Below are 53,936 nucleotides of genomic sequence, written 5' to 3'. Positions count from 1 at the left end.
GATATGGGCCACCCTCGCTTTATATATATGTAGCTCCAGTCAATGTCACATATATCTGGCAATCAGGCTGGTCTTGCATATTGCATATGCATACAATACAATAGAAGTGTTCATTATATGGTTCAAACCGTAAAACTGAACCGAATCAAAATAAATTTATGATTTGGTTCGGTTTGTTAGTTTTCTAAATTACGGTTTATTATTTAAGTTTGGTTTATTGGATTTTATAAACCAAATCAAATCATCAACCGTAAATCAAAAATTTATATATTATGTAAATGTATAAATAGGAAAAATCTATGACGCGAAAAAGATATGGTATGGGAAGAGTTTTGATCAATCAAAATCCATCCATGAATTTTGATAAATAACCACCTGATTGGCTACTAGGTTTATAATTTCAGTTGACTGGTCAGAAGTTTTTCAGATATGATATCTTTTCCATAGCATAACTGAACCTGTATAAGTATAATATATCTAAATTAATTGAATGCATAAAATTATAAATATATAATAAATTTTTTATTTTATAATAAAATTTTTAAGTTTTAATTTTTAGGGAAGCCATCGGGCTTTCTAATTAGATTAAGCCCAATAAAATCATAGAATGATCCAAATTCTCAAACTGTTTTAGAAACCGCATCAAACCGTAATAGAATGATTTAATTTGATTTGACTTTCATTCCAAAACAATTTGATTCGGTTTAAAATTTTCTCAAATCATAATTTACCGGTTTAGTCTGAAATCTTCTCCAAATCACACCAAACCGGGCCTACAATACAATACAGTACTGCGTTATCACAATGAAAATCATATTCAAGCAATAACAAATCTCAATTGGTGAGTCTGTATTCCTGTTGTGTTGCATTTTTTTCAGGTGATGTAGGGGAATAAGACAGTGCATAGGATCCACTTAAAGTTTAATGCTGCTGCTTTTTAAACTTTTAAAAGATGGGTTATTCATGATTAGTGGGATTTAATTCGAGCCAAGTTGAATATCTAATTATTCAAATTTAACCCGATAGATAAATATGAGGTTCAGAGGTTGAGTTCAAACTCAATTCAAAGTAAAACCATGAAATCAATATATATATATATATATATATATATATATATAAAGTCAGTTTGGTTCATATTCACCCCAATATTGATAATGTTATAAGGGAGCTTGAATTAAATGTTACGTCCCCACTTTCTACAAATCAATTGATGAAAATGTTTTCTTCTGTTGTTTTAATTTTGGGGCCCGGTGGCCGGTGGGGGGCATTGTAACCCTGTTAGATCAGAATCGTTTTGGTCATCGATTTTTTAGTTGATAGTTTAATCATCAGGTTTGGATGAACAACCCATGTAATAAAAAGTAAATAATTAAAATAAAAAACAATTAAAGCTATTGATTGGATTAAACGGATCAATGGTTCGATTGCCTGAATCAATAAATTATTGATCAATTTAACAATTTTTAGTTGAAAATTGAATTTGAGATAAAATGAAAACAATTACCGAAACAATTCTCAAACCGAACAGTCCAACCGTCTGAATCAACAGCAGTTAAAACATTATTGACTTCTGCTATTGAATTTTCTTAGCTAAAAGATAGCTGCCATCTAGCTATCCTTGAAATAAAGTTCCTTTTTATACATCAAGATTGACTTATTCCACGAACCCCATAATTCTACCTAAGAAATTAGATGTACTCCACTCTTTATTCCAATGTTTAATCAAGGTTTCAAAGACCCCAACTCAGCCATTTCCAAAGAAATGGTATCAAGAAATGAATGCCCGAAACTTTTCTTGATACTTAATGACTGACAGAAATGGTATCCAGAAAAAGTTTATTGCATACAGAAAACAAAAGGCTCGGTGGACATTCTCACAGGAAAAAAAGAGACTCCACACATATCACATGTAATGCAAAAGAAAAGTAATGCTCAATTTGGAAGGAGTACCGATTACAAATATAAATACAAACAAAATAACACAAATTAGAAGTTTTTGCATTCTATATATTTGTATTAGTACTACTTCTAAACTGGAATTTACATCTCCACCCCACAACGCTCTACACCACATTTCTGCTGTGTATTAGGAACATCTCCCGATGATAGCATCGGTCCTGCTGATGTCATCATCGGAAGATGTTTCTAATACACGGCAGAGATATACTATAGAGCGTTGTGGGGCCAAGATGTGATATTCCAAGCTGAACCTAAGGGATAAAAATGATGTCATTCTCTTTGCCCTGAATCATGTTGTCCACATCTCCCTCCGATGCACAGATCGAAATTCAACGATCTATTTCAATCCATGTAGTACATCTCTTAAAAGAGTTGATTTAACGGTTTTGTTTTTATTTATTATGACAAGAAAAATGGTTCTATCATATTATGAGGAAACAAAACCTAGTGTAATTGATTTATAAAAATGACCGAAAACTATTTAAATATTTACATATACTTTCTCTGCTCTTTTATTCTTTTATATATTTTACACCTAAAAAAAAGGATACCGAGAATAGTTAGTACTGTTTCGTCATAATTTAGTGCTTGAAATTAAACAGATTCTTACTGTTCAACTCGGTTTCTATCGTCATACTGCTGGGTTCTCTTCTACCCGAGATTGGGTTGGTTAAGCTCCCAATCAACTTAGATTTGTCTCATGTCAGTTGGGCAGATGCTGTTCGAATCTGTCTGTGGTTAATACTTTGTAATTGTAGATGAAACTTGGATCATAGTTTGCATGGTATTAACTATTAGGGTAAATTGTAGATTAATACTTTGTAATTTGGGGTTAGTCTCATTTTAGCATCTGAACTTTAAAATATATGATTGCAGTATTTGGATTCGTGAAAATTGTTAATTTAATATCTACCATTTGTGGTATGTTAGTTATATATATTGTCGGATGACACGTGTGATGATTCTTTTAGGGAAAATTTTCAATTAGTATCCTATAATTTGGGCCTAGTGCTACTTTAGTTTTCGAACTTTAAAACGTGACAATTCAATGCTTGAACCTTCAAAACGTGTCAAACCTGTACCTGTCATTGACCATTTGTTAAGTGGCATTTTAAAAGACTAATGTCTTTCGAATGTCATCTAATTATCTTTGGTGGTGTTTGGCATCGATGTCATTTTATGAGAAAACAGCGACATATAAGCACTATATCAAAGAAAGAATTGCTTCAAACAATGCCTTCTTATTTGGTATTGTTTTTTCAGAAAAAAAAAATGCTCCAGATCATGCTTTGGAAATCGGGAAAGTATGGTTTTGAGCAACGCCAAATTCAATGTTTTCTAAGAAAACGATGCATGCCAATGGTGCAATGATGTGGCATCACATTGGACATTGGATAATATAGACCATGTTGAAAGCGTTGCTACAAGCATTAGTACCAAACAAACTAGTGAAAACAACCTATGTGGTAGCACCGGTTCCAAATAAAAAATAAGCACCGTTTTACAACTCCACATGCCCATCACTGTTTTTCTTAGAAAATAGTGCGATGTTCCCAGCACCAATGCCAAATACCTACTTTATCAACATCCAAACTTTGATAAAAAAAATGAACCGTCCCAAATCCTCTAGTAATCCCAACTTTTTTGAATAGAAGAGGCAAGGATTTGAGACTGTTCATTTCTATTAATGTCTGGATAGTTGATAAAGAGAATTAGATGACACTCAAAGGGCATTTGTATTTTTCCAAATGCCATTTAATGACTGATTAATGGCAAATACTGTGGATTGACATATTTTGAAAATTCAGGTACCAAATAATTACGTTTTAAAATCAGGGACCAAAGTGGCATTAGGCCCAAAATAGAGGATACTAATCAGAAATTTTCTCTATTTTAAAAATAATAAAGTTATCTTTTTTTTAATATTTTTTAGACCATCTTAGTTTGATTGTCTTTCTTGACAATGACAATAATTATTCATCTTTTCTGTCAATGGTGTCAGTTTAAACCCCACTGGATTGAATAACTGAAAAAAAAGGATTAGAAGGATGGTGGTCTAAATCTCTTTTCTCTGGCAGCGACGTTGTCTTCTTCAGCAACGCTTTTTCGTATAGCTTCTCCGGTGGAAAGCTGCTTATTGGCAAAAGGATTAGGGTATTAAGTGAACAGTGGTGCTCAATCGTGATGAAAATAAATTTAAATATGTAATTTGGTCATTTCAAAATTATGTTTCTCTTGCCTTTGCCTTTTCAAAACTTAAAAGGTATTTGTGTCGTTGACTACCGTCTAATATTATTAAATTGACAGCGTTTGATAGTTCATATACTCCAATGGAATGTTTTAAAATTCCAATACTAAAGTGAGAATAACCCCAAATTACAAAATGCCATAATCTATAATTTACCAAAACTATTAATTAACCCAACCCGGTTCAATCCACTGCCATAGCTACAATTTCGATTGCCTAGAAAGAAGAAAGCTTTTCGGTTTTCGATCCCAATACACAACCACAAATCTACTTTCTTGTCCATTCCCTCATGGCTCTATTTACGGGCTTAACAGATTCTCTTCAGCAAATGGTCGAACAAGTTAAGTTTGGAAAATGTTTAATAAGAAAACAAGAAAAAAGACATACTAAAAAAATTGGTCACGCTTGTTGTTTAGCCAAACGACCAAAGCTCATACAGCGCAGGCGTAACATGCAAGCATGGAACCGGCCAACTATGCATTACATGCACCATCACTATTAACAGGTTTTTTCTGTCTGTTTCTTGGGCTCACGTTAATCTCTCCTCCCAACTGTTTCTCTAACCATCAATCGAGGCCATTTTGGTAAATTTACAGGAGGTCAAACCTGATTGCTCGTTCGTGGAGGCATGGGCGGCAGGGCGGGTCGTGACTATTATTGAGCTGAGAACAATGAAATTACCTAAATGCTCCTTTAAAAAAAGAAAAGAAAAAAAAAGGAATTTCCGACGGTTTTGGCGATGGTGGAGGTGCTGCGATGCTGCGAGTACATGCACTCGGCTCGGCTAGGCTTGTCTTGGCTAGCTACATAATTTGGTGGCTCATGCAGGAGATCAGGAGTTGAATTTTGGAAAAATTAATCTATCACTCTCTAACATATTGGTTAGTTGGCTCATGGAGGTTCTGGGCTCTGGAACGTGGGTTTTGAAGTAATCCATTCAGATTCATTTCAGAGGTCAATCCTCCAGAGTCGCGGCCCGTGGGCCATTACATGGATTGTGGGCCCTGGGTGTGCAAATCACTAACGTGTTCACTCTTGGTTTGTTAAGTTGACCAATATATTATGTATACGCATTCGTTTGTAGCAAATCCCGGCCCAAAATCTTTATGGGTATCTCTCAATGGGGTCCGTGATTGGATTTGTTGTATAGTAACAGGATCATCAAGTGTATTCCATCGCTAAAACCCTGAAACGTTGCAAGAAATTTCTTTCTTGTATGTCTATTCCACAATGCTCAGACCATGATCAGACGGTCAAGATTGTCTGACCACCGCTATTATTAGGTCGCATGTCACAGAATGGCTTGTTTCCCTTCGCCAAAAGTCCCAGCATCCCTCATCCCAACTTTCACGCGGGCCTCCTCTGGTCGTTTCTCACATGTGTGATTATTCATCTTTCAATTTAAAAATACAAGAAACTACAGTAAGTACTAAGATCACTCTGATGTCTTATTTAGTATAGGAGAAATCTCTTTTCTTGAGAAGGGAAAATCCCTGTGAATTTTGATAAATATCTGATGGATTACCGCTTTTTAGATATTTGCTGATTGATGACTCTCTATTTTTTTTAGAAAGTATAACGTTTTTCTGGTATTATAGTGTAACACTTAAGCTTGGTTTGGATAGAGTATAATACAAATATCTACGATGTAAATATATATAAAATAACATAAAATACAAGGTTTCCTACTCTAGGAATTTATATTTGCACTCCTTCTAAATTGGGCCTAAAAATCTATCATTACTCTCTAATAAATTCTTAAATCTCTTTGGCTCTTCCCCATTAAATGGAATAGGATTAAGGGCTCACACAAGACCAATCTAATGTGGAACTAAAATGATATAAAACCCAAAATTTGTCTACCTAAACCTAACCAAGTTTCTATTCAACTCCATGCTACCACAATTAAAATTTGAACAAAGCACAAGAGAAAAAATCATGTCTTTTTAGTGATGAATCAATTTTTTGTGCTAAGTATTTTGTCATTCGGTCTGCTTCTAAGTGGTCGATGACTCAGAGGTCGAAGTGAACTTTTATTGGATGAGGACCTGGATGCCGAGTTGACTAGGCTGAGCTGGAGGCAGATCAGGTGCCGAGCTAACTGGGTCGAGCTGGGGGCAGATTAGGTGCCGAGCTAACTGGGCCGAGCTGGGGGCAGATTAGGTGCCGAGCTAACTGGGCCGAGCTGGGGGCAGATTAGGTGTCGAGATAACTAGGCCGAGCTAGGGGCAGATTAGGTGCCGAGCTAGGTAGCTCTTTAGAGAAACCTGCAAGGAATCAGTGTCAGAGGACCCGGGGTGCCTAACCCAACGAAGTCGCTCCGATGATTAAGTTAGTACTCTCATAGTAGATTGCGAGCTAAAAAATCATTAAGTATGAGAATTAGAATATGCTTATATGCTTACTTGCCCCCTTGTGTCATTGAGGTTGATGACTTTATATAGGCATTGTTTGGTGTGGGCTTCACACATCGCATCCAAGATTTCCGAGAGGTCGCCTAAGTGGTCCAAGATCCCTGGAGGTAACCGCCACGCACGTCGGCCATCCTTCGGAACACTCGATACATGGGATAGCTTCCAAGGATCGTGGGAGTGTTGGGATATGCATGATGAATTTGTCGACGAACACATCTCGCAGGTCGCCACCTGGACCTCGTCAGGCTGACACACCCTCGAGGGAGATCGCTCCTTGTGTCGATGTCACTTCGGCCAGTGATAAGGTGCTGTAGGTCGGCCCTGGACGAGGTGCTTCTAGCTGATCTGAGTTGTGGTCGAGGTCGCCAGGTCGATGGTGAAGGCAGGTCGCCAGGTCGGCGTCAGTGCCAGGTCACCAGTTGGAACACCATCATCTTGGCTAAGGCAAGTTGTTGTCTAAGTGGTTTCGGGTGTCATCCGATTGTTCCAAGATGCCATGTGTCACAATATCATTAGAGGGCCAAATCTCAACTCCATGTTGCCACAATTAAAATTTGAACAAAGCACAAGAGAAAAATAATTTCACTCACCGACACAAAGAATATAAGTTTTTCTAGTATCATGTCTTTTAGTATAATAGTCGAACACTAAAATCTATCATTACTCTAATAAAATCATTTTTAATCTCTCTTTCTAATAAAATCATTTTTAACCACTTAGAAGTTTTATTTGGCTCCATCCTAGAAGTATGCACTTTTACATCTTCACAATATATGTTAAAGCCACCTCATCAACATTTAAAATTTTTAAACAAAACAAGGAGGGGTAGCCTTGTCATCCACCATTGAAAAAGGGAAAATGCATACATCTAGGATGGAGCAAATTTTTTTTCTCCTCTTAGCCTTTTGTGGGTTAAATGCAATTTTATTTGCACTAGTATAAATGCATAGGAGTGCAAATGAAAAAAATGTGAATTCTGATGTAATTTTGCTTTGGGTTTTGTTTTATTTTGTTCTAAGTCTTATTTTACTTCATTTGCTCTACATTCTAAAAAATCGCAACAAAAATAAAGCAGAACTTGCACTCAAAATCATCTGCATTGCAACCAAACCAAGCCTAAGGCTCCATTTGGAAGGAGTACAAATACAAATATGTAGAGTTCAAAACCTTATATTTTGCATTATGTTGTATGTATTTGTACTGTACATATTCGTGTTTATACTCCTTCCAAACCGAGCCTAATGCTTAGTTTAAGAGGAATATAAATGCAAACATATAGAGTGTAGAACCTTGTATTTTGCATTATTTTGGATGTATTTGTATTTATGGCTCAATTTAGAAGGAGTACAAATATAAATATGTACAGTATAAATACATACAAGATAATACAAAATACAAGATTTTACACTCTACATATTTGTATTTATACTCTTTCCAAACTGAGCCTATACTCTTTCCATACTGAACCTAGGATTCAATTTGAAAATATTGCAAATACAAGATTTAGAAAATACCAGATTCAAGCATACTTATATTTACACTTCTCAAACTAAGTATCTTTGAACTCCTTTTAACCCTCCAATAAATTAAGGGGCATGAAATCGATGGATCGAATATGATTAAGGATTAGCCCAACCCTTCAAATTTCATATATTATATACACGTTATATAGGTTTACTTACTAATATATATACAGATTTTCTACTCATTTTTCTCTGCTCGTACCCTATCCACAGTCCATTGCAATTGCACATCACACAACACAAGATGATGGCGATGTATGATTAAAATTCTAGGCGGGGTATGGTGTGGGTAGAGAATAGTGGGCAGGAAATCCGGCTTGCATCCTACCACGATTAGACTCCGAACAAAGCGCAGAAGAGGGATAATGCAGTAATGCAGTTCTCTCACCGACACAAGTATGGAGGGTTGGTGAAGTCAAGTGAATTTATGGGATTTACATATCAAACCGACAAAAGGATGGTGACTACAAAAACGATGCATATTTGAGGGGACCATTAATAATAAAGCAAATGAAAAGTGATTATTTGACCAAACATGCAAAATAATTCATTAATTTTATTGTTTTATTATCATAGGTTTACCATCAAAAGAGGAAGGAGAAGTACGATAACCCTTACCGATGAGGTTTTGTATGGTTATCTAGCAACTACCCAGTAATAAAAAGCTTTTAATGGTTAAGCATGTGATGTCATTGAAAAGGTAATCTATTGTTTAAAAGAAATTATGTATTTGGTCTGCAAACCAAATAAAAAGATTCATCAATTACATTGCATTTTTTTTTATTTATATTGCACAGAAAGCCAGAAGGCCCTGACGATTGATCCCCATGTGGCGAGCTTGGCAGCTTGAATTACACAGAAGTGTCTACAATATTTTAATGTTGTTAAATACATCAAGGCATTCAGTTGGAGTAATTGTTAGTACAAAATACAAGGGTTGAGGTTTCTTCTCGGTTAATGAAATGTTTCCTCAGAAACATATAAAATAATTACATGGTCTTCTGATACTAGTATCTCTCTTTCTCTCTCCTAATTTACAGCATTAACTTTTACGGGGATGTCCACAGGCAACAAGGCCTGGAGTGGTGGTGGTTTTCAGTGATGCATTGGGAGTACTGATGAACAGAGCATACCTGAACAAGGGCTGAAACAATGGGAATGGGATTATCCCCCCATTTGTTAATGTTGAGGATCCGTTTGGAAGGGGTTCGGTTACTTTGAAGCATTTCGGGTAAATTTTTTAAAGAGATTAAAGCGGACAGCCCTAAAAATGATTAAGTATGGGTTTGGTTCTGTTTATACTTATTGAGTAAACGCTGTTATATAGGCGTCCCATCAGCAAAGGCATCATTAATTGCATCCATACATATGATTTCTGTGCACCTCTCCTGTTTCAAGAAACTTTAATTTAGAGTTTCCTGAAACGGGTAGATGTTTATTGGCACTATACTGATGTGGTAACTATGTGTCATAAACACTCTTACTGATTGCCTTTTTCAATTTTGCAGTCATACAAATAAATACAAACGTTTACTCAGTAAACATAAACAAAACCAAACACCCTCCAAGTGCCCATTTGGGAGAACTTTTACGCAGGAGTTTCTGGCATTGCATAGTAAGCTCTACAGGGAAAGCTGTGAAATCATGCACCAGTTCGGAGGACTTTCATACAGTGGCTTCTGGCGTTGCAAGGTGGGTTCCATTCAGAAAGTTTGGTTAAAGCTAGAATATGGTTTAATTAAGCTAATAAATTGATTTTCTATAGTATTAGATAGATTATTAGTAGCTTCTTCAAAGTGGCTTAATCAAGCTTAGCTAAATCAAAGTTAAACCCCCCCCCCCCCAAGGAGCTCTATAAACGTTTGGTGAAAACATAAAAAGATAAGAAAACACTTGAATTGAAAATTTGATAGTTTCTTCAAAACAGTTCAACCAACTCAACTCAATCATAACCAATTTTGGCTAATCTAAATTTTCCACCAATCATAGCTTGTAAGTTGTTAGCTGTCCGTATGGAGCCCACACCTCGGAGCTGAGTGAGGGTGGGACAACCGGGACTAGTTTAGCACCTTAGGTCCCATAACATATATTTATTTGTCAGTAAAGTTGGTTTGAGTGTCCAAATTTTTAAAGAGAGTAATATAAGTTTAAGTTTGATAGAAGTTATTTTCAATATTTTGATTATTTTTAATTTAATTTATTAATATTATTCAATACCCCAATTCAGTTGGGGTACGATCTGAATCAGTTTAAAAAATTATTAGATTCAAATCCAATTACTAATGGATCTGAATCCCATGTCCAATCTAGGGCAAGTTATAGTGTAAAAGTGAAAACATGATTAATCGATAGAGTTCCCTCTCCACTGGATCGGAATATCTACTGTGGGGAGCCCCTTCCACGGTTCCACCTCCAACCTCACCCTTATTTCTAAAGCGGAGGCGTGAGGCCAGTTTATAAAGACAATAACTCCTAGCTTCTTACCACTTTACTAGGGAGCGTTTGGAACTGCAGTAAAGAAAAGCAATTATCTGGCTTTTGGCTTCAAATTGGTCGTCACACAGGGCTTTCTGACCATTTCCTCTGGCGTTGCTGTAAAGCGTAAAGGGTTTTCTCTCCTTTATAAAAAGGATAAAATCAGAACAAAATATCTTAAACTTTTGGATTAAAGGTAAAACCCAACCTATTACTTTTGCTCAATTGCAATGTCAAACGCAGATTTTTTCTTTAATTAATTGAAATTATGTCTTACGCTATAACAATTTTGTGCTTGAAGTACAATACGCACTCCAAACTGCAACGTGCGAACGGCGAACCCGACAGGATAAATGCGAAAGAATGCAAAAAGAATATAGAAATGGAGCTGAGTCGAATCAAGCCGAGCCGACGCCCGCGCAATTTCTCTCTCTCTCTCTCTCTCGTTCGAAACAAAAGAAGTGGGGCTTCTTCCAAGGTTTCTCAGCTCTCTGTTCTTTACTGATTTATTTAAACAATTCTTCTTATTCTTTTCGCCCCAAAACAGAAGCTTTTAATTTCTTCTTTTACCGCGTCCACCATGGAACTGATCTGAAGGGAGCATTCAGAAGTTTCAGCCATGGACGATAACACCACCAATCCTTTTCGGCCATCTCTTCTTTCTCTTCCTTACCATTTGCAGAAGATGAAGTGCTCTCTTTTCGCTTTGCTCTTCTACTTTCCCCCATCTCTGCTCTTTCTCGCCCTACTTGTGCTTCTGGCATACAGTAGTGCCAGCATTTTCTGTGTTCAAGTCCATTTTCCGGCAGAAATCACCCCCGAATCCCATAGTTTCTCCCTAGAAAACGCAGTTGGAGATACAGCACGAAAATGGTCTTCCTCTTCGTCTTCGTTATCCTCCTCCGTCATGTACGCCGTCAAGGAAGAAATCCCACCTTCTAAGCTGAAGTCCCATTTGCCGCTATTGCAAGAACCTAAGTCTTATTCGGTTCTTTCATTTAACTCTTCTCCGACTCACAGACCAAGGAGGTCGAGAAAGAATAAGATGGTGGTATTCAAGCTTTTGCAGTCCTCCAACCTGTCAAGGCAATTTTCTGTGAGAGTGAACGAATTCTTTCACGGGTCTTACTTGAATTCTTCCAATTCTTCTTATTGCAAGGTTCGTTTCTTCATGACTTGGATTTCTTCTTTGGAGTCGTTTGGTCACAGAGAGTTGTTTGCAGTAGAGAGTCTTTTTAAGTCACATCCAAATGCTTGTCTGCTGATAGTCTCAAATTCCTTGGATTCAAAAGGAGGAACCCAACTCCTAAAACCGTTCTTAGACCAGGGATTCAGGGTCGCTGCAATTTTCCCTGATTTCAGCTACATCTTCAAGGATACATATGCTGAAGTTTGGTTCAATCACCTAAGGAAGGGGAATGTCGATCCTGGGGAGGTTTCCCTTGGTCAGAACCTCTCCAATTTGCTTAGGCTCGCACTCCTATACAAGTATGGTGGAATTTATATAGACAGCGATGTTATAGTCTTGAAGAGCTTCTCTAATTTGAGAAATGTCATAGGAGCACAGACCATTGATCTTAAAACTGGACATTGGAGTCGGTTGAATAACGCTGTTCTGATATTTGACAAGATGCATCCACTCCTTCACAAGTTCATCGAGGAATTCGCACTCACCTTCAATGGAAATAAGTGGGGCCACAATGGGCCTTACCTGGTTTCAAGGGTAGTTTCAAGAGTGGGAGAAAGACCTGACTTTAATTTCACTGTGTTGCCGCCGTCTGCATTTTATCCAGTTGATTGGAGTAGGGTCCGAAGCTTCTTTCATGGACCCCGAGGCAGTGCCCATTTAAAATGGATGTCTTCAAAGCTCAGGCACGTTCGCGAACAAAGCTTTGCCGTTCACCTATGGAACAGGCACAGTAGAAAGATGAAGGTTGAAGAAGGGAGCATCATCAGTCACATAGGGTCGGACTGCTGCATCTTCTGCAACCATAAAGTCTCAGTCTCATAGGTATGGAAGAAGGATGAAGCATATGTATGGACCAACTCAGTCCATTACATCGTTAGTCTTGTAAAATTATGGACTAAATCAGTCTATCTCGACTCCTCTTCTTTTCCCATGTCCCCATCCAGTAGTGTGGTTATGGACCAACTCGGTCCATTACATCGTTAGTCTTGTAAAATTAAGGAAAAGAAAATATTTTTTCTTTTAATCAGTCGTAATTTCAGTATAAGGAACATCTGGGTTTCTGTAATTTGTGTTGTATCTTCTTGCAAGATCAATTAAGGCATTTTGTATTTACAGGAAGACAATTTCATTTGTTCTCAGATTCCATATTATCTACAATGTCTGCAAGGTCTATGAGATTCTTTGAAATGAGATTTAAAAGGAAAATTCAACGTGTCATTTCAACATGAACAAAAATAAGAGCATTACCTCTATATGTCTTTCTTATCTAAAGCCAACTAGATAAACAAGTACATGGGAGTTTTTATCTGTAAGGCTGTCTTTGGTTCCTCGGAGAATAAGTGAGAAAGGAAAAACTTTGGGAAAGTCCTCAAGGCATCGTACAAAACAAAGCATAAATTTCTATCAGATCTGGGGTCAACTAGGTAAACAACTTACATGGGTGTTTTCTCAGCCTTTCTTTTCTTTCTGATGTAGAAGTCAAATTTAACAATGGATATGGCACTGAACAGAACGGAATGGCAGAACAGGGTTCATGTTTCTGACCCCATACAGTTGAGGTAAGGCTTAGATGATGTTGATATAAGTCAGATTGATGTTTGGTTTCTGGTGCTAATACTAAAATCCCTATGTTAAAATCCTTGTTCTCCCTTAGCTCAGTAACTTCTAAGTTTGGCTTCTGCTTCCATTCCTATTGAGTAATTCATTTTTGTTTCGTGGTATGACACGGAGTCTTATTTTGTCCTTATTTTACATGAATGTCCACTGAACTGGCATAGCAGCAATTTTCTTTTCTTTTTTTTGTCTCTTCTTTTGGAACAGAAAATTTGTGAAGTCCACTTCTAGGCTCATACTTTGTGCTTCACTACTTTCATTTTGCCTGTAAGTTGATTTATCAAATTTCTGATTTGTGTATTTGCTGTTATTTTTGGAGGTGCCCATTTATTCTTTTTCTTTCTTACTCTTTTTTGCCTAGTTTACCTGGGGGTGGGGAATGGGGTAGGAAAATCAATGTCTCAGTGGTTGATTATAGATAGCAAATTTTTCCTCAGAGTTTGATGAGTTCCCTTTTTCACAGGGTAAATGCTTTTCTTTTTCCTTTGGTTTGGCCAATTGTGACTGCACACCCATGCTATCACAGTTATGACTTAAAAAGAACACCTAGCATAATGACCCCTGACACCCTTTCTGGATGGTGACCAAAGCAGTAAGCAGGTCAAAACCTAAAGTCCTTTTAAATAAGAAAAGCCTGCCCTCCCATAATATAAACAAGGGGCAAGAAATTTTTGTTCTTTGTTCTCTTGAACCAAAAAAAGATAATAATAGCAACAGCGATGCAGATTGTCAACAACTAGAGTATCCCATACAGGTTTTGGTGATATTGAATAGTTCGACTGGGATTAATTAAAATATAAAATTAATTCTAGCTCTACAGAGCTCATCATGAGATATAGAGGGGGGATGAAAATAAGGATGAATACAGAAGAAAATCCTCATTTAAGTCATAGGGTCCCGTTTCCTTTTATGTTATCATTCTCTTTCTGTGGTTTTATTAATTAAGTATATAAATTAACATGAAACTGTTAGATCAGGAATTCAGGACGCAAGGTGTCGGTGCCAATAGGTGGGCAAATCTTCAGGTGGAATCAGTCTTATGGTTGATAGCCTCATACTGTGGTGTCCAGATTCTGAGAGGATTTTATACCTTGGGGATGCTGGTCATGTTTAAAGAGGGCCATCACTTGGATGATGTTTTCCATGTAACTTTTAGTTGGCAAATTTATTCCCTACCTGTGAATAAAACAAAATCCACCATGATTTCCTCTTCCTTTCAGCTTGTTTTTTTTTTTTTATTGATAAGAGTTACATCACCAAAACACTTGGGACAATAAGTAATTTTCCAATATAAAGACCAAGAAGAAAGTAGCTTAGCTGTGATCTCAAGCCCATATAAGAAAAGACCCCACGTGTATCAACTAAACTTAAAAGGTCTCTTGTCAAGTTTTTAAAGCTTCAGCTGTTGTTTCTGCAGAAGTTAAATAATTTCTTTATCCTCTTTAGACATAATCTAAGTTGAATCAAGACTTGTGCCACCAAAATAGTCCAAGTTCACAAGATAAAAGTAGCAAATATGTTTCACATTTATGTTAGATTTAAGTTCTAAAAAAGAAAGAGGTAAAGTTAAACATGAGCTTTAGTGCAGCAGATTTTATTCTAATTTAACTCTTTTGCATGGATACAAGTGTCAGAACCTGACACAGGTAGTGAGGTAGATTGTTTCAGATATGGAACACACAAAATACTAGGGTTCAGGGATTTGGGACTTGGGAGTTATATTTTAACTTTTATGTTTTAGTTTAGATTACATATTTTTATGTAATATGCATGATGGAATAATTGTTGGAAAGGGACAAATTAAATGTGGAAGAATAAACCAAAGCAAACAATTAAAACAATGTATAATTGATTACTATCAAGTATAATAAATAAACATCTCATGCCCAAACTTTCCCTAACAGGTTCGAGAGCAGCCACTTTGTGAAAAATAAAAAAGTGCCAAAGGTTAGGACTATATCCAGTCTAGCCCTCCCAAGACCCCAGATAGCTGGACCAACATTAGGTAATGGCTTCACTGACAGAGAGTCCTCTTAAGTTTTCATCGGTGTCAGTATCCATAGATGTCTTACATGGGTATGGCATTCATTTGAGGCGTCCACTTAACATAGCTATTCGATAATTTCCTTGTGTAAATTTTTTTCAACATTGACCTCACACAGTCGGGGGCATTAGATTTTGAAGAAAAGGAACTTCTCTGAAGCATTAGAAGGAGCAATAAGACCAGTTAACTTAAGGATGCGCAGTTTGCACCTGAAGAAAGAATCATGCATTATGTCTCATTTTCTTACAAATATCAAAGGATACAGCTCCAGAGGAAGACAAGTACATTAAAATCTGAATAAATTCATGTAAACTTATGACTCATTTCCCTACAAATATCAAATCATACATCCCCAGAGGAAGACATGCACATCAAAATCTGAATAAATTCCTGTGCAGTTTGCACCTGAAGAAAGAATCATGTATTATGTCTCATTAACATACAAATATCAAAGCATACAGCCCCAGAAGAAGACATGCACATCAAAATCTGAATAAAGTCATGTAAGCTTATACTAAACTACAAGAATATAACTTCAGGAAAAAATGACCTCTGCATCTCTTTAAGTCATTTATCTCTTAAATGTAGCAGCAAGGGTTCTACTTTAAATCCTGTACTTCCAAAATGTGGCAGGATTTTCATTGGATCACTTTTCTTGAAGAAAAGACTGCATCATTTTTCAGCCAGTTGTATGCTTTTATAACTGCTTGAATGTTATCATCATGAAACTAAACCCCAAGCAGTCATTCTTTTGGCAGTAGACGCTCTACATCTCTTAGTTGAACTTCACCTTTGTGTTCTCCCACATTTTGAAATAGCAACTCTATCTGCTCTAGGGATTTTCCCTTTGTTTCTGGAACAAATTCATAAACAAAGATGATGGAGAGGACTGAGATCACAAAAAAGATGAAGAACGTTCCTGCCACTGTGATGGCATGAGCAACAGAAAGGAAAGACATGGCAACAAGGCCGCTGCATATTCGGTTCCCTACTGCCCCAAGGGCTGCAGCTTGAGCTCGCAGTCTCAGAGGGAAAATTTCAGATGGCAATAGCCAGGAAATTGGGCCAATTCCCATTGAGAAGAAAGCTACATACCCAGAAACCACAAAAATCACCAGCACAACTGTAACTTCTCCATGCTCCATTGAAGAGAGAGCAAGGCTTAATACAAGCAAACATGCTGTCATCCCAATTGTGCTCACATACAGAAGTGGCTTTCTTCCAACTCTGTCAATGAGAAAGATAGCAACCAAGATGAAAGAAGTCTTGATAAACCCAACAGCAACAGTTGCAGCAAGAAGTGTACCATTTTCCCTGAGTCCAGCTTCTTTAAAGATTGTGGGGCTGTAATACACAGCTGCATCAATACCTGTCATCTGTTGGAAACATTGGATTCCAAGACCAGCAATCAGCATTTGCCGAAGTGAAGGGGAAGGCCTCAAGAATTCACTCCACACAGCTTTCTCTGAATTAGCCATCCCTGCTGCCTGTCGTATAACTGCCAGCCTCCGTTCTGCCTCATTCTCATTCTCATTTGTTTTTAGCAAGATCGTTCTTGCTTCTTCAACCTGGTCCTGCATTACCAACCATCTGGGAGACTCAGGGATGACAAACAAAGCAACCCCAATAAATACTGAAGGGATAATTCCTACAGCAAGCATTATTCTCCAGCTTATGTTTGCTGAGAATCCTGAAAATGCATAGTTTGAGATGTAACCGAGAAGGATCCCCAGATTCAAAAAAATTTCAGGGAAGGTGGTGAGAGATCCACGGGCAATGGATGGTGATATTTCAGCGATGTATACAGGGGCAATCATGACTCCAAAGCCAATTCCAATCCCAGCAAACAGTCTTCCAATCATGAGTACTTTGAAGGAAGGAGCAAGAGCCATTATAGCAGCACCCATTTGAAAGACAATGGCTGCCAGGGCCATGGTCCATTTCCTACCAATGGCGTCTGCGGTTATTCCACCACCTAAACTACCCAGAAGTGAAACAATGCTCAAAATCCCAACAAGAACTTCTACTTGTACCTCTGTTATTTTCAGATCCTCCTGCATGAATATGATTGCTCCACTCATGACACCTATATCTACAAATGGAAAAGACCCCGAGCTAAGTTGCAAATTCACTTTCATAGTTCCATAACCAATTATAGAAACAGCACCGAAAAAATGGGATATGAAGTTTTGTTGCAAATAGCATCATCAAATAATAAGCTGCTGCTGCTGTTGTCCAGTACAACAGGAAAAAAATAATAAGCTGTTAGATGAAAATTTCCCTAGATGATTTTTCTCCAATAAGAAACAATTTTGATGATTTACAGAGACTCTCTTTCTTATTATCCTAACTTTAGTGTTAGCAATAAGAAAAAAAGAGGTAAATCCTAAATAAAAGCAATTTATTGCAAATGGAAAAAAGGCAAATTCTATTCACAAAGAGATTATATTCAAGTAATCCTGCATCTTTAACCCAAGTTAACTGGTTGGCAAAAGCTGGAAGTGCTGAAGCTACATTGGACCATAGCCTAAATTCTCTAAACTATATTTGCTTTATGGATTATTGGCCCCAGCTACCCCCAAATTTGTGTAGCTTCTCTTTCAACCGTCTTTCAAACAGTTTTCAATTGGTGAAAACTAAAATTAACAAACTAAAACCGGACATATTTCTTTGTGATATGACGTCAAGAAATAGACATTGTGATGTCAATATGTCATGTAGAACATGACATATCATCAAATTAAAAAAAAAAAATTACGTCCAAAGCATTGTAATTTATACATTTATCAGAATGTAATGTCCATAACAAATTAACAATTATCAAAGCGTGAGAGATGAAAAAATGAAAGAAAGCAAGCTCCTTTTGGTTCAAATGAGAGATGGAAAAAAAATGAAGGAATCATTTCGAATGTAATGAAAGGGAAGAAACTTCTCCCCAGAAGGACGAAGACAGAACGTAACCATAATAACCCACGAATCATTCCGATTTGATGTTCTACGAACATGGACTGATCAAAGAGAACACGGAAAATATGACGAGGGAGAAGAAGGAAACAAGCTTACCGTAGCCGAGGAGCGCAGAGTTGAGAGAGGCGAAGATGGCGCAAGCTATAATGTATTTCTTGTTATTGTTTGTCCGAGCTTGTTGATAATGAAGATTAGTAGGATCATCCTCATCTCTAAGCTCTGATTCCAACCTTCTGTATCTGTGATCTCCCAAGGAAACTTTAAAACTCATCTCTGTTATCTTACTTTCTATGATTGAAATAAGAGAAGAAACTGAGAGATAGTATTTTTCGGGTTTTAAAGTTTCATCATTCCAGATATGGAGAGGGGACAGAGAATTTCTCTGTGTGATTGAATTTATGGGTACCTATTTAATTTTGATTGTCATATGTTGGACCTTCCTTTTTCGCTGTAAGTAACGCTGTGTATTGAAAAAGACAGAGGTTGAATTGGAAAACATGAAAGCCCGATTTGAAGTCGTCATTCTATATTAAAAAATCTGTTCTACGTACCAGGTGACAAGAAAAACGGAGATTTCTCTTCATGTAAAACAAAACGAGACTCAGCCGATGGTTTCGATTTGTTTCTATGAATTCTTGGATTAATGGGTTTTGGAAATGAAGGAAAACAAGGTGACCAGACTTTTAATTTTGATCGTTAATCCTTTTGTGGGTTTATTTTTTATTGATTCCGTGTTTGTTGGAAGGCTTCTTGTATAGCTAGCTGTATAGGCATTTGACCCTTCAAAGTTGACTAAAAAAAGAAAAAAAATGTAATAAATAAAATAAAACAAATAAATTGATCTAGAGAGTAGGGTTGTGTTTGGCACTGAGATATCTTGAATCCCATCCTGTAACTCAAAAGTGTAAATAAGAATTATTTTCAGAGTTCCAACTTCCAACTACGATGCCACAAATATAACTTATCAACCAACATCATTGAAGTGATGATTAATCATGTGGTATAGAGAAATTATCTAAAACTCACCATGACTTTTCATCCTATCATACTTTCTCAAACATTGAGAGAACCCCATGTCAGTAAATTTTTATTTTTCAAAACTCACTATTAGTTGGTGTACAGTGACAGAAGTTATCCACATCTGTATAAATGTAATTTTTATGACCAAATTGAAGGAAATCTGTGCTAAATCGTATAACCGGCAAAAAAAATTTACATTGTTTTACAATGTGAGATTGAAAGTTGAAACCGAATTCTCATCACATCATTAGTTATCAATCCCTCTTACAAACACCCCCCATTAGTTCTCCTTTATCTGACTACAATCTTCAATCACAACTCTTTCTGAAGTCGTTCCACTCTCTGAACCCATTTTCTCCATTGCCTTCACCATGCTGTAACCCTCCACGATCTGAAATCCCCACCTTAGCACATGGAGTTTGGGATAATGCAGTGGAAGGTTGAGCCTTTATAATGAAGTGGTTTTCCTGATATTCTAATCCCCTTCTCACCCATGCAGAGGCACCAGAAGTTCTCTGCAGTTTTAGGGTCCACATCTGCAAATAGCTCCATCACAATCTACCCGGCTTTCATCTTTCCAATAAGAATGTCAAAGAAAACTTGTGGGTTCAACATGGACTTTGCTTCAGTTGAAATTTCAACCAAGTATTGATTTCAGCGTAAGGGTTTCTTCATCAAGAGTCTTGAGATGCTTGGAGAATGCAAGTCAGCCTTATTAAACATATTTTTATGACTAAAATGCCTTTAAGCTCCCAACTGCCTGTGAGTAATAATAGGAGTGTTTCTGGAATATTCAAAATGGGTTGAATATAACAAAGAGTAAATTGTAATCTACTACCACCTTAGTCTGTTTAATATCAAGTTACAGACATGGGTTCCCTATGATGAATTTAAGAGAAATGCTAAAAATTCATGGTGAGTTTTAAACAATTCATCTAGGGGGTTTATTGGCCAAAGCTTCTTCCGTATCATGCATTTTTTACATCATGAACTTTCCTTTCTTATTAATTATAGAAATAAAACAAAAAATTAAACTAACTTAAAAATAGAAGTGTATCTCCATTTAAGTGGTGGTCAATTGTCTAACTATTTGGCTAAAATCAAAATGAATAAACTAATGATATCATAATTAAATAACAAGAATTAAAAATAGACAAATATTTTTCTTTCTAGTCAAATGGTCAAAATATGATGTTATAATTATATAATAATAAAAACTCAAAAAAAATATATATAGATATAAAATATAGAAAATACAAAAAATATCAAAAAATTGTATACATCTCTAATATTATATATTTAACAAATATTAAATAAATATATGTAATGAGTATTTTTATCAACAATGGAAATGAAATAAAAAAATAAATCTATAACTTAGTTTTTATAAAAAGTTACTAAAATTATTATTATTATTTGAAATTATCACGTACAATGTACATGCACATTTAATTTAATAGTCCTTGTAAAAGAAAATAACAACATAACCTCAAAATTTAGAATATCATTATATAGTGAAATTTATAATGGTACCATTATCACAAACAAAAATAAATGGCAAAGATGGAGCAACTTCATCATCTTAATACACTCGCCAAAGTCATGATGTGTTGTCGTGGATGAGAAAACAACTCAACCCAATAAAATTATGCATACAAAACAATAAAGAAAACAAAAGATAGAGACCCATTGATGAGAAGTCCATATCTGCTGTGAATACAGCTGCCTATAATGCGTTACTAATTGTGGGCCCTATATGTACATACCACTGGTAAGTTCACTTGTGATAGGTTAAGTAACCTATGACACGGAGTTGAGCGTACAAAAAAATGGGTAGTATTCGCCTGGCATTGCCCACGTTTTTGTATTGCCTGCATGGCCCAATGTAGATTGAGAGTGGGGCCCAACACGAGCCCAGGCCCATAGCCCGTATTATTTCATTTTCTTTCTTTTTTGTTTTTACTATAAAAAAACAAAAATTCAAAAAATTATAATATATAATGAGAAATAAAGGAAAAACGATAAACTCAATGATTGCAACAACAATTTGAAAAATAAAATAAAATCATCTTAAAATTTTATTCCATATGAATAATCAATTCATACAATAAAAAATATCAAATGAAATTGAATAAAAAAGTACAGTAAATTGAACAAATACTATAATAAAATGATTAAATGACATACTGGATCGGGCTGGCCTAGCACGCGGGCCATGCCGGCATGAGCCCACACAGGCCAATCCAGACATTATTTTTAGATGACATCACTACAATAAAATTGACCACCAATTGTCAAACTGCCGCTAAAAGCCTAAAACTATTGTCGCTGAAAGTCTTAGCGGCAGTTTTACCGGTAAAACACAAATAACTGCTACTAGAAATCGAATTTAGCGGCAGTTTTACCGGTAAAACACAAATAACTGCTACTAGAAATCGAATTTAGCGGCAATTAATAGCTGCCACTAAAGGCAAATTTCTAAGCGGCAGTTTGACCTTTAGCGACAACAACGACTGCCACTAAAGGGTGCACCGACTGCCGCTAGAGATGTCTGAGTGTGTATGGAGCTCTTGCCCCACCTTGGTGGGAATTTTTCCATTTCCAGTTTATTTGTCCACTTGTGGATAATGTAGATTTCTCCATCTTTGGCACTATATATGAATTCAAACCCCATTTCTGCTACTATGGCCACTCAACGCAGGGTTCTCCGTTGCTTTCCATGGTGATGATGTGTGATTTGGCTGGTTGACGATTTAGAAGCTGACTTGTATGGTTCTTTTATTTGGGCCGAGCTAGAGATATCTGAGCTATATAATTTTCTGAGAGACCTACAGGGAAACAATATTAGCTGAATTGTTTTGTTCTGCAAGAGAGAGAGTTAGAGTGCCTTGGTGTCTTTACTCGAGGAAGGCACTCCGATACTTAAGTCAAAGAGTGTTTTGAAAGTATTTTTGAAAGTGAGAGAGCTTAAGAGCTTGTAATCATGCATACCTTTCCTGGATGGATTTGGATGCCTTATATAGTCACCGGGGGGCTCAGGGCACTTTGATAACGGCCCTGAGCTTCTAGCAGAGCTGTTTCCACAATATAGGGCATATTAATGTGTCAGTTGCGAGTTCCTTGTGGGGGTTACGATCTATCTAAGTAAAGTCGAGGTGCGCAACACGGTGAGCCATTCTAACGATTGCGCTATCGGCGCCTTTGGTAGCGAACTGCTAGGGACAGTTAGCGAGCTCTTCCTTGCAAGTCGCCTTAGGTCCTCTCAACTCGGTCGGCTCCTAGAACAGGTCGTTGTAATCTTATGGATCTACTAGCTCGGCCTTACCAAGGTGAAACTGCAAGGGGTGGTTAGCGAGGTTGCCTTAAGTCCCTACAACTCGATTGACTCCAAGGACAACTCGTTGTAATCCTACGGGGTCAGCTAGTTCGGTCTCGCCGAGGTAGAAGTTGGCCTGGGTGAGATGCTCCGAGCTAATTTTATTGAGCTAGCTTGCTAACTTGGCGTCGAGGTGTCATTCGGAAGCCATGTGTCATTGTACGATTAGAATGACCAAATTACCCCTCATCAATTGCCCCCACTCTCGAGCCAATGGTAGCTCGGCGAAGAAAGTAACTCTTAGTAAGGGTAATTGGTCTGGCTATTTAATAGGCCGCTTGCTTTATTAGCTTGGTCTGAGGCTGGGCGAGCCACGGTTTCTTCTTCAAACATCAAATTTGGGGAAAGAAGTGAGCGCTGGCTGGTGTAGGATGTTGGCGTGTTGCTGGCATTTTCACATCTTAGGACCAACTCGACCACATCTGCTTTTATGGTGGGCCAGTAGTACCTTTATCGTAAGGCTTTCTGAGCTAGGGCCCAGCCTCCCAAGTGTCGTCCACAAAGCCCTTCATGGATCTCGTGTAACACCTGATCTGCCTCAGTTTGGCATAGGCATCATAGATATGGTAGAGTAAAGGATCTTCTATAGAGTTCCTCGCCTACTATCACGTAGCGAGCTGCATTTCGTTCTTTTGGAAATACACCTTGTCTTGTGTAGTCGAAAATCGGATCTATCCAGCTCAGCTCTGTAGTGGTTATATTGGCAACCTCTTATGCCCCTTTTTCTATCGACGGGTGAGGTAGCTCTTCTATGTAAACCATTCTCTTGGTCGAGTCGATTGCACTCGCCATCCTAGAGAGGGCGTCAGCCTCCGTATTTTTTGATCTCGGAATTTGCTAGAGATGCCTAGAGTTGAAGTTGGGCAGGAGTTCCCTTACCTTAGCCAAGTAGGCTGCCATTGAGGGTTCTCATGTCTCATACTCTCCGTTTACTTGATTTACCACAAGTTGTCGGTCAATGCAGACCACGAGATGTTTGGCTCCGACCTCCTTCGCTAGTGCCAGCCTTGCTATAAGTGCCTCATACTCAATCTCATTGTTTGAAGCTCGAAACAAAAACCGGAGCGCGTATTCCAGTTTCACCTCACTAGGTCTGTAGAATATCAACGCAACTCTACTTCCACTATCGTTAGATGAACCATCCACACGAAGTATCCATGGCTCCTCATCCCAACTCACGATCTCGCGAGTTGGGGTTGGTGCTGGTGCCACACTAGTTGATGCCTCCAATGTGGTCACAAGCTCGGCTACTTCAAGGGCTGGTGAACTGAAGGTGCACTCGGCAATAAAGTTTGCCAGAACTTGCACTTTTATCACTGGTCATGGCTCATAACGATTATCGTATTTGCTGAGCTCTATTGCCCACTTCATCAGTCTCCCCGAGACCTCGGGCTTCTATAGAATCTGCCTCAAAGGTCGACCGGTCAGAACTACGATGGTATGGGCCTAGAAGTAGGGCCTTAGTTTTTGGGCTGCTAGCACCAGTGCGGAGGCAAGCTTCTTTATGTCTGGATACCTTGTCTCAACAACATGAAGAACGGCGATCTGCTTCTCCTTTTGGTCTTGTTGCTACTTGCTTATTCTTTTGCTCGCTTGTTACTGGCTGTTGATACGTATGTTGTTGTCGGCATTGTTTGGTAGTTCGATGTCACGTCTGCATTGCACCAACCCGTTGGTCGTCTACTCATATTGGAGCCACAAGGAGCTCGACCTCTAGGGGCAGCTCTACTAACTATAGGGTGCTAGCTCGCACAAAAGCCTTGGAAGGCTCGACCTGCAAGGAAGTTCATTGGCTGCCAACTCCTGCGGGAGCCATGAAGGGCTCAACTTGTAGAGGAAACCTCGCGAAACAAAGCTGATGAGGCTTCGTCCGGGCTAGCTGTTGTTGAGAATAAACGTAGAATGAGTTGAGGTCATTTTGTTGTTGTCTATTTTGTGGCAGTATGAATGCACCGAACTCCTCGTCTCGTGCCCACATCTGGAGATCCACGCTTCAGCTCATAAAACCGTCACATTTTAATCCCGACGGGAACCGCTGATGGCTCTACCACAGAGAAAGGGGCGTTCACATGAGGTGGCAGAGTGTTTATCTAGGGTACTAGGAGTGTTGAGTTCGGCATGGCTGCTACTGATTGTCACAGGGGGTTCTCAAGGTTCATCATGGATGCTCTTACCCCCAGTGATTGACTCTTGTTCTTGATGTTGGTGCTGCTCAAAAATATCATTAGGTTGATGGAACCAGAAATTAGAAGATGAAAACTTAGCAATCTTGAAGGTGAGAATTTAACTTTTTAGAAGGTGAGAACTTAGCTTTTTGTTGTATTTCCCACATATGTCACCAATTGATGATGCACAATCTGGCATATTCCCTATTGGCTTATGACTCGGAAGCTGAATTGAATGGTTCCCTTGTCTAGGCCGAGCTGGAGATGTCTGAGCTATATAATAGAGAGTTATGTAATTTTCTGAGAGACCTGTAGGGAAACAATATTAGTCAAGTTGTGCTAGGTCGAGCTGTTTTGTTCTACAAGAGAGATAGAGTTAGAGTGCTCGGGTGTCTTTACCCGAGAAGGACACTCCGATGCTTAAGTCAAAGAGTGTTTTGAAAGTATTTTAGAAAGTGAGAGAGCTTGAGAGCTTGTAATCACGCATACCTTTCTTGGATGGACATGGATGCCTTATATAGTCATCTGGCAGAGCTGTTTCTGCAATATAGGACGTATTAATGTGTCAGTTGTGAGTTCCTCGCAAGGGTTACGATCTGTCTAAGTAAAGTCAAGGCACGTGACACGGTGAGCCATTCTAACGGTCATGCTATCGGCACCTTTGGTAGCAAACTGCTGGGGACAGTTAGTGAGCTCTTCCTCGCATGTCACCTTATGTCCTCTTAGCCTGTCCAGCTCCTAGAACAGGTCGCCATTATCATACAAGTCTGCTAGCTCGGCCTTGTCGAGGTAGAACTATAGGGGGTGGTTAGCGACTCCAAGGATAGCTCGCCGTAATCCTACTGGGTCAGCTAGTTTGGTCTCACCAAAGTAGAGGTTGACTTGGATGAGATGCTCCAAGTTAATTTTACTGAACTAGCTCGCTGACTTGGTGCCAAAGTGTCATCTAAAAGCCATGTGTCACTGTACGATTGGGAGGACCAAATTACCCTTCATCACATGGTACCATTACCAAGCCTGAATCCTTCCTACAAGATCTTAGTTTGGACCTCCACTTAATCCAGAATGAACTTCACTGTACCTCTAGATTTCAGATTGCAATGGAAGTTGTCCTAGACGCAGTTAATGTCGTTGTTGGGATCTGTTGTGGCAATGTTGGCTGGAAAGAATATGACCAAGATTGGCACTTTTCTTAAATCATTTCTAATCAATCCACCATTCTTCTCTGCTCCAATTGAGATTTTATTCAAGGCACCATTTTTCTCTACTCCAATCCACCATTTTTCTCCCATGGGATCCGCATCGCAAGCAACTTGATCACTGCATGACTTTCTATGGCTATGAAGGGTTACAATCAATATTTTCCATCAGAAGATCCATTACTTGCCTTGCCTTGCCTTGCCTACATGGGTCCTATATCTGTTTGGGAGTTGGAAGCATTAAGAAACTGACCACTCAGATTTTATGATTTGTAGGATTGCGACGGGTTCCTCTGTATGACGCCACTGAATTAGCTGACATAGGTTGGATAAAAACAAATAGAGCATGTTAAACCATTTGATTTTTGGTTTATAATAGAGTTAAGAGTGGTGTTGTTTCTCTGATGAATAAGGAAGACAATGATTTAGACGGTTCATTACTATCCAGCTGAATCGTCCAGGGTAGAGGTGTCATCCCTCAACTGTATGATGGAGTTAGGATTTCTGGGAGTGGACTGAATAGTAAAAACCCCTTGTAATTATGGGTGGAGTTTTACTTCGATGGGCTGTTAGTGTTATCCAAACACCCGCAAAAGTGTAGATTTGCTTTTGCACCTCAAACAAATATAGCCCAAGATTCATAACTAAAATTTTAAATGGCTCATGCCAAATTATTCTGAAAAATGGCCACTGTATTTTAACAAAGGGTGAAGAAAACGTGATATTTGAGAAAAACAAGTGGTTCTTCTAGAGAAAACACCATGTTTTGCCAATTACAATGATCGCCTTGTCAATCAATCATTGTACCTCAAAAACGAGTGAAGAAGTGGTTTTTGCAGTTACAAGTGGCCCACCCTAACCTGAATCCGAATCCAGTTTTGTCTTAGTTAATTCGGCCTACTCACCTGTCCGGGCCATTTTCTAGGCCCAACCAAACTGTTTTTTTAGAAGGCCAATTGATAATGCACATTTCGGCAGCTCCCGACTGGCAGGTGACTTCGATGTCTAACTGAACAATCCCTACCTGGAACGTGGCTTGGATGCCTAACTGAACAATCCCTACTTGGAATGTGGCTTGGACGCCTAGCTTAATGGTTCCTAGCTAGAAAGTGGCTCGGATGCCTAGCTGAATGGTGACGAGCTGGAAGGTGGTTCGGACACCTAGCTGAATGGTGCCCGAGTTGCTTTACCCGGGGTGGGCACTCTGATTCTTAAGTCAACGAGCTGGAGATTTTTTTGAGAGAGTTTAAAGCGAGATAGAGAGTTACGAGAGCTAAATTGTGCATCTACCTTCTGAGGTTGGAGGTAAGGCCTTTATATAGGCATTGTTTAGCGTGGGCTTCACACACCACGTCTGAGATCTCCGAGAAGACGTGCCTAACTGATCTGAAGTTCTCGAAGGTAGTCATGCACGTAGACCAGTCTTTGCGCCTTCTTCGGTTTCCTCTGGAACATTCGGTGTGAGATCTGACTTTCGAAAGACCTGGGAGTGACAGGATGCATGCAGAGTTGGTCGGCAAGCATGTCTCACAGGTCACCACCTGGACCTCAATCAGGTCGGCAAGCCTTCGAGGGACGTCGCTCCTCATGTCAATGTCACTTCGATCGGTACTAACAAGGTACCACAAGTCGGCCTTGGACAAGGTGCTGCTAGTCGTGCACGTAAGGGTGCCTAAGTTGTAGACGAGGTCGCCAGGTCGACAAAGGCAGATCGCTATGTCAGCGGCGGAGGCAGGTCACCAGGTCGGCGGAGGCAGGTCACCAGGTTGGCGGCAGCAGGCCACCAGGTCAGCGGCGGAGGCAAGTCGCTAAGTCGGAAATAGAGGCAGATCGCTAGATCGGTGGCAAAGGCAGGTCACCAGGTCGGCGGAGGCAGGTCTCCAAGTCAGCGATAAAGGTAGGAAGGTCGCCAACTAGGACTCCATCATTTTGGCTAAGGCAAGTCATCACCTAGGTGATGTCGGGGTGTCATCCAACTGTTCTGAAATGCCATGTGTCATGATGTCAGTGGAGGGTCAAATCTACCCTCATCACCAACCAAATTGTTTTCTTAACCCAACTGACCATTAATTACAGATAATTAGTTTATTAATTGTTAAATAATTAAGTAATTATTGATAATAATTTATAATTAATAATTAATGACAATTTGTTATATTATATTAATGCAATTAATTTATTATATGAAATAAAAATAATAAATTATGGTTAATAATTAATAATTCTTGAAATACTATTAATAATTACAAATAATTATTTATGATAATTTTTTAATAATATTAATTATCAAAATTAATATTTTTTAACAAAATAGTTATTATATTACTCCCAATAAATTATGGAAAATTATTCATAGTAATTATTAAATTAATATTAAATATCATAAATAATATTTTCAAAAAAATATTATTAACAAAACCGTTATTATATTACTCTCAATAAAATAAATTATGGTAAAGTATCCATATTAATTATTTAATTCATTAATAAATGTAAAAATTATCAATAACTAACAGTTAATAATTAGTCATGATATTTTTTGATAATTAATGATAATTTTTATATCTACTCAAAATTATTTACTGTTAATATTTTATTTTTCTATAATAATTATTGATTCACATGAATTAATAATTAATAATTAACAAAAAAATATTTATAATTAACAAGAATTAATGATAATTTTTAGAAATTATTCATGATAATTTATTGTGTATTAATAGTATTGATAAATATCAAAAATTAATAGTAGAAATTATTAATGATGATTTTTAGTAATTAATGAAAACATTTTAAGTTAATTAATAAAGTATTAGTAATTTTATTGGCTAATTGTCGAAACTTGGCCAAAATTATACGTAACAAAAAATTATTGATATTTAATAATTTCTGATATCAACTCGAATTTATTTACTATTAATTATTTATTGAGAGTAATTTCTAAAAATATTGTTGAAAATTAATAGTTAATAATTTTTGAAAATTATTCATGGTTATTGATAATTTAATAAAAATTTTGATAATTTATTGTATGTAAATAACTAACAATTTAACTAATTACTGTTACTAATTGAATTTCTTTACTTTAAATTTATGCATTTTGTGTTTTGAAATTTGTTGGATATTGTTACTTAAAAAAGTTGTTTTTTTTAATTCGATGTTTTGCTATTACTAGAAATTTATCATAACTTACTTGAAATTACCAAATAATGTAACCAAAATAAATCACTATTATTTACCACAAATTAGCCATAATGATAAAAAATTATCTTAAATTATCAAATAATATAGCCAAAATAAATTATCATTATTTACGACAAATTAACAATAATTATAAAAAATTATCTTAAATTATCAAATAACATAACCAAAATAAATTACCATTATTTACCATAAATTATCAATAATTATAAAAAATTATCTTAAATTATCAAATAATATAACCAAAATAAATTAGTAGAAATCACCCAAAATATCATAATTAGTAGAAATTACAAAAATCATCATAAATTACCAAACCCAATATTTCCAAAAATATAAGTTACGAAAATTTTTATTGAAATTAATAAATTAAAAGAAATTACTATAAATTAGCAAAAGTTTACCGGTATTTTCTTTCTAGAAAATACCATAAATTACTAGAAACTACGAGTAAATTATCAAAAATTAGTAAACATTTCAAATCATTGTAAATTATCATAAACTACCCTTAATTACCAAAAATTGTCAAAATGGTTAATCATCATTTTAACCTTTAGATCTCAATTAATTAATTATTTTTCATATTTGTGAACTAAAACAATTTTTTTCCATCAAATATACTGATGATAAATATTTCCTTAAACTATATTAACTTTTATTATAGATCATCTTAGATTTTTGTAAACTGATTATACTTTGTAGGTTTCATATGATTTTTTTTTAATTTACCAATAGATTTCTATTATTTCATTCTCGCTTCAACAAAACCAGTGCATTCACAAATATTAATAAAAATAAAAAAGTCTAACCAATAAGAGTAATACTTGGATTGGATTTTGATTTAGATATGTCATAGCACATCTTAGTTAAAATTCACTTGATAAAAGGGGTTACAACTAATTAAAATATAGGGAAAATTCCCGATTAGTACCTTGTACTTTGGCTCGAGGGACAATTTGGTCCCTGAATTTTAAAATGCGATAATCCAATACCAGAACTTTCAATTTGCGACAATCTGGTACCTGGTGTTAACTCACCGTTAGTGAACGCATAAAAAGACATAAATACCCATTTCATTTTTCAACAATCGAGTTTGAACCATTTTCAAAATGACGAAATTGACCACTATATTGAGGGATTCCTCTTCCCCCTCCGCCTTGACCACAAAACCTAGTGAACCTGCTCTTGGATAATTAACAGCCTCAAAAAGCCTTTTTACTCTCGCTAATTCAGCAGCCTCTAGTACAGATTCAACTGGAACCCTGCCCCTGCTACTCTTCAAGAACCCCTCTTCCGTTTTCCCCATGGAAGAAGCCACAAACCCAACATGATAATTCCACCGAACACAGTCCATACTGCTGCTTGACCTCGCATTGCGCCTTACCCCAACAGAAAGCTCTCTAGTTTAGTTCTTCATAAAAACCACTAAATCTCCAGGAGCAAGCTTCTCATGATTAACGAACTTACTCCACCCAGTTGTCAATAAATGATGATGTGGCATCCCACAGTAAATGTGCTGGAAATCCCAAATCACACCATGAACATCTCTCAGTGTAATCGTCTGTACTAGCGGCTCCACCTTGTAGTTCAGTGGGGGAAAATATTGAATCTTCGAGAATGACAAAATCTTTTCCTCATAATCCTCAACGTCACCATCCTGCGATAATCTTGCTGCAACCAACGACATACAAACTGATGTAGGGTGATTTGGTCCGACCTCGTAGCATGGGGACACGTGGACATGACTGGCATAAGTGACAATTCTGCGTGACAGTCTGGCCACTACTCGGCGTAGCAAGCTCGCCGAGGCCTGGCCAGACGACTCGACGGGTGTGATAGCTCATCGAGAGGCAAGGCCCAGCTCTCCCCGAACCTGAGGGCAGAGCACCCCGAGCTCCCCCATGCCAATGGACCCGAGGTCCTCCTGAGACCCGAGCTCTCCCTTCCTTAGAAGGAAGCACCCCCAACTTTTGGCTAAGTGTCCCGAAGGAGAAACACCTCGGGGCAACACCATTGAGACTCTTGTCCGAACTTGCTTAAGGCTTGCCTCCAGTATGGGCACCTCGGTTTACCTCGGCACCTCGGTGCAAGGCAAACCTGCCCCAGGTGGTTCAGTGTACAGTAGCTCTGCAGACTGCAGGGAGATCTACCTGACATTCGTGCCTGCTTGACATCCATACCTACCGGATCTGGCGGTAGGGCTCGAATCCCTTGCCAGGCAGCGTTCTGTTTGTCGTCTCTGAAAAGCATGGCACGTCTGTCGAGTCCGTACCTTGCAGTAGCAGCCTGCACCTGCCACACCTACGCTGACAGCAGTGGCGGTTATGCCTGATGTGACCGAGCTCCCGTATAAAAGGACCCCAACCCTCATGAAGCAAAGGTATTGAAGCTAGCACTTTCAACACTCTTAATTCTATGTCTTCTTTGAGTTTTCCTTAGAGTTCTAACTTAGCCATCGGAGTGTTCCCTCCGGGAGAGCTCCCTGGGAACCCTTCACCTTCTTCTTCCTCTCAAGTGTCATCCATCACAGCTAGGAGCCCACTCTCAACCAGCTAGGAGTGCCCAGATTATGTTGCATCATTTGGCGTTGTCTGTAGGAATGCTTCAAAAGGCCTTCAAAAGGCGTCGTCTGTGGGAATGCTTCAAAAGGCCTTCCGCCAGCTACCCACCGTCTGCATCGGGCAGTTCACCGTCCCCCTCTCCATGGACGGGGTACCTAGTCTAAATGTGCCCCTGATGGTGGCACCCGTGCCCGTTCCATTACCCTATACCATTGGAACAACCTTCGTTGAACCCACCATCCTCCCTTCGATGGCCATCAAAGGTCAGTTCAAAGACCTGATGTTGTGCATTCGAGCTATGCAGGCCTAGTGCAACAGTTCCAGCAACTTCAGTTCCACCAGCAGCAAGTGTTGCACCAAGTGTCCTAGTATCAGTATCAGCAACAATTTCCTTCACTCCCTCCCCGACATCCGGCTGCGCAGCCAACCAAGCCTCACCGCCGCAGTGAACTCCCTTCCCGCCAAGGAGAGACTTCGGCATCGTCTCATGGAAATAAGGAAAGACTCCCTACCCCCGCCTCGCGGCCGGCAGTTAGGTCGGGGGCTTCCCAGCCGATTAGGCCGGTGTCACCTCAGTGTTCACTATTCAAACCTTTGCTTGCGGGGAACCGGTTCGAAGTGCTAGCCGATGACCTGGAACAAGGTCCCTCTATTCGTAGCTACCGACAGCCATCCCTGCCTCTCCCTGGGCCCATCGAGCTCAGTAACACCGAGGCCAACAACACCAATGCCGAGCCGGTCAAGAAGCAGCGGAGACGCCGCCGAGCTCGCCGAACTACCACCACCCACAGCCTGCCCGAGCTCAGAGGCAAAGTAGAAATAAGTTCAGAAGAGGTAAAAGCCACACCACTTCTTTCAGTCCCCTCCCCTCTGTCCCTGGAGGTCCTCGCTGTCCCCATGCCAAGGGACTTCAAGCTCCCCCCGCTAGACAAGTACAATGGGTCCTTTGACCCCAACAACCACGTCGACGCCTTCCAGTCCCATATGCATTTGGCCAGGGCGAGTAAGTCTTGCATGTGTGTGGCCTTTTCCACTACTTTCAAAGGAGTAGCCCGCACCTGGTACCGAAACCTCGCGCCGGGTTCAATAAGGAGTTGGGCGCAGTTCGTGCAGGTCTTCACCTCCCACTTCGTCACTAGTAAGAGATGCTCAAGCACTCTAGAAAGTCTCTTCGACATAGTCCAGAGGGAAGGAGAGTTCATTCGGAACTATATCAAGCGGTTTAATGAGGCTTGCCTGCAGATACCCTACCTAGACCCTACAATTCGGCTCACTGCGGCCAAGCGGGGCATTATCCACAAGGAGTTCAGGTGGCACGTGGTGGTCAACCAACCAAGACCGTGACCGAGTTCCTCGAACTGGCGGATCGGTTCATAGGGACAGAGGAGGAGATCAACCAGAAGGGCGAACAGGCCCTTGAAAAAAGAAAAAGGGAACCAGAGCCCCCAACTCCAAGTGACAACAAAAAGAAGAAGGACCTAGCTCGGGGGGCAAAGCCAATTCAGCCTTTCCGAGCTCCGGCAGCAGAAAGGGATTATACGCCCCTCAACATGAAGCGGGCCGAGATCCTCATGGCGATCAAGGATGCCCCATATGTGAAGTGGGCACCTCGGCTTAAGGTCGATCCCAATTTTAGGAATAAAAACTTGTATTGTAGTTTCCATAGAGATCACAGTCATAGTACCGAAAACTGTAAGAACCTCCACGACGAGATAGAAGAACTTATCTATCGTTGACATCTGAGATATTTTGTACAACATAATAATAATAATAATAATAATAATAATAATAATAAAACAAGTCAGCACGGGGAGCTGAGTAAAGAAGCTCCCGAATCCAGCAGACAAGCAGAACAGCCACAGAGGCAGCCTCCCGATAAGAGACCAGTTCGAGCGACCATCCATGTGATTATTGGGGGATCAATTGTCGCGAGCTGCACTTTGGCAGCAGCTCGGTCATCAGCCCGCGAGGCTGCCAGGGAAGAGCTTAACCCCCCAAAGCGGCCAATGATGGAGGAACCGATCTTCTTCACTAAAGACAATGCGCGAGGGGTCCATTACCCCCATGATGACGTGCTCGTCATAAAGATTAAGATCAACGACTTCGAGGTCAGATGTGTCCTATTCGACTTGGGCAGCTCGACAGATATTCTCTTCAAGGCAACCTTCGATCAGCTATAGCTCCAAGAAAGCGACCTGAAGCCCACAAATACCCCGTTCGTGAGATTCAGCGGTGAGGAGGTCAGACCTATAGGGAGAGTCACTATACCTATAGAGGTCGGCACCTAGCCTAGTGTGGTAAGGCTCAGTAACGAGTTCCTGGTGGTCGCAACCCCCTCCCCGTACAATGCAATAGTAGGTCGGCCCATCACCCATGCCTTACAAGCAGTAGTCTCCACCTATCATCTGGCGATGAAGTTCCTTACAGACTTCGGAGTCGGAGTGACGCAAGGTGATCAGCTCGAGTCCCGCAAGTGCTACGTAGCCGCCCTCAAAGGAAAGGCCAAGGTAGCAGACGACATCGAGCTAGAACCACCTGCGGAGCAGTTCACAGAGCGAGTCGCGCCTACCAAAGAGACCATCCCCATCCCGGTTTTGGCAGAGGACCCAGCTCGGGTACTTCAGATCGATGCCTTTATTGAAGAACCCCTACGATCTCAACTGGTAAGTTTCTTACTCGAAAATTTAGATGTTTTTGCATGGTCAGCGGGAGAAATGCTCAGCATAGACCCCAATATTATAACTCATAGGCTTAACATAGATCCTGTAGTTAGGCCCGTTAGATAGAAGAAATGCAACTTAGCCCCAGAGGGCAGCCAACGAGGAGGTCGGGAAGCTCCTTGTAGCCGATTTTAACAAGGAGGTTCATTACCCGAGCTGGGTGGCTAACCCCGTTCTGGTGAAAAAGGCCAACGGTAAATGGCGCATGTGCGTCGACTACACCAACCTGAACCGAGCTTGCCCAAAGGACTGCTTCCCACTTCCCAGGATCGACCGTCTAGTGGATGCGACCTTGGGGCATGAGTTGCTGAGCTTCCTGGACGCCTATTCGGGTTACAGTCAGATCAGGATGGACCCAACTAATGAAGTGAAAACTGCTTTCATAACCGAGTTCGGCCTGTACTGTTACAAGGTCATGCCCTTCGGATTGAAAAACGTTGGAGCCACTTTTCAAATACTTGTAAACAAACTATTTGAGCCACTAATTGGCAAAAAAGTAGAGTGTTATGTAGACGATATGGTCGTCAAAACCCAATTCTCACATGAATTAATACAAGATTTACATTCAGTTTTCGAAATTTTGCGTAGATTTAATATGAAGATAAACCCCAATAAGTGTGTCTTCGGTGTCACCTCGGGTAAATTCCTAGGGTACATCATTAACCGGCGAGGCATTAAGGCCAACCCGGACAAAATCAAAGCCATCCTACAAATGAGACCACCCTAGAAATTAAAGGAGGTCCAGAAGCTGAACGATCGGTTACCTGCTCTAAGCCGCTTTATGTCCAAGTCAGTAGATCACTACCTGCCCTTCTTTAAGGCCATAAAAAGCAAAGGCTTTGAATGGACTGAAGAGTGCCAGCTCGCGTTCGACGAGCTCAAAAAGCACCTCGCCAGCATCCCATTCTTAACCCGACCCGAGGTGGGAGATGTTTTAGAGCTGTACCTCTCGGCGAGTGATGTTTTAGAGTTGTACCTCTCGGGTCCAATGACTCGTCTATTATGTTCGTAAAGTATTGCAGGGAGTAGAGATGAGGTACCCCGAGAGAGAAGTTAGCTTATGCACTGGTTATAGCAGCCCGAAGGCTCCGCCTGTACTTCCAAGCTCACACCATCGTTGTCCTTACCAACAAACCTCTAAGGCAAGTATTGCTCAAGCCCGAGGTCTCTGGAAGGCTAACGAAGTGGGCCATTGAGCTCAGCGAATACGAATTCCAGTATAAGCCGTGAACTGCTATCAAGGCCCAAGCCTTAGCAGATTTCATCATAGAGTATACCTTCAGTTCCGAAGTCTCTAGGCTAGTGGAACACGAGGCCCCCAGCGAGGGTGAGCCCAAGGTTCCTGGGCCAATTGAACTCGAGCTCCGTGAAGTAGCAACCAGCGTGGCATCTCTCCTAGTTAGGCCAAGCCCGAACTAGGAGGAAGAACCCTGGATCCTTCACGTAGACGGATAGTCAAATCGGCAAGGCAGCGAAGTTGGGATCATTCTGTATGGGCCAAGCGGTGTGAAACTGGAGTATGCACTATGCTTTGAGTTTGTGGCATCCAACAACGAAGCAGAGTACGAGGTGCTGCTAGCCGGGCTGGATCTGGCGAAGGAAGTGAAAGCCAAACACATCATCGTCTGCAGCGATTCCCAACTCGTGGTAAATTAGGTTATGAGTGAGTACGAAGCCCGCGAGCCAACAATTGTAGCATACTTAGCCAAAGTAAGATGGGCTCTGCTCAACTTCCGGTCATACTTCATCCAGAAAATCCTGAGATCAGAGAATGCCGAGGCCGATGCCCTATCCCGTTTAACCAGCACTGGCGATAACACCATGAGGACCGCATATATAGAGAATTTGCCTCGGCCTAGCATTCTCAGGGGGGCAGAGGAGGTCGTTCCTGTTGTTCGAGCAGAGCTGAGCTGGATTGATCTGCTCACGGGCTTCCTGCTACATGGGACCCTCCCCGCAGATCGTAATGCCGCTAGGAGGGTAGAGCATCAGACAGCCAAATACGTCATGAATTCATGATAGACGGATGGCTGTACCAAAGATCCTACACGCTCCCCTACCTGCGCTGCCTGTTACCTTCTAAAGCCGATCTTGTCCTCCGCGATACTCATGAGGGCCTGTGCGGTGGACACTTGGGGGGCAGGGCCCTCGCTCAGAAAGCACTATGATAGGGGTATTACTGGCCAACGATGAAGGCAGATGCGACCGAGCTCGTCAAAAAATGCGACAAGTGTCAGAAGCACGCCAACATCCACCACCGGCCTACTGCTGACATAAAATACCTCACTAGCCCATGGCCATTTGCACAATGGGGGATTGACCTACTCGGGCCATTCCCACCAGCAATAGGACAAAGGAGGTTCCTAGCAGTGGCAGTTGACTATTTCACAAAGTGGGTCGAAGCCGAACCTCTTACGACAATCACAGCTCGGAATGTGCAAAACTTCTTTTGGAAGAACATAGTGTGTCATTTCGGATTACCTCGGGTACTGATCTCCGACAATGGTAAGCAGTTCGAAGACATCAAATTCCAAAACCGGTGCCAAGACATGGGAATTTAGTAGAACTTCACCTCAGTGGCGCACCCTCAGGCAAATGGTCAAACGGAAGTCATGAACAGGGCTATCCTCCGAGGACTAAAGGCGCGCCTGGACCGAGCTAAGGGACTGTGGGTGGACGAGCTGCCTAGTGTATTATGGGCCTATCGTACCACAGAAAAGACCGCCATAGGAGAAGCCCCCTTCAACCTCACCTACAGCACCGAAACAGTCATTCCAGCCAAGAACAAAGTTTATTCGCTGAGATTAGAAGAGTATGATGGCAAGGCAAATGAAGATGAGCTACGTACCAACCTCGACTTGCTTGACGAAGTGCGGGACCTTGCATACATCAGGACCGCGGCCTACCAACAGAGGACAGCTCGGTACTATAACGCCAGGGTCAAAAAGCGGACTCTCCGCGTTGGTGATCTGGTTCTCCGTAAGGTCATGGTGCCTGAGTCCGGTGTTGGCAAGCTCGGTCCGAACTGGGAAGGACCCTACCAGGTGAAGCGAGTACTCAGGGAATGAACGTATGAGCTCGAAACTCTGGAAGCGGAACAAGTACCTCGGGCATGGAATATTATCAACCTAAGACAGTATTACCTATAAGTGATAGAGTAGACCACGAGTCACTCTCAGGGCTCAAGGGCCAAAAAGCCGAACTAATAGACTTCGGCATAATAACTTGGCTACCTTTATGACGCGAATGAATCCTAAGGGGCTAAAACACCAAGCTGATCAAGGAGCTCGGCACCACAGTACATAACGTATCGAAGGGCGCAAACAGATCAGTAAATCCTGTGACGCTAGGCTCACCTCGACATGCAACCAGAAGATAGTTCGGGCATACGCCCTACTATGCCTTACTGTATCAATCACCTCGGTGTACACCAGAAGACAGTTCGGGCATATGCCCTACTATGACTTATTGCGTCAATCACCTCGGTGTACGTCACAAGACAGTTCGGGCATATGCCTTACTATGCCCTACTATGATTCACTCCACACACTCAGCCATGATAAGCTCGGATAAAACAATACTTGGAAAAAGATCACCTAGGAAAAAAGATCAACTTCATTAACAGAGTTTTGTACAACGGGCTAGACAAAAAAAAAGAGAGAGAGAGACTGAGCTCGCATGCTCGGAATACAAAGGCAATCACTTCGGGGGCTCTTCATCCCCACGAGAGACCTCCTCAGGAGCTTCGGGCTGGTCAGGGGCGTCCGCTTTTTGGTCATCATCCTCCACCTCTGAATCCGGATCCTCTGTGGCTTGTCGAACTATCTCACCCGTCATCCGCGAGGTGGTGATGGTGCTTGTGTTGAGCTCGGGGTACATGTGCCCTATCAGCCACCTGCTGAGCTTGAACCAATTGCGGTAGGCCTCTCCCAGAACGACATCAAATTTATCGAATTGGATGTACTCCGCTACTGCCTTGACCTTCGTCTCCTCTATCGCTTGAGTGAAGATCTCGGTCTTCTCTTCGATGTCCACCTTGAGGAACTCCACCTCGTGCAGGAGGGTCTCCTTATTCTCCTTAAGGCCATCTGCCTCCGCCCTGAGGGCGTCCAGCTCACCCCTTAACACACCCTTCCCGCGCGTCAGCTCCGCTTTGAGGACCTCTATCTCGCCCCTCAGCACGTTATTCTCGTGCGCTGGCTCGTCCTTCTCTGCCGTCAACACCGTAATGATGCCCCTCTGGGCCATGGCACCACTCTCCAACCGGTGTATCTGCTCCTGAGCCATTCTCAGATCGGTATGAGGGGCACGGGAAGACTCCTCGGCAGTTAGAGCTCGCTTCAGGTTCATATCGGACTGAAGAGCGAGGGCGTGCACGGCGGAGTTCGCCTGACAAAAGAAGTTAGTTAGTACCAAAGAAACGTGTATATGAAAGAAAAGGGAAGACAAGAGAACTTACCACCATAGTGTGGGTGGTAGCCCGGGCTCCGAGTTGGGCAGGGTTGAGCATTTTGACCCAGACTGAAATTTCCTCAGAGTAAATGGTCCCCTTGCTCTTTCGAAGACCGCACTAGGGTACCAAGATACTTCGGCTCTCATCTGGGCTCCCCGAGCTGGAAACCGCCATCTCGGTTGTACGGATGGGCCCGACGGAGACCTCAGCCGCTACGTCGGCAGCCCCGGTGGCCGCCTCGGCTTCAGCTGCTGCCCTCGTAGTGAGCTCAGCCGAGGTCTCGAGCTCTCTTGGTGGTATGGACTCCTCCAAGTCAATGATCGGAGGAGCCCCAGGGAGCTCGGGCTTGGAAGTTGGAGCCGGTAGAAGCTTGGGCTCGGGAGTGGGGGCTGGCAGTGACTCAATACGGGCTCTGTTAGCAGTCTGCTTCTTCCTGCCGTTCATATGCTTGAAGAGCCGATCTCCCTTGAGCTTGTCTGCCTCCATGGGACCTGCAGTAGAGCTCGACATTAGTACTCGAGTAAAAGAAAGGAGTGGGCCAAACAACTAAGGTACTAGCTCGCATGGCGTCCGCGCGTAGATCGTATGCAACCCGAGCTGCGCCTGGCAGAATCGAGCAAAAAACCGGTCCAGCCTATGAGCTGGCAGGCAAGAAAGTTCAGACTCCGAGCCAAATCCACCCGGCAGACTGCAGACTCCCCGCGCTAGGTCAACACCCCTATCACGGGGAGTGGGGGGCAATTGATGTAGGGTGATTTGGACCGATCTCGTAGCACGGGGACACGTGGACATGACCTGGCATAAGTGACAATTCAGCGTGACAGCCTGGCCAGTACTCGGCGCAGCAAACTCGTCGACGCCCGGCCAGATGATTCGGCGGGTGTGATAGCTCGTCGAAAGGCAAGGCCCAGCTCACCCCGAACCTGAGGGTGGAGCACCCCAAGCTCCCCCATGGCAATGGACTCGAGCTCCTCCTGAGACCAGAGCTCTCCCTTCCTTAGAAGGAAGCACCCCAACTTTTGGCTAAGTGTCCCGAAGGAGAAACACCTCGAGGCAACACCATCGAGACTCCTGTCCGAACTTGCTTAAGGCTTGCCTCCAGTACGGGCACCTCGACACCTCAGTGCAAGGCAAACTTGCCCCAGGTGGTTCGGTGTACAGTAGCTCGGCAGACTGCAGGGAGATCTTCCTGACATCCATACCTATCGGATCCGGTGGCATGGCTCGGATCCCTTGTCATCTCTGAAAAGCATGGCACGCCTATCGAGTCCGTACCTTGCAGTAGCAGCCTGTAGCAGCAGCCTACACCTGCCACACCTGCCCTGGCAGTAACAACTAGGGCAGTGGCGGTTATGCCTGATGTGACCGAGCTCTGGTGTAAAAGGACCTTGACCCTCACGAAGCAAAGTTATTGAAGCTAGCACTTTCAACACTCTTAATTATGTGTCTTCTTTGAGTTTTCCTCAGAGTTCTAACATAGCCATCGGAGTGTTCCCTCCGGGAGAGCTCCCCGGGAACCCTTCAACTTCTTCTTCCTCTCAAGTGTCGTCTATCACAACTAGGAGCCAACTCTCAGCCAGATAGGAGTGCCCAGATTGTGCTGCATCATCAGTATCAAGATTCACTAGGAACATAACCAACACGATTCTGCACAGAACCATGTGCCTGATGCAGGCCAGAGAACTAAAATATGGAGAAGAAGAAGCCTGCTCCGCATGGCCTTGCAGGAAGTAGTAAATTATGGAACCGACAATTGGGATTTTTAAATCATTTTGAAGTTATACTATGGAAGACAACTAGTAACTAAGAATAAAAGCAGACTATTCCCCTCAACACTCAACAGATAGGTTGTGTCACTTTCGGCAATTCGTTCCTGTCAAAAAAAAAAAAGTGAGATCATAATCTCCTACAATATTGCTCGCCATCGAAAGCCCATCTCTCCTCTTTACTCTTCTTCTTCGAGGAAGTGAAGATGCTTCCCTACCAGAGTGGGCATACCTTCCAAGCGAACGATACCAGGTGATAAACTTTTCTTTTCTGCAACCTCTTCTTTTTCTATCTCATCGTCGTTCTTGTAAATGAATCAAGTGTGCTTCCCTGTAAACCCCGACATTTTCTTCTGGTCCACGTTCATCTTTCTCAGCAATGACCAAGTGACCAGAGTCTTTCGAGATTCAACGACCTCTTTGTTCTTTCCATCCATCCCCATGACAAACTGAACACGAAAATAGATTTGATTTTAGAATTCAATTGGATAGGAGGGAAAAAGAACAATCGGTCAGTCAACGCCACCTCTTCTATCATTCCTTCACTAAGAAAGGAGAATAAGGTAAAAAGAAAGAAAAATGGTAAAGTCTAAATATTATCATAAAGGTTAGTGTTGGTATTATGAAATTACTTAAATTGCACTTAATCTCACGCGATGGCTTTGACTGACGGTGAGTTAAGCGGTAGGTATCAGATTGTCGCAAATTGAAAGTTTGGGCATTGGATTGTTGCATTTTAAAATCCGAGGACCAAATTGTCACTTGAGCCAAACTATAGGGTACTAATTGGAAATTTTTTCTAAAATATAAAACAATTGTATAGTCTTATGTATTTCTATTATTTAACTTTTACCTAACAAAGCCTGTACATCTCACAAGCTCCGGCTAGTTACACATATACCCTATCCGTTGCCATTCCTATTTCGTAGTCGATATTTGCACATATACCCTACCTGTTGCCATTCTGAGATTAGATCTGTTCCTCACACACGACACCTCACACCGACCTCACAAGCACATCCCACCATGCATTAAGAACATCTCCCATGCTTAAACACTATTATTCATGGGAGATATTCCTAATGCATGGTGGGATGTGCTTGTGAGGTCGGTGTGAGGCGCCTTATATGAGGAGTAGATAGGGGTATTCACATTAAATGTCAAACCGGCCAAACCGGCCCGACCCAACCTGAGTTGGTTGATTTTTCAAAACCATTGATCAGTTTCGGTTCGTGTGAGAAAATAAACCGACAACTCGGTTCAGTTTCGATTTTTAACTTTTCATACATAAAAACTGAAACCGAATCGAATCGATCTTGTATGTTTAAGTAATTACTAATTAATCCTACCCTATATGTTAGATGTTGATATATTTTATTTGTGTTTTGTTTGAACTTTGAAAAAATGTTTATTTATGACAAAAACTAAAATTGCAAAGTCAATACAAATATAATACAATGGTACAATATTTAATTCAATTTTGTATAAATTTGTACATATATATAGACAAAAAATTCAATTTTGCATAAAAAACTAATTGATTTAAATATATATTTGATTTTGCATAAAAACTAAAAATAAATAAACTTAAATATTAATAGATATTTAGATATAGATATTTCAGTTTAAAATATATATAAAAACCAACTAAACCGATAAACCGACCTTTCATATTTGGGTTAATTTTGCTTCAGGGTTGGTCGATTTCAATTTAGTCAATAAATAAACTAAGTTGGATCGATTGAAGAAAATGACTCAAATCAATCCAACCCGACCCGTAAACACCTGAGTAGCCATTCCTACTTCATAGCGAACTATAAAGGTTGGGTTAACTTTGGTTGTTGGGGCCCAAACAGCATAAGTTGTTGAAAGAAATTTCTGGGCTGGGCACGTTCTAGGCAATTCACCCATTCACGCCCATGCTTTGATATTTAGTCAAAATAAATTGAGATATAATTATTAATTTATCCATTTTCATGGTAACTTGGCATTCTGAACAGCCTATGCTGTTGCCCCCAACAGCTAAAGTTTTTCTATAAAATTCCATTTGAGAAAAATATGGAAGAAATACGGATACACCCGTTGCAGAATTCTGAATTCTAACCCTCCCCTATTATTAGCCCCTCTTCCCTATAAATCGCATACTGCCCGTGAATTTGGCATCAATGCACGGTGAAGATGCAATTCCCCTGTACTATTGTCTTATAAAATTCTGATCTATGGTGATTGGTCTGGTGGTCTGGTTGTAGATTTTAGCTATATGACGTGTTATGCAGTGATTGGATGGTACATTCGGTGTCTCACTAAGACGGTGAAGCTAGCAACAGTGCAAAATATATAAAAACAGGCTCGCCTGAGAGAGGCTCCATTTCTCTCGAAGCGACTGAGAGAGGCTCCATTTCTAGGCTCGCCTCTCCCGACGGTGGTATCTAGCGAGCCAGGTTCTTCTCAGGTATTGCCATTAGCTTATCCATTTATTTATTTCTTCCTTATTTTCTGCTTCTGATAATAAACAGCAGTCATGGTTTTCGTCTCATCTCTTGACAACAAAACCCTATTTCTCAACCTTAACCCTAGTTCCACAACGATTGAAACCCTTAAACTTAAAATAGAAGAGAAATCCGGAATCCCTGCCAATCTCCAACGTCTGTTCCTGTCGTCGAGGCGGTTGATTGGCGATGAATCTTTAAATGTTTCTTATCTTGGTGTTCGGTCGGATTCAACCCTTACCCTTCATATCCCTCTGTTGGGAGGGATGCAAGCTCCTGTCCTCCCAAAACCAAAACTGGAGTTCCTCAACACCAAACCCCCTCCGAATTATGTGGCTGGTCTCGGTCGAGGTGCCACGGGTTTCACAACCCGGTCTGATATTGGTCCTGCGAGGGCTGCGCCTGATCTCCCCGATAGGTCCGCCACCACAATTGGCGGTGCCGCTGGCGTTGGCAGGGGAAGGGGGAAAGGACCTGGTGGTGAAGACGAGGAGGAGGAAGAAGCAGACGACAAGGGTTATGACGAGAACCAAAAGTTCGATGAGTTCGAAGGGAACGATGTTGGCCTTTTTGCTTCTGCGGAGTATGACGAGGATGATAAGGAAGCCGATGCTGTTTGGGAGAGCATTGATAAAAGGATGGACTCTAGGAGGAAGGACCGAAGGGAAGCCAGGTTGAAGCAGGAGATTGAGAAATACCGAGCGTCGAATCCCAAGATCACAGAACAGTTTGCAGATTTGAAGAGGAAGTTATACACTTTGTCGGTGCAGGAGTGGGACAGTATTCCAGAGATTGGAGATTATTCATTGAGGAATAAGAAGAAGCGGTTTGAGAGCTTTGTGCCGGTGCCGGATACACTGCTTGAGAAGGCCAGACAGGAACAAGAGCATGTTACCGCTCTGGATCCCAAAAGCAGGGCTGCTGGTGGAACTGAGACTCCATGGGCTCAGACTCCTGTAACAGATTTAACTGCTGTTGGAGAAGGGAGAGGGACTGTTTTGTCATTGAAATTGGATAGGCTCTCCGATTCTGTCTCAGGGCTAACAGTGGTTGATCCCAAGGGTTATCTTACTGACCTCAAAAGCATGAAGATTACAAGTGATGCAGAAATTTCGGACATCAAGAAGGCTAGGTTGTTGCTCAAATCCGTTACACAGACAAATCCAAAACACCCACCAGGATGGATTGCAGCTGCACGGCTTGAGGAAGTTGCAGGGAAGATCCAAGCAGCAAGGCAATTGATCCAGAGAGGATGTGAAGAGTGCCCCAAGAATGAGGATGTATGGTTGGAGGCATGCAGGCTCGCTAGCCCAGATGATGCAAAGGCTGTAATTGCTAGGGGGGTGAAGGCAATTCCCAATTCGGTGAAGCTGTGGATGCAAGCCTCAAAATTGGAGCATGATGATGTGAACAAGAGCAGAGTTTTGAGGAAAGGGCTGGAGCACATCCCTGATTCTGTTAGGCTCTGGAAGGCAGTTGTGGAACTGGCAAATGAAGAGGATGCAAGGCTTTTGCTTCAGAGGGCTGTGGAGTGCTGCCCCTTGCATGTTGAGCTGTGGCTTGCACTTGCAAGGCTGGAAACTTATGAGAATGCAAAGAAGGTTCTTAACAAGGCAAGGGAGAAACTTCCAAAGGAGCCGGCTATTTGGATTACAGCTGCAAAGCTTGAAGAGGCTAATGGAAATACTGCTATGGTTGGGAAGATAATAGAAAGGGGTATCAGGTCTCTGCAAAGAGAGGGAGTGGTAATTGATAGAGAGGTTTGGATGAAGGAGGCTGAGGCTTCTGAACGTGCTGGATCTGTTGCAACTTGTCAGGCTATAATTCATAATACAATTGGAATTGGTGTTGAGGAGGAAGATAGAAAGAGGACATGGGTTGCTGATGCAGAGGAGTGCAAAAAGAGGGGTTCCATTGAGACTGCACGAGCCATCTATGCTCATGCGCTTACTGTGTTCCTGACTAAGAAGAGTATATGGCTCAAGGCAGCACAACTAGAGAAGAGTCATGGGACCAGGGAGTCTCTTGACGCTCTACTTCGGAAGGCAGTCACGTACAGGCCACAAGCTGAGGTTCTTTGGTTGATGGGTGCCAAAGAGAAGTGGCTTGCTGGAGATGTTCCTGCTGCTCGAGCAATTCTCCAGGAAGCCTATGCAGCAATTCCCAATTCTGAGGAGATTTGGCTTGCAGCTTTCAAGCTGGAATTTGAGAACCATGAACCAGAAAGAGCAAGGATGCTTCTTGCTAAAGCCCGAGAAAGAGGAGGCACAGAGAGAGTATGGATGAAATCAGCAATTGTTGAAAGAGAACTCGGGAATACTGAAGAGGAGAAGAGATTGCTGAAGGAAGGGCTGAAACTCTTCCCCTCATTTTTCAAACTGTGGCTCATGCTTGGGCAGCTAGAGGACCGGCTGGGTCGCCTGGAGCAAGCTAAGGAAGCTTATGAGTCAGGTTTGAAGCACTGCCCTGGCTGCATTCCACTTTGGCTCTCACTCACTAACTTGGAGGAGAAGATGAGTGGACTAAGTAAAGCTAGAGCGATCCTCACCATGGCTAGGAAAAGAAATCCTCAGAGTCCTGAGCTTTGGCTGGCTGCAGTTCGAGCTGAATCAAGGCATGGGAACAAGAAAGAAGCTGATATTTTGATGGCAAAGGCATTGCAGGAGTGCCCCACAAGTGGTATCCTTTGGGCAGCATCAATTGAAATGGTCCCACGCCCTCAAAGGAAAACCAAGAGCATGGATGCGCTGAAGCGATGCGATCATGATCCCTATGTCATTGCTGCTGTGGCAAAACTATTTTGGCATGACAGGAAGGTGGACAAAGCCAGAAACTGGCTCAATAGGGCAGTTACTCTTGCCCCAGATATTGGGGACTTCTGGGCCTTATACTACAAGTTTGAACTTCAGCATGGTACTGAAGAGAATCAGAAGGATGTGTTGAAGAGATGTATTGCTGCAGAACCAAAGCATGGTGAGAGATGGCAAGCAATTTCCAAGGCTGTGGAGAATTCCCACCAGCCAATAGAAGCCATTTTAAAGAAAGCTGTGGTTGCTCTGGGAAAGGAAGAGAATGCTGCTGAGAACAAACAATAGAATTTCCTTTACATGTAGTGTAGAGATTTGTGAAGCTTCTCATCTCTTAAATGTTAGTCGGAAATATTACTGGGAAGTGGGAACTTACTAAAAGACGTGGCATAGAATTTAGATTTATGTATTTTGCCTTTCAGTTCGATTTCTGAACACCAGAAGTTGTATCATTATCATTTTTATCGTGAGTCAGAATGTTGAGAGAAGGTTATTGACATATTTTTCTGGAATTTGAATACCGCTCAATCTATCGATCTTCATTTCAACATGTCTATAATTGTTAATGTATCATGTTAATTTCTTTCTGGTTTGTATCAATCCATTAGTCTTGGAAGGACAACATCGTTCTTTCTTTTAACGGAATCATCATGACTCATCCTAATTTTCCTCGTTCCTATCTGTTTTTTGGGTATGGGTGAAGTACAGGCGATAGAACTGACTTGGGCAAATTGTCTCTGTTTTGTTGTAGATGGGTGTCCTGCCTAGGCTGTTATTGAACCGCCTGACAACTGGATCATCACCTGTGGTGAAGGAACCTATTCTACATACATATGTATGAATGGATAAACTTTGATATCAATAGACCATCGGTAGAAAGTAGTTTCGTCTATAAAATAAATTTGATAAGATTAAGTAAATCAGGTACCTATAACTGACAATCAATGACATATGTCGTATTGTCATATATGATGAGTTAGTTTTTAATAAAGAACTTAGCTTAAACGGTTAAACCTACTGACAAACGGAAAACCACTTAGGAATCTCCTTTTGTTTCTTAAAGATGGACTTTGTTATTGTCAACTCTTGGCAAGGGCTAAAGCTCAATTTGGGCAAGAGAGGAAATTGCCTCTGGAAAGGGATTATCCATGCTGTCACGTGGAGCATCTGAGAGGAAAGAAATAGGAGATTATTCGATGAGAATTACTCCTAGCTAATACCAGCACAGCTGGATGGTGAATAGTAAAACTTTTGAGGGTATCAATCGGAGTGACTTGCAAACTGTCAACCTCTCCCTTTCACCCTCAATCTTTCTTTATAAGCAAGTATCAAGCCAAGATGAGAGAGGGAGTACATTCTGAATTTTGATGACAGTTTCAGGAAATCTTTAGAGGGCAGCTTAGATGCAGGAATTAGAGGTCTGGTTCGTAGATCAAATGGCAACTTGACTTGAGCCTGTAGTGGTCCTTCCAGGGCTGCTGATGCGATGGAAGAAGAGACAGGGGCCCTCCTTGAAGGCCTCAGGATTGCCAAGTCGCAGCAACTTAGTTCCATTGCAGTGGAAGGAGACTTGAGGAATGTCATAAACTGGGATTCTGGACAGACCATCGACTTTTGGAAGCTCTCCCACCAGCTGTTAGAAATCAGGGAGCTTGGCTCTTGCTTGCGTTGTAGTTTTAGATGGATTCCTAAGAGTTTAATCAAGTGGCTGATAGCCTTGCTAAATCTGGGCTGAGAAGGGACTTCTTGTATAGTGCTTAGTGCACATGCTTTGCCAAATGTGTAGTGGGCTGTCTTTCTGTTTTTGTTTTGCTGACAAGGCCATGTACATCCCTCCCTTGTTTAATGAAATCAGTTATCTTTTCTCAAAAAGATGGATTTTGTCATTCAAGTCAATATAGGAGTAGGGATGTATTGCTCTTATGCAGTTTTATTAGACTTTTTGATTAATCTATTTTTAATTTATTTTTTTCAGAACTCAGAACCCAACTGGCCTGTTATTCGGATTCTTTTGGCTTGTGGTCAATAGTAATGTTGCCTTATCTAAGGGTTTTTCTTTTTTCTTTTTTTTTTTTTACATTTTCATTATTCTCCCAAATTTAAATGTTTAATCAAAGGACAAGTCTTTAGTCTGCCACTAGGCATTTGAGATTAGGGTGCGTTAAGTTTGCGGACAGGACCAGAATCAAAATCCCCAGAAACCAGGATCACCTATTCCTGGCGCCTGTTTGGTTCAGTCAGGAACCGGAACCGGGTTCCGATTGTTGCTATTTGGTTCAACCAGAAGCTGGAATCAGAACCAGCCAAATTTCCGATTCTGCCCCTGTTAAAAGAACCTCAAAAACAGCCACTTATTATATATATTTTCAACATATACACACATTGGAAACCTGCTAAGAAGTGCACATATGGAGAAAATATGAAAAAAAAAATGAAAAGAAAAGCACATAAACAAACAAAAAACACAAAAAAAAAAATCATTCTCCACCATAAATTTTTGTGAAATCATTGTTCAGCTCTGCAAACACAAAAATCATTGTACAGCTCAAAGAAAACAAATTTTTGTGAAATTGATGATGACTAGAATCTAATGTACTCTGGTTCAATAGTAATAGTAATAGCTGGTTTGCAAGGTTCTGAGGTTTCAAAGCACTGCCAATTAATTTGTCTGTCAACTGGCTAAGGTGATCTGGTGCAATGATAAGTGCCACATCTTGTTCCTCAGGTTGTGTTTTGGGTTGTAACTGGTCTTCAAGTTTATTTAGAGGTTTCTCTTTTTCAGATACATGTGCTTGTGATGCTAAATTTCCATCTGCTGCATGGGTTTAATCCATGTTATGCTGATAAAGATTCTGAGTTTGCAGAAAAGAATTTTCTGAAGGAAGAATATTAGGTTTCTGTTGGACTCATGTCTGATTCAGTGTTTCTTTTTCTGGTACTGGAGCTGCCTTAACTAGACAAGGTGGTATTGCTGAAGAGAATGTTCCAGTGGGACTGACACTTAGAGATTTGAGTAGCATCTTGATCAGTGGTTCAGAACCTGCACTTGGAATTGGGGGCCATGGAAGATCATTTCCACCTTCTGCTACCCGCATAAAAGGTCTTCTGATCATATTTCCCCATTCAGTCTCTGTTCCTGATACAGCAACAAAAGTGAATCCATGATCCCCAAAACTGACCTAGGCACAAAAGAATAAATACATGTCATGCTCTTCTTGGCAGTATAGTACCCTATTCTTATTTTCTTCAGAAAGATGCACTTTGTATAAATGGGGTGAACAGTGGGCGGTAGCTTTTATATATCCACAGTGTGCAGACCCATGGTACTCATGGGGCTGTTATAATTTTGTTCTGTTTCTGCAGTTATATTCAAATCTATAAGATGGATAAAAAGATCTGCTAATTTTACATGAGTTTGCTGGTTCAGGGCTGGGTTTCAACCTGTGATAATTTTACATGAGTTTATTTTTATTTGTCTGTGCCATTGTTTGCTTTTTATTGCATTTGTTGGCTTGTAATTTGTGCTCCAAGCCTTGGAGCAAGCTTTGTACTATCTTTCCATCTGCTTATTTTCTGAGTGTACTGGTTCTTTAATGAATTTATTGTTGATTACCCAAAAAAAAAACATTAATGGTGTTTATGAAGAGTAAGCAAGGGGTTCTGTGCTAGGAGACAACCTAACATGAGGAATTATCACTTTTGTACTTAGTATTCTTTCAACATTCATAATTAATAAAAGCTGCTTGTAAATGTATTTCATTATTAATTCCATTATAAAAGTTTCAACCTTATTTACAGATTCATAGTGTTGAATGTGCTTATTAGTTATTACAAAAGAATATTGATTTTACTGGGGTGTATGGCCCAAATGATGATGCTGAAAGGCAGAACTTCCGGGAGGAGCTGGGCAGAATAAGGAGTAGGGGTAATATTCCCTGGTGTATAGGCGGAGATTTTAACATTATAAGATTCCCACAGGAGAAAAATAGAGGTGTGAGAAGGACTACGGGGATGCGGTCTTTTGGTGAGTTTGTTTACAGACGGTCTGGTGGACTTGTCGTTGTCTGGTGCTAAGTTCACTTGGACTAATAACCAAGGCGATCCTACTTTAGTTCAGCTTGACAGATTCTTGGTGTCAACAGAGTGGGAGGAAAGTTTTCCTAACTTGTTTCAGGAAGCTCTACCAAGACCTGTGTCTGATCATAGGCCTATTCTTCTCAGGGGGGAGGGCCTGAGGAGGAAGCCAGGTCCTTTTCGGTTTGAACACTTGTGGTTTCAGGAGGCTGGGTTTGAAGAGAAGTTGAAGGAGTGGTGGTTATCTTTTGAGGTAGAAGGCTCAGGATCTCATATTCTTGCAAAGAAGTTACAGATGTTGAAAGAGAAAATCCTAGACTGGAAGAAAAACAATTTCAAGGCAGTAGAACTAAAAAAAGGAGATTTGTTAAGCACCATTGAAGAGCTGGATAGGAAAGAAGAGTTGGTGAACCTATCTGAAGAAAGAGAAGGCAGCTAGGACTGAGGCAAAATTGTGTTTTGACAAAGTAGCATATCAGGAAGAGATTAAATGGAGACAATGGGCTAAAATCTCTTGGCTGAAGGCGGGATACAGAAATACAAAGCATTTCCATGCAGAGGCTAATTGTCGAAGAAGGGAGAATACTTTGAAGAAGCTGCAGGTGGGAGACAGGATTATTGAGGAGGAATCTTCTATTAAAAGGGAGGTGGTGAAATTCTTCAAGAACCTGTATAAGGAGGTGTGGTCGGTACGTCCAGGTCTGAATGGGAACCTGTTTGAAGCCCTCTCCAACAATCAAAGAGAAGACTTAGCGAAACCTTTCTCAGAAGAGGAAGTATGGGGAGTTATTAAAAGTCTAGAGGGTGAGAAGACCCCTGGACACGATGGATTCACAATGCTGTTCAAGAAATGTTCAAGTTTCATTAAGCCAGAGGTGATGAGCTATGTCGGATTTCCACGAAAGAGCATCCTTAGAGTGTAGCTTAAATGTTACGTTTATAACTTTGATTCCAAAGGTTCAGAATCTGATGCGTATCTCTGATTACAGACCCATAAGTTTGGTAGGAGGTTTCTACAAAATTCTGGCGAAATCCCTTGCTAATAGAATGAAGATGGTACTTCCTGAGATCATTTCAGAGGTGCAGGGGGCTTTCTTGCCCAGTCGACTATTACTAGAGGGTGCTCTTATTGCTAATGAGCTGGTAAACTCGAAGTTAAGGAGTGGCAGCACTGGGGTGGTATGCAAAATTGACTTAGAGAAGGCTTACGATCATGTAAACTGGAGGTTTCTTGACTTGGTGTTGCAGAAAATGAACTTTGCCCAGAAATGGAGGAATTGGGTCAGAGTGTGCATATCCACTACCAAGTTTTCTGTACCTGTGAATGGGTCATCTTCTGGTTTCTTTAGAAGTTCGAGGGGTCTTCGACAGGGAGACCCCCTCTCTCCCTTGCCGTTTATTTGTGTGGTGGAGGCTTTAGCTAGATTAGCTAAAAGAGCTGTGGCTGAAGGCTGTGTGGAAGGTTTTAGAGTGGCAGAGGAAGGAACCGTGGTCCCTTTTTACTACAGAATGCAGATGATACTTTATTCTTTGTTCAGGCAGAAAAGGAGCAGTTAAGTAATCTTCGGATGATTCTGGTTTGGTTCGAGATGATCTCTGGATTACGGGTGAATTTTCAGAAAAGTGAAATTATCCCAGTTGGGGAGGTCAATAATATCCAGGATCTAGCTGTGGAGCTTGGGTGTAGTGTGGGAAAACTCCCTTTCAGGTTCCTGGGTCTTCCAGTTGGAGCAAAATGTCACTCCAAATCCATTTGGGACCCGGTGATTGAAAGGATAGAAAAGAAGCTAGGGGGTTGGAAGTCCAGGTATTTGTCCAAGGGAGCTAAGATTACTCTGCTGAAAAGTGTCCTAGCAAATCTACCTATCCACTTTTTATCTCTGTTTCCAATCCCAACACAGGTGGCTGAAAGGATGGAAAAGCTAGAAAGGAAGTTCTTATGGTGCAGGAAGGATGGTGAACAAAAGATCCATCAGGTTAAGTGGGATTCCACATGCAAACCCGTCTCAGCAGGGGTTTTAGGAGTAAGAAATTTTAGGCAGGTAAATACTGCTCTCCTAGGTAAATGGTGGTGGCTCTTTAATTCTAGCCCCCAAGCTCTCTGGAGGCGGATAATTGCGGAAAAGTTTGGAACTAGAAACTATGGATGGGATCCTGGACCTGCACCTTCGCCTGCTGGATGCTCAGTTTGGAAAGGAATTGAGAAGGTTTATCCTCTTTTTATCCAAGAGATTAGGCTAAATTTAGGGGATGGCAAGAGGATTAGTTTCTGGCTTGACACCTGGTGCAATGGTGTCCCCCTAATGGAGACCGTCCCATCTCTATTCCTTATAGCAGAAGACAGGAATGTGGTGGTGGCAGATCAGTTTGAGCGGCAAGGAAATACAGGATACTGGTGTCCAAATTTTAGGAGGCATCTCAAAGATTGGGAATTCTCTGATCTGTTAGAGCTGCTACAAGCGATTCAGGAATATCAACTGAACCCAAATCAGCAAGATACCAGAATTTGGAAATGGACTAAGGATGGGATTTTCTCAGTGAAGTCATTTTATTCAAATCAGAGTGCTGGTTCGGCTCAGGCTTTTCCTTGGAAAGAGATTTGGCTTCCTCACATTCCTACTAAAGTCTCCTTCTTGGTCTGGACTGCAGTGCATGGTAAATGTCTCTCCAAGGAGCAGTTAATCAGGAGAGGTCTGGTGCTACCCTCCACAAGTTGTGTGATGTGCAATGGAGAAGTTGAATCTGTGGATCACCTATTTATTCATTGTGAGGTTGCCCATCTGCTGCTCTGTCATTTCTGCTCTCTGCTAAATGTGAGGTGGTGCTGCCCCAAGTCTTTAGCTGAACTGCTTTTCTCTTGGAAGTTGACAGGCTTAAGTAACAGGGGTAAGGTGTTATGGTGTATGATCCCTCATGTAGTGTATTGGGTCCTGTGGAAAGAAAGAAATAGTAGGATTTTTGAAGTTCCAAGGTGCTCCTTAGATGAGTTGGTGGTTCGGGCTTTGGCTACTTTACATTCCTGGCTGTCAGCCAAGGACTCGTTTAAGCATATTCCCCACCATCAATACTTTGATTTGGATTTTTTGTTTACTTGATTTAGTTGGGGGTCTCTTGTATAGAGACTGGTTTTTTGGTAACTTTTTGTATAGTTGCTGGCTGTACATGGAGTTTTGTGGACCAAAGGCTGTAATATGTTACAGTTATACGCATTAATACAATCACCTTACTTTTTCTCAAAAAAAGAATATTGATTTTAAGATACAAAAGAAACAACATTTCTTCTATGATCTTCTAAATTCAAAATAAGAAATAACTAAGGCAAGTAAATATATTCCTAACTAAATTCAAAATAGGAAAGCTGTTTAAAACTAATATGAGATTTCTACAGTTTTATCTATCATGTAGAGCTGTTTTAGAACCAACAAGTAAATCCTAGAAACATGTTCATGAAGTAGAATCTGCTCAGAACTAACAAGTGTTGTTGACATGAAATATCTACATATTTACCAGTTAAAATATTTGCAGTAAATCAACTTGGGAAGCCATAATTATAATTCTGGTAATGTCATGGGAGAGTAAGGCCAATGTTTGTAGTATGCAAAATAACTTTTAGAAACTTGAATGGTTGAACCAGGCAGGTAAATTCAGTAACTTGTACAAGTCATAAATTTC

The 53,936-nt window shown here is 41.0% G+C and overlaps 5 protein-coding genes and 1 pseudogene across 6 annotated transcripts; 4 read left to right on the top strand and 2 right to left on the bottom strand.

Annotated features, from left to right (window-relative positions):
• The first annotated feature begins 11,008 nt into the window (after positions 1 to 11,008).
• Positions 11,009 to 12,932, top strand: LOC148875818 (uncharacterized protein At4g19900-like). The gene has a single exon (XM_088965414.1). The coding sequence runs from the start codon at positions 11,239 to 11,241 to the stop codon at positions 12,628 to 12,630; it is 1,392 nt and encodes a 463-aa protein (XP_088821540.1). The 5' UTR covers positions 11,009 to 11,238; the 3' UTR covers positions 12,631 to 12,932.
• Positions 12,933 to 15,668: 2,736 nt separating this feature from the next.
• Positions 15,669 to 19,054, bottom strand: LOC148875817 (putative polyol transporter 4). Of its 2 annotated transcripts, none has more exons than XM_088944201.1 (3): positions 18,985 to 19,054; positions 18,530 to 18,893; positions 15,669 to 17,558 (listed from the first exon to the last, which is right to left on the bottom strand). In XM_088944201.1, the coding sequence occupies exons 2-3, from the start codon at positions 18,702 to 18,704 to the stop codon at positions 16,210 to 16,212; spliced, it is 1,524 nt and encodes a 507-aa protein (XP_088800327.1). In that variant the 5' UTR covers positions 18,705 to 18,893; positions 18,985 to 19,054; the 3' UTR covers positions 15,669 to 16,209. The 2 variants fall into 2 exon arrangements, with proteins under 2 accessions (XP_088800327.1, XP_088800334.1); XM_088944208.1 differs by having other exon boundaries at positions 15,669 to 17,694; positions 18,530 to 18,672; positions 18,840 to 19,049.
• A 679-nt stretch (positions 19,055 to 19,733) lies between these two features.
• Positions 19,734 to 20,068, bottom strand: LOC148875816 (peptidyl-prolyl cis-trans isomerase CYP19-3 pseudogene; annotated as a pseudogene).
• Positions 20,069 to 21,209: 1,141 nt separating this feature from the next.
• On the top strand, positions 21,210 to 26,311 carry LOC148875815 (GDSL esterase/lipase At4g10955-like). Its single transcript, XM_088965815.1, has 3 exons — positions 21,210 to 21,224; positions 21,999 to 22,175; positions 26,111 to 26,311. Exons 1-3 carry the CDS (start codon positions 21,210 to 21,212, stop codon positions 26,309 to 26,311), a joined length of 393 nt encoding a protein of 130 aa, XP_088821941.1.
• Positions 26,312 to 43,339: 17,028 nt separating this feature from the next.
• EMB2770 (pre-mRNA splicing factor-like protein) lies at positions 43,340 to 46,738 on the top strand. The gene has a single exon (XM_088965413.1). It carries the CDS (start codon positions 43,416 to 43,418, stop codon positions 46,476 to 46,478), a length of 3,063 nt encoding a protein of 1,020 aa, XP_088821539.1. The 5' UTR covers positions 43,340 to 43,415; the 3' UTR covers positions 46,479 to 46,738.
• Positions 46,739 to 47,676: 938 nt separating this feature from the next.
• On the top strand, positions 47,677 to 51,821 carry LOC148875813 (uncharacterized). Its single transcript, XM_088965800.1, has 6 exons — positions 47,677 to 47,825; positions 49,112 to 49,343; positions 50,016 to 50,214; positions 50,333 to 50,670; positions 50,789 to 51,139; positions 51,222 to 51,821. Exons 1-6 carry the CDS (start codon positions 47,677 to 47,679, stop codon positions 51,819 to 51,821), a joined length of 1,869 nt encoding a protein of 622 aa, XP_088821926.1.
• Positions 51,822 to 53,936: the final 2,115 nt, after the last annotated feature.

Source organism: Nelumbo lutea, chromosome 1 (assembly GCF_056320005.1).
Source record: "Nelumbo lutea isolate HS-2025 chromosome 1, American lotus-T2T, whole genome shotgun sequence".
Taxonomy (NCBI): domain Eukaryota; kingdom Viridiplantae; phylum Streptophyta; class Magnoliopsida; order Proteales; family Nelumbonaceae; genus Nelumbo; species Nelumbo lutea.
This window is presented reverse-complemented; position numbering and strand designations above follow the sequence as displayed.

Excerpts from the sequence above, each read along its gene's own strand:
- LOC148875817 (XM_088944201.1), bottom strand. The coding sequence starts at position 18,704 with ATGAGTTTTAAAGTTTCCTTGGGAGATCACAGATACAGAAGGTTGGAA. Across the intron at positions 17,559-18,529 it reads CTCTGCGCTCCTCGGCTACG|ATATAGGTGTCATGAGTGGA; the intron begins GTAAGCTTGTTT and ends TTCCATTTGTAG.
- LOC148875813 (XM_088965800.1), top strand. The coding sequence starts at position 47,677 with ATGGAAGAAGAGACAGGGGCCCTCCTTGAAGGCCTCAGGATTGCCAAG. Across the intron at positions 49,344-50,015 it reads TTCCTGATACAGCAACAAAA|TTATTACAAAAGAATATTGA; the intron begins GTGAATCCATGA and ends TGTGCTTATTAG. Across the intron at positions 51,140-51,221 it reads CAAGTTTCATTAAGCCAGAG|GTTCAGAATCTGATGCGTAT; the intron begins GTGATGAGCTAT and ends TTGATTCCAAAG.
- LOC148875818 (XM_088965414.1), top strand. The coding sequence starts at position 11,239 with ATGGACGATAACACCACCAATCCTTTTCGGCCATCTCTTCTTTCTCTT.
- LOC148875815 (XM_088965815.1), top strand. Across the intron at positions 22,176-26,110 it reads GTTCTCCGTTGCTTTCCATG|ACGCAGTTAATGTCGTTGTT; the intron begins GTGATGATGTGT and ends AAGTTGTCCTAG.
- EMB2770 (XM_088965413.1), top strand. The coding sequence starts at position 43,416 with ATGGTTTTCGTCTCATCTCTTGACAACAAAACCCTATTTCTCAACCTT.